This window comes from Amphiprion ocellaris, chromosome 3 (assembly GCF_022539595.1).
Source record: "Amphiprion ocellaris isolate individual 3 ecotype Okinawa chromosome 3, ASM2253959v1, whole genome shotgun sequence".
NCBI lineage: Eukaryota > Metazoa > Chordata > Actinopteri > Pomacentridae > Amphiprion > Amphiprion ocellaris.
The window spans coordinates 26,827,543-26,899,631 of NC_072768.1; the positions used below are offsets into that span (position 1 = coordinate 26,827,543).

The following is a 72,089-nucleotide window of genomic DNA, read 5'->3' on the forward strand; positions in this document are numbered from 1 at the left end:
AAAGCTCTTTCTCCTCACGTACCAATTACTGCCACTTCCATTCATTATGATTAGAAGATGCTCCAACAAAAAAGAAGATCTTTCTTTCCTCATGAGCATGCCTCTGCATATTATGATGGCTCTGAGGCCAAATGGATATTTTAAAATAATGACTGAATTTCTGTTCAACTGAGCTGTACATTTCGCGTAATGCCAAGACAGACAAGCTGCATTTATTTGTTACAAATACATTACAGCATTGTATAATTGTCTTTTCACATTCTTATATTTTAATGAACAATAATATTTAAAATAAGCATGTTTAATTATTGACAGTATATCTCAAATTACAAACAAGTTCTATATTTACTCCTTCTTTTATAAATTTTTAGTCTGATCTCATGAGCAGGCTGCGTCAGGTGCACAGTCTATGGTTGGGTAGGGCCAGCAGAGGAGACATTATTGTACATTATTGTGCAGTCTGCACAACTAATCTAAACTTTTTTTGTTTTTGCCTCACAATAAGGCAGGCAATTTTTTGTTCACTTGAGTGGGAGCTTTGAATGGTATTCAGTTGTTTTTAACACTTCATTGCACAAAACAATGGTTTGGGAGCAAGTGAAATGAAAAACACAGTCCATATCTCAAAGTAAACATGTGAAGATGCTAAGTCTACAAATGTTATCGAGACCTCAAGCTCAGATGCTTAATGGGACATGGCGTTAAATGTTAGATGCTCAAAGTTCAGCTGAACCTAGACTTACAGTTTGAGTACCGAGTAGAACTGGTTGCCAGCTTACGTTGTGTGGTTTTTATTTTAATTTTTGAGTGGCTGTGTTTGAAATAAATCCTCAAAATAGTGGCCAGTTTGAAAAACATATCTGCCACTATCTTGACTAGAGTTCACCAGAAGGCAAGTGGGGGACTGGAAGAGGGCTCTTTGGTCTGATGAGACCAAAATTGAGAATTCAGACTAGACGCTATCCTTGACTGACACCAAACACAACATCCCCACTTTGAAGCATGGTGATGGCATCATCACAAAGTGGCAGTGCTTCCTCACTTTTGCATGGAAGCGTCTCTTGTTGAAATTCCTGTCAAAACAGACAAAATTCATTGACCATGATTTAATGCTGAAAAGCAAATAAAAATGGAAAAACTCATAAGGGGGTGAATATTTTATAGGCACTGTACCTGTAACTTATTTGTTTACACATGAGGATGCATAGTGTGTCCTGTAGGCTGCGTTATAAATTATGTAGATCGAGTTCACTGAAGGTTGGATTGTGAATTATTCTGGAGTCAGATGATTTGGTTGGCAGCTTGCAATCCTACAGGTGTAAAGGACAGATCCCCAAATGTAGAATTTTGGGGCAACTTGTAAACCACATGTTTCTTGGATTACTTCAGCATCCACACCACTCATATTGATTCCATACTGTGATGGTATTGAAAAGCTATTCCCCACTCTACTGATTGCACAACTGCTGAAGCTGGACACATACTGTATATTGTAATGAATAATAAAGTGAGTGAGGTACCAAAGAGTGGACAGCAGGACACCATCCTCTGCTCCCACAGACATGCTGCAGTGTCGCTCAGCACAGGACTGTATATTCCTCCAATTAAACAGGAGTGTAACATTTACGTGACATTTTACTAAAGCTGTGTGGTGTTGTTAATGAGGGGTCACTCAGTCAGACTACTCAACATTCACCATTCCTCCCCCAGTCTTCCCTGAAGGGAGTCCATATATACTTTGACCAGCTGTTTAATGAACTTCAGTGACTGTGTGTGTGTGTGTGTGTGTGTGTGTGTGTGTGTGTGTGTGTGTGTGTGTGTGTGTGTGTGTGTGTGTGTGTGTGTGTGTGTGTGTGTGTATGAGAGTGTGTGTGTGTGTGTGTGAGTGTGTGTGTGTGAGTGTGTGTGTGTGTGTGTGTGTGTGTGTGTGTGTGTAAGCAGACTGGATAGAAACTGATTTGGATAGAGACAGATGGATCTGAAGCTCTGCTCTTTTGCTGCCTGTTGGGATCAAGTCAAATGAAAAGTGCAAGATGCAAATAAATACACAAGATAGTTAAGTGTTTACAATCTTTACTGGTATTTTATCATCTCAGAATTTCCTAACAAATATTGAAATGTTAATATTACTGCTGTCTACAAATTGATGACCCCTTTTGCACACTGTACTATCTACCAGTCTATATGTACTCAGAGGATAAGATTTTTTGGTTATTTTGGGTAGAATGTAGCATTGACCAAATATTTTAACAAGAAAAGCACTCACAGAGCACAGTAGTCCACCAAGGCTGCTCGGTCGTGTCATTTCCGACGGATGAATTCTTGAAAAATTTGTGGCAGAAATCACGGCACCATAGAATGTGGCCATTTAATATAGATGCACCCACAAACAAAATGTGCTTGCCTGAGCACAGGCGTGTGTTATGCATGCGTACTTTATGTACGGATACCAAATCGCGTGACCTAAAAATAGTGGGTGGCGGGAATTGATGGGACTCGGAAACTCCCCTACAATTTAATCAATTGCCCCCTGTATCATTTCCGACAGATAAGTCCTGATAAGTCCACAGCGATTGATTTTTAGTAGGATCATAATCAAGTGATCATCAGCAGGCAGCTGACATAGTGTTTACTTGTTGTCATAGTTACAGTGATGCCATGCCACTATCTTACAATGATACAGAACTCTTTAACAAATCCATGGATCCAGACTATAAGCCCCATCACTGCCAAAATCTAACCACTGAGTCCTTGTGTCATTTCTGACCTTCCCTGAAAATTTCATCCAAATTCGTTGGTCTGTTTTTGAGCAATCTTGCTAACAGACAGGCAGACAAACAGACGGACAAACGTATGCCGGTCGTCACATAACTCCGCCGTGTTCCTTGGCAGCAGAATTAGCTTTAAAGTTCACATCTCATGTTTACTCAAAGTGGACTGAAAAGTCCACTCATAGAAGGGCAGGAGACCGAGTGGTCCAGAACTGTGAAAATGCACTAGAAATCTGTCACAATTCCATTTAAACCTGTTAATAATCATAAAGTTTGGGGCTTTAGAAACATTTAAAAACAGGAATTTCTGAGATGCAAAACGAAGAACAAATGTTTCCTATTCTGCTGTATTTTTATTGCAGTAATAGAGTTGAAACAGATTAGTGCAGTGATCTTGTTAACTCCATTGCACAAAGGTCACATTTCTTTAAGTTGTATCCTTCCATAGAAGCATGTTCAGATGACACTCAGCCAGATTTTATCGACTCACTAGAGGCTTGTACAACTAAATCAACCTGAAGTCATTGTCCACAAGTTAGAAATATGACTTGCTCAACTTTCCAGCAGAACATGCACTGCAAGAGTGGGAAACATGGCATCAGAATTAAGTGAAAGTGTCAGAAGGCGGGTTATTATTTTAAATTGGACTGTTTTTCTCAGCATCAAATCATGGCTGGATTGAAGGTTTCTAAGGAAGCAGTATATAGAGCTCTAAAACTTTTTGTAGGATAGTCATATCCATAGCACAAACAGAGCACTCCATCAGAAAATCAATATATCAAGCTTTGTTCACTGAGAGACATAAAAGTAATTCCACCAAAGATACAGAATTTGCTATGAAGAACCCAAGACTCCAATCAACAAAAGTTCTGTTAAAAAATGGATCATCTGTCTCAGAAGAAAAACGGGGCCAAACTCTTGGGGTGAGCTAAGACACTGCAGCATATCAAAGGGGAAAAAAAGGCCTGTTTACTGATGAATCCATGTACTGTAGATCGGTGGCAGTGAAGTATTATTTGATGTTCAAATAAGAGGTGTAGAGAGAAGTCAGCGTTACTCTTTTTTACTGGGGGCCAGGACACAGTGCTTATCACAACAACATCACACTGGAAACACTACGCGGAACATAGTGTGGCTTGTATAACTCTGCCTGATAATATAGTTCCATATCACAACATCCCCCCTGTTTAGCTTAGAACCTCCATACAAACAGTGACCATTAGCTGTGCATTAACCTGCATCATTATGTACATGCTTTAACATTTTCTATATAAATGAATGTTTAGCTGTCTTCAAAAATATTTCTTTTTCTTTACATTTATCTTTTTTTTATTAACATTTGGCATTTTAACATGTAAACCTTTTTTTTTCTTTCAACCAGCCAATCACATATGGCAATATGAACATGAAACTTTTGTCCACCTTGGCATCTTATTAATGCTAAACTTTTTCATTACACATAGTCTTTGTAGTGCGCTGGTTTCACCACAGTCCTTCCAAATCGTGTACGGACCGGCTGAGGGTTGCTGGGGTCCGGTACTTTAGTCTCAGCTTCGCAGGGTGGTGCGGAGAGTGTTTTATCATTGTGTCCCTCCTGCTGTTCGTCAGGTGCTTGTGGTTCTGCCACAAGGACTCTTTTCACAGTCTGTTGCATTTGTGTGTTGCAGGGTCTCGTAGGTGGCACTTGCCACGCCTGATGCTGTTTCCGTTGGGGGTTTGGACAATGTAACTCCTCGGTTCATTGCACTTCTGCTGGACAATTGCTGGATACCATGTCTTTTTCTCCTTGTTCCACACAGTTACATGTTGTCCCGGTTGGAGTGGTGGGAGTTCTCTGCGACAACTGCGATCATGGTGCTTCTTCATCATAGCTGCTCTACAAGCTAGTTGCTGTCGGTGTTCCCCTCTGCCTGGGTCTGCTCGGCTTGGCAGTAGGGTGGTTACAGGGTTTATGGGGTTTGAGAGGTTTGAGAGGTTCTTTTGGATTAGCATCTTGATGTTCTGCACACACGTTGCATGATCTGCAAGTTTTTTCGATGTCGTCGTTCATCCTAATCCAATACACACTTTCTCGGGAAAGTCGACGTGTTTTTTCTATGCCCTGATGAGCCACGTGTAGTTGTGTGAGAATGTCTGAAGTCATGGAGTCTGGGATGAGTACTTGTCTGCCTTTAAGGATGACCCCTGACTCTGTAGCAAGTTCGTCTCTGAAAGACCAGTATGGACGCAAGTCTTTAGGTAGATCCTTTATACGCTCAGGCCATCCCTGTTGAATGAGTTCCTTCAGTGCTTGAAGTTTTGGATCATCTGCGGTTTGTCTTTGCAGAGCATGTTGCTTTTCTGTTGAGAAGTTTATAACGGCAATGGTGTGTTTCTCTGGATCCTCAAACTCTGTTTCAATACCATCTATTCTCTCATCCAGCTCGATGTCACCGTCGTTTTCAGGATTTGGCAATTGACTGAGGGTGTCTGCCAGAACCATTTCTGGTCCGGGTCTGTATTTGACCTCGTAGTTGTACCCTTGAGTCTTTATTAGCATGCGCTGGAGTCGGGGTGGAGCTGCATGCAGTGGTTTGGAGCAGATAGTGACAAGTGGTTTGTGATCCGTTATCACAGTGAATGACTTTCCGTACAGATAGGTATGGTATCTCTGCATTCCATAAACTATTGCAAGCATCTCGCGTTCAATGTTGCTGTACCTTGACTGGCAGTCTGTTAGAGTCTTTGATCCAAATGCAATGGGTCTATTATTTTGTACCAGTGCTATTCCCAAGCCTTTCTGCGATGCATCTACTTCAAGTGTCAATGGTGTGCTAGCATCATAGTATTTCAGACATGCATCCACTGTGATGGCAGATTTTAAATCATTAAAGCATTTCTGGTGGTCTGCTTCCCATAACCATGGAGCATCACTTTTTAGTAGTCCTCTCAAGGTGTGCGCTTTCTCTGCGAATTTTGGTATGTAAGTTGCCAGGTAGGTTAACATTCCCATAAATCTGTGCAGTTCACTTTGGTTTTGAGGTGTTGGCATTTTCTGTATGTCTCTCACTTTTGCTGGATCTGGCTTAATGCCACTGTTTGTGTACATGTTGCCAAAGAATGAGATATTGTCTTGTTTAATGGCGCATTTGTCACTGTTGAACACCATTCCTGACTTTGCAGCTCGTTCCATCAGATTAATCAGGTTTTTGTCGTGTTCCTCTTCGTCCTTCCCGTATATGACTATGTCATCGGCTATACTGGCCACACCTTCGAGTCCCTCCAGGATTTGGTCCATCTTGGCCTGGAAGAGATCCTGAGACACACTTAGTCCAAATGGAAGACGTTTCCAGCAGTATCTGCCGAATGGAGTGCGAAACGTGGTCAGGACTTGCGACTCTTCGTCCAGGTGTATTGACCAATATCCTGCTTTTGCATCAAGTTTGCTGAAGATCTTTGCGTTTGCAAACTTTGGATTCAGTTCCTCAACTGTAGGTATCTTGTGCTGACACCTTTTTAAGCTGGCATTTAGTTTTTGTGGGTCTAGACATATACGTAGAGATCCATTTTTTTTGTGCCCTATGTCAAGCTGGAGCACCAATCAGTGTGGTGGTCCACTTTCCTCAGAACATCTTGCTCTATCAGTTTGTTCAGTTCACTTTGGAGCTTGTCTTTGAGATGAATGCTGCATTTTCGTGGTGGGTCAATAAATGGTTCAGCGTCAGGCTTTAGGATGAGTTTTGCAGTTCCCTTAAAGTTTCCAATTTTGTCAGACTGGTTGGGATATGCTTTTTTGAGATCCTCACATGTGATTTTTGTTCGTTTTGCTTGTTGTTCGCTGCTATTGTCGGTTTCATTCTTGACTGTGCCTACATGCAGGGTAACAAGATTTAATAGTTCACTCGTAGGCAGTCCAACTACAGCTGGCCCAGGTACATCCACGACGTAGAATTTGGCATTGATCCATCTGGACTCCTTGTACTGGCATGGAATGTTGATAGTTCCATAGCAGGGTATCTCATGACCACTGTAAGCAGACAGTTTTAGGTAGTTTTTCTTAAGTCTTTTGAATGCACACGTGCTGCTTTCGTACATTTGTTTGAATGTGCGCAGTGGAAGGGTGTTTCCTGAAGCTCCTGTGTCGATCTTAAGTCGAAGTGTATGTCCATAGCCTGCCACATCTGGTGGTTTCACATTTAATGTTGTATAAGCTTCTTCTCTTGGCTGATTACTGTAAATGCTGTGCAGACATTTTTCACTGATTGTGATACAGCAAAACTGCTGCTGGTACATGCACTCTTCTTCAGGCTCATAACCCTCAACCACATCGATCCTAGTTTTATGTTGTGGTCGGGGTCTTCCCTTGTTTGTCTGGAACTTGTGATAGATATTATGTGGTGGACGAGATTTGCTTCTCTTCCTTGGACTTGTATCTGACTTTTGTTGCCGCCTGTTTTTCCTGCAGCAACGAGCCCAATGTCCTTTAACACCACATGCTGAACACTCATCTTTATATGCAGGGCACTGGCGCGGTTTGTGATTTGTGCCGCAGTTCTGACATACTCGCCCTCTGTGTATTGCATGGACTTTTTCTGAAGTAGACAAACCAAGCTTGTTTAGTTGTTCATTGCCTGCTGATAAGGCTTCATACTTCCTTCCTTCTTTCAGTACATCAGCTAAAGAGTAGCCTTGAGGTTTGCTATATAGATCATTTCTCAGAGCATCATGTGGGGTGCTAGCAATGATAAGCTCAATCAGGCGTTCATTCAGTTCTTTGTCAGTGAACTGGCACTTCAGCGCTAAAGTTCTGGCTCTGGTAACAAAATCATCGATGCTTTCATCATGCTTCTGTCTGTATTGCATTAAGTGAAGTCTGTGTATCCGAAAGTTCACATTGAGCTTTAACTGACCTTCGAAAAAAGCCCACAGTTGCCCGGGTTTTTTCTTATCATCATCATCACTCAGTCCACTCGCGTTCAGTCTTTTTAGTCCTTCATCTCCGATGCCCCGGCAGATTTTCCTGGCTCTTTTAGCTTCATCGTCTATTTCCTCATCCTCCAGATAAAGGCACATTTTTTGTTTAAAAAGTGAAATAGCCTCACTCAGATCCGGGTCGGACCAATTCATCATTGGTAGATGCGACGCCATTTTCGCGTTCTCTTATGTCCTGTCCTCCGCGTTGCTCCCGCACTTACTGGCGATATCGGATGTATCCTCGGACACACTCTAGGTACGCCATAGTCCTGTATTGCGTATTTGCGGACGTCTCTTTACCGCTGCCACCATGAAGTATTATTTGATGTTCAAATAAGAGGCGTAGAGAGAAGTCAGCGTTACTCTTTTTTACTGGGGGCCAGGACACAGTGCTCATCACAACAACATCACACTGGAAACACTACGCGGAACATAGTGTGGCTTGTATAACTCCGCCTGATAATATAGTTCCATATCACAACAGACAGTAACAGAAGGGTGAATGCAAGGAGACTGAGAGGGGAAAGAATGATGTCAGAATCTATCAAAGCCACCATGAAACGTGTTGCTACAAATATTAAGAGTTACTGCTCTGGGGTTCAGTCAATTCCATCCTGACCAAGAAGGTTTTCCATTCTTCAGAGTCAAGGTCCTTCCTCTGATTTGATCTTTATGGCAGAATCATACTACAGCAGAGTAATGAGTCCAAATACACCTCAATGATTTGACCTGAAGACCAAAGAAGACCAAGGAGAGCTGACCAATTTAGACTTTCATTCACAGCCACATGGCCTCAACCCCACTGAACATCCTTTATCAATACACTGCTTAATCCTCATTAGGGTCACGGGGAAGCTGGAGTCTATCCCAGCTCCCCCGACTTAGAGTGAAGGCAGGGGACACCCTGGTCAGGTCACCAGTCTATCACAGTGCTACATATACAAACAATTAGAGTTACCAGTTAACCTCAGCATGTTTTTGGACTGTACCTGGAGAAAACCAAGCATGCACAGGGAGAACATGCAAACTCCATGCAGAATGATCCTGCGTAGGCTGGGACATGAACTGGGGATCTTTTAGCTGCAAGGTGAAAGTGCTAACCACCAAGCCATTGTGCAGCAGCATTCCTCTTTGGAGAACAATTAAGGGAAACACTATTGTTGTACCAGTAACTCTTCAGTGGGTGACTGATTTGACCATTCCCTCTAAACCGGTAGGACAATCAACAGAAGACAAACTTCTCTCTGTAAATATTAACATTTATTTAGTTATACAATTTTGTATTTCATTGCCCCCCCCACCCATCCCAACCCTTTTCACAGGTTTGATGTCAGTATCTCGGCTTCTCAATGCAGCATTAAGCCTCACTGGAGGACGTAAAAACTCTAAGACGAACAGTTAAAACGAGCGTCAATTATTTCTTTACACTGTTTACAGAGGATCACAGGCATCGCCAAACCCACAAGCTGCTTGAAAATGCCACATTTGGTTCATTATTATTTGCTTTTTCTATTATTTTCCATTAGGAGGCATTTACAGTCGCATTGCATAAAATCATAGTTTGTTAAGGATGGAAGTGATGTATGACTGATGCATGTATGTGTGTGTATCTGTATTTATGTAGGTCTGTATGTATATATACACACACACCACACTATAAATTTTTAGTTTTGCTATGATGCAAGACCCTGTTGATGCTCCTCCTGCAGGGAATAACGGAATGACGTTACAACAAAAACAACCAACCAGATGTAAGAACAGAACTCTTATTTCACAAATGCCACGCAGTGTGTGTGAGTTCATGTGTGTTCAGCCTTGAAAAAGTTGCTAACTTAAACATTGTCAGTCATGTTTGGAACTGCATTTAAAGGCTGCAATACTGCAAAACCTTAAGCTTGTAAAATGATTTCACTGCTGATACATCCTGCTTGAAATAAAATAAAAACTGTTCCTGACAAATGCACATCCAGAAAAACAAACAACCGAAACCGAACTATCATAAAGATAGTTGTGCAAATAAACAACTTTAATTACATTAAAAAACTGAAAATCTAACATCCACATCAGGCAACCAAGCTGCGGCATTGTGGTCATCGGATGTCTTTATGTAAAAATAACACGACTAAACTGCGATTTAGTAGGAAACTCGAAGGTACGAAAAGAAGCGCAGTAAGAAAATAGTGTTATCTTGCATTTAAACCAACTACTATCAAACACAAAGAGGATCCTGCCTGTTTGGTCGCACATAAGTCTCCCTTTTAAGTTTCACAAATTACGTGAATACAAAAAAAAAAATGAAATTCCCAACGAGCACACAAGGTCTCTAACTCCTCTCAGCAGAGTGTTTATGCTATTGATCATTGACAATGAAATGTAGCTGGCGGCATCTTCACATTGTGCTGATGATGGATTTAAGTGCTTTTTAATGACATAGGAGAGGTGGAGGAGCTGTAACGATGAGGGTATGTCGTGAATGTAACAGATTTAACGGATGAGGTATTGCACAGATTAATAGTAACCATAAAAAAAGCAAAAAGGCAAAAATAAATATACAGCAAATTCATACAACATTTACATTACAATTTTAGTCAGAATCTGGAAGATATTTAGGAGATATTTTTGTGTCAGCTGTAGTGCAGGGTTGAGGGGTGGGGTGTTGAGGAGACAAATCTGCACTAGTCATCCCACTCATCGTCATCCTCAAAGTCTTCCTCTTCGTCATCATCGTCATCTTCGTCTGGGAAAAGAAACATGAAACTGCCAGGTAAAGTTTTTGCAGACAGAAGCCACAAGCTGTACAGAAACTGAAGAAAACTATTTCTGTCCTTAAGGATAAGTCTGAATTAGACGCTACAGGGAACAGCTGACGAAGTAGGCAGTTTTACAAACTTTGATAAGCAAGCACACACAGATTTTTGACAACATTTACTCTACCATTCAAAAGTTTGAGGTCCTTGTTTTTGAAAGAAAAGCCGTTTTGTTCAATGAAGATAACATTGAATGAATCGGAAATACAGTCTAGACATTGTTAATGTGGTAAATGACTATTCTAGCTGGAAATGGCGGGGGGGGGGGGGGGGGGGGGGGGGGGGGCTTTCCCAGCTGACTCAAAATAAAAAACCTCATGCTGCAACTAAGTGTAACTTACTAAAAGCAGCATTCCAGTATAATTTCACATCTTTTCACATAAACTTCTCAGGTAATCACCTGACCCTAATCAAGAAATTGTTTGGCCCCTAACAGTCAGTGACAAAGCCTTCTCGCTTTAATCCTTTCTTTCCCGTGTACAATCTTTAAGTTAAGCTAAGCTAACAGACGGCTGTTTGTAACTTAGTTTTTACTGAAGAGATTTGAGCAGCACTAATCTTGTAATTCAAATCTCTAGAAAATAAATGGCTTTTCCAAAATGTAAAACTATTCTTTGGCTTATCTGTGTATCTTGGGAGAATGTCTCGGGCCAGATGACACAGGTAGCTTCTCTGCAGTTACCTGAGGAATGGATGGCTTTGCTCCTCTTCTGCATCACTTCCATAAGAGCGCCGACAATGCCTGCAGCTGGAGCCGGCGTTGGAGGACCAGACTCTGGATGATCCGACACCTGGAGACACACAAACAGGCCCAGACCAGTTTGTTACAGGTACAATTAGATATTCTATGTCCATATAAATCACAGGTTTATTCACATACAGCATTTTGGATGAGCAAAATTTTTGTATTGCAGTGTGTATTGTGTAACATCTGAGCCACTAGTGCACTCAATTTTTTTAAAGGAACCCTTGTGGGTCAGATAACATAAACTTTATGTAAACGTTCAGTCAAGAAATCAGTATCAGTTTTCTCATCTTGGTTTGGTTAAGAATGACAGTGATTCTTTATGTAACGTACGCGAAATTATGAACACTGTGAATCTCCTCTGCCATACTGTGGCAGATTTACTACATTTCTTACCTGTGTCTGAATAAACCAGTCCACTCATAAATGGTATCCATTTGCTTGTAAGTACTCATAAAAATGGTTTGTGAAATCTCAGATTGTCTCCTCTTTTGGTTCATTGACATTTTGGCAAATTTGCACCATAAAAAAGTCATGGTGAATTACTTAGTAGCAGTCCTTGTTCATACAGTACAGATAAAACCTCAACATTAGTTTACCTACTGACAAAAACCTTCAAACATAATGTTTATGAAGTGAGATTTTAAATATAGTGTCATCTTTCAAAGGAATTTATCATGTTCATCTGCCATGAACTGCAAACTGTGATAACCTGTGTGAGTTAAGCATGTAGCATATGAAGGGGAAATCACTGCAAGGGTCTCACAGTCTTGAGCTGGATTCCCTGTCTGATCTGGTCCAGCAGGGCATCTCGTCCAGTGCTGGACGTTGGTGCTCGGTGGTTCTGCTCCACCTTCTTCAACTGAGTTCCTCCTCTGATCTGCTCCAGCAGTGCTGACTTGCCAACTGGGCTTGGCGAATGAGGTGAATCTCCGCCTCCACCTACACCGTCCATCTCTGGAGGGGGGAGGGGCCCTGGCGGGGGAGGTGGAGGAGGAGGGGGAGGAGGTGGTGCAGGGGCACTGTTTGCTGTAGATTGCTGGGCCAGTAGAGGAGGTGGAGGGGGTGGAGCTTGTGGAGCAATGGAGGAGTGTGAGGAGGATGGAGGAGGAGGGGGGGGAGGCTGGTGATGGTGGTGGTGGGGAGGAGGAGGTGGCTGGTGACCTCCTCTGGTGGGAGGAGGTGGGGGAGGAGGGGCACCCAGAGTTCCTGGTCTGGAAGGAGGTGGTGGTGGAGGAGCTGAGACGGGGGCTCTGGACGGAGGTGGGGGAGGAGGGGCTCCTCGGCTTCCTCTGGATGGTGGAGGTGGAGGTGGGGGTGGAGCTGAGCAGTGGGGAGGCGGAGGAGGAGGAGGGGGACCACCCCGAGAGGGAGGTGGAGGGGGTGCTGTGGGAGAGATGAGAGATATGAGATCAAGCTGAAGATGAAGCTGAAGAATCATCAATCTTTTAGCTTCACCACATCCATCCATCTGTCGCTGATACTGGGTGACAGGTGGAGACACTCTGGACAGGTTAACAGTCCATCACAGGACGAGTGCAGAGGAGACAACCACACACCTTCACATGGTTTCATGGTCACAAAACTGACTTTGGCATGTTTGCCTACCTTGATCTTTATTAATTAATAGTAGTTAATGAAAACATACTGTTTTCATTTCTTTTGGCACAGTAATAAAACTTCAGCTGATCTGTTTCAATGTCACTCTGCTTTAAGGATCAATTTGCAGAAAAGCAAAGAGGCTAACAGAAGCTACAGTGATTAACTATCAAAGCTAAACAAGGACAGGTACAAGTATTTAAATGCATAATCTCTCCCTTAGCTGTGAATATCTACCTGCAAATATAACATTTCGGAGAGTTTTCCTAGACTTTCAAATTTTTTGGTTAATTTGCCAGGTTTGTCACCCATTTTGATGTTTTTCTTTGCAGAAGCCTGTACTGTCAGTAAGAAAGACCAAAGAGGCCAATGAAAGTGAAAGGTTTAATAGAAGATTTATTGGCTGGCAAAGCTTAAAAAATCCCTTTAGTTTACCAGCTTGGCAACAAAGGATAGGGATTGTTAAGATTTTAACAGTGCACCCACTCTTCTAGATACTGTTTATCTATTCAGTACTTTGAGGGTTGTCTTACTGGTTCAGGAGAAAAAAACAGAACAAATTAACAAAAAAGCATTGCTTTATTTTGTCTCTGTCAGATTTCCTTTCTTTCGCTCTTCACTTTTAAATAAAAACTGAAACAGAGCACTCAACCCCAGTGGTTGAGTGCTCTGTTCAATTTTTTTAAACATATTTTTTAAAACCAACATTGAGTTATAGAAAGAGTGAAATTAAATCAAGACATAATTTTCCATTTCCCTGCCTGTCAGCGAAGACCTTTCACTGGATGCTTCCAGAAATGTCGCAATTGTGGCAACGAGCATTTTCCAGTGAAGTGAAACCACTTTTGAATGTTCTCTAATCTATTGGGACGGAGAGCAGGGTCTCTGTGTGCTGCACCATGTAAAAGCTGACCCTTACATATAGGACACCTGTCTTCTGGAGTTAGAAAAGCAAAAATGCATCATAGATGACTTAGAAATTGATTTTTCTGAGACAAAATGTGCAAGATAACATTTATGTAGCAGTAACACACGGGAAATCTATTTTCTTAATTTCTGCAGTACCAATAGCAGAACCGATACCGTCAGAACATACTGATGCTCCAGTATTAAATAATTTAGCCCTGGGGTCCATTAAATGCTGTGTTTCAATAACTATCCCTATTGGTAACAAATCAAAAAATTCAACCAGAATGCAAACCTGTCCCTGAAACCAACAATTAATTCCCTCTCTCTAAATACATGACTAAACACAGTTTAGCCACTGTATGTTAGAATTTATCTGGAAAGAAACCATCATGGAAGGTGACTATAGTTTGTATGTAACAATATGAGGGAACAGAATGCACTTGAAGTGTGTATCGTGTGATTTGAAATGTACAGTACTTTGGTACTTTAAGTATAAAATAGGGATTATTAAAATGTTCCAAAGACTAGAAGCACACCAAAATGATTCCCAACACTGTATGTCTGTGTTGATGAGACATCTCTTTTTCTACAAGCCTTGCCCCATTAAACTCTCAGTAGGTAGGTAGCTTTGTTTGTACTTTGATCTAACAGATCAAAAGTACAGATTAAACTGATCTGTTTTTTGGTCAGCAGATCAGTTTAAAATATTGCAAGGAGGAAAGGCGAGCCCCAGTGATGAAGTGTTGCATACAACAGGCTCTGTGTGCCAGTGCTGAGGTCAAAAAACACCTCTCAACATGTCGGCAGTGTAAAAACCGCTTTGACCAGGTTATCTTCTGGAGACCTGTTTTCGCATGCATGACCAGATCTAGCTGCAGCAAATGTATCTCTGTCTGATAGAAAAACATGTGTAATCAGTATTTAGTTTAATATCAAGACATTCAATCACATTATGCTTTAGTATGTTTTGTTGTTCTCAGTTTTAAGCATTGATGGTTTACACAGACAGACGTTTTGAGTTCAAAAGTTTGGGGCCACTTAGAAATGTACTTGTTTTGAAAGAAAAGCCGTTTTTTCAATGAAGATAACATTAAATGAATCAGAAATACAGTCTAGACATTGTTAATGTGGTAAATGACTATTCTACCTGGAAACGGATAATTTTTAATGGACTATCTCCATAGGGGTACAGAGGAACATTTCCAGCAACCATCACTCCTGTGTTCTAATGCTACATTGTGTTAGCTAATCATGTTGAAAGGCTAATTGATGATCAAAAAACCTTTGTGCAATTATGTTAGCACATGAATAAAAGTGTGAGTTTTCATGGAAAAGTAAAATTGTCTGGGTGACACTAAACTTTTGAACGGTAGTGTATGTTCAACATTTCAGTGCAAAAACAGAAACTAAAATCTAGTTGGCAAGATAAAACAATCATTTATTCTGTAAAATACCAGAGAAAGTGAGAAATATCCAATTGCTTGTCTTATTAGACCACCAGTGCAAAATTCAAAGGTATTCTAAATAAGGCGATAAAGCGAAAAGACAAATAACTAGTGTGTTTTGGAGGATTTAAACATTAAAACAACATACCAGTGAATTACCTAGATTTAGAAATTCTTTATAATTTCTATGATCACAAAAACTTGGGCAATGTCTACCTTACAGACACTTTCATAGCACTGCAAATTAAAATTCTAGTGACACTGATCAGACCTTTATTCTCCATTATACACCATTATTTTAGATCAGTGTGACACATCAAAGCTGTGTGTGTGTTTTCTCACCCTGCCTCCTCAACTCATTCTTCACGGCCTCAACGCCTCCTTTCTTCTCAATGAAGTCGTAGATAACCTTGGATGTCTCTCGGTCCTTTAGCTGCGCCTCAGAGATGCCGCACATGTCGAACAGGTTCTTGAGTTCGGGGTCCAGGTTGTTCAGCTGTCGATAACACAAGAAGCACTTTTAAAATATACTCAATTGCACTGAGTAGATTATGCTAAATGGAAATCTTATGAGTTTTAGCAAGAAAACAAAACCAGACATTTTTTTTGTCCAGTACTGAAACACTGCAAACAGCAAGCGCATCATTCACCAGAACTCATTTGGTGTACCATCTGTGTATGTCATAATGTTTGTTTGTTTGTTAGCACATGCAGTTTCCTTGTCATGAGGTTGCCATCATGCCTTTCTAGTATGCACATGTGGAACATGTTAATGTGTACGTCTCTGATAGCAGATTGTATAGAAGCACAAGTCTGCTCTTTAGGATTCTACAGAAGTTGTTACAGAGATGTAAAAACAGTGCATCTTTATTGGAACTCATTAATTGTAAATTGATTAATTCCCTGTTCCTCTTGGACTGATTCAGTTTAATTTGTATTAACGTTTTTCCCAATACTGAAGCGTTGAGCGTCTGCTTCCTTTGCAGTGACGGTAAACCCTCCAGCATTCAGTCAAAGTGTCAGTGTGACACCTGGTGGCCAGCAGGCAGAAACACAAGATGCCTGAAAGCTAACAAACAAAAAATAATATTGCTGCTTTCCACAAAATCAGATCTTAACCTGCAGCACCTGCCTTTTGTTCCTGTCACACTGCAATGCATTCTGGGACTGACATGGCGTCATGGTATGTGTTTGTTTTCAGGACGGTTCAGCAGGCTCAGTCAGTCACGCAAATAGACCCAATTAAGAGGCAGAGAATGAAAAGCAATTAGCCTCCTGCTCATAAAGCTCATCAGTCTGAACAAGAAATTTGTTACCTGACAACTATACAATGATGTGCATCAGCAAGTCCAGTTGCTACTAGCAACCACTCAGGGCTCATAAACAGCCTACATTTTGCAAATGCAAATATTTGTCAGACCTTAAATGATCCATGATCTTGCATGTTTACCTCTCTTTAGGAGCACACTCAGGTATTTGGCACAATTCAATTCAATTTTATTTACCGGTATATAGCGGCAATTATAATTCAAAATTGTCTCAACAGGACACTAGAAACTCAAAAACTTGTTTTCTTTTTTGATTCCTTCACCTAAATATTTGATTTTCTTCTTACATACTGATTTACCGTTAAGTGCAGCATATCACTAGAAGTCACCTTTAGTTTCCTCTATTGAAAATATAGTCTGCTACCTCAACTGGACTTCTATTTGTCCTACATTGAATCTGGAGACCTTTGTTACATTTTGTACCTAACTCTCTCCTCATGTTCCCTAACTCTATATTGTCAGACATCAATTTTACATTATAAATTATTTATATAATTTTACTTAGTTTTTTATTGTTGTTTGTGGCATCTAGGGAGGAATTAACAGCATTTGCTTTGATCAATCACATTGATCTCCCTACTTAAACAAAAAGAGCAGAGTCATGGTCACTGGAGATGTCCTCAAAGTTTTCTTTGTGCCTGACCCCTATCTCAGCCCTTTAATATTGGCCATCTCCAAGCCTATACTCAATTTAATCTAAATGTTTATTACAAATGTACCTGACACATTTCAGAGGGTTTCAAGGTGTTCTTTGCTCTTGTTACATTTTAATCACTGTGAAATTATTTATGAAAAGAAGTCAAACTGGCAAAATGTAATTCCTGAAACTGAGGTGACATGATCAATAAGAAAAGCACTCAGAGAGCGCAGTAATCTGCCAAGGCTGCTCAGTCATTGCATGATTTCTGAGGGATTAAATCTTTAAAAATTTTGTGGTCCACAGCAGTGGATTTGTAGTAGGATCGCAATCATGTGATCGTCCGCAGGAAGCTGACGTAATCTTCACACAGTTACTGTGATGCCGTGCCGCTATCTCACAATGATACAGAAATCTTTAACAAATTCGTGGATCCAGACTATAAGCTGCATTACTGCCAAAATCTAATCAATTGTTCCTTCTGTCATTTCTGACCTTCTCTGAAAATTTCATTGAAATCCGTTAGTCCATTTTTGAGTAACGTTGCGAACAGACAAATATACGCCGATCGTCACATAACTCCGCCGCGCTCCTTGGCGGAGTAACTAGAGAATATCTCACTATACTGAAGTTGTTTAAACTACAAAAACACCATCTACAGGCAGTAGTACAGCAGTGTTACAGAGTGATGTGTCATTACCTCTTTTACTATCTTTGGCAGAGTACAGGCTGCAGTGAGACAGAGTTTGATTTTGGCCAGTTTTCAAGTTAATCATGGTGCTACTGATATTTAGCAACATTTTCTACAACAGTGACAGTAATGTTCAGTGCCAGTTAAGTTTAATTTTATGTTCAGAGCAGACACCAATTCACAGAACAAAATTATTTCTTTTTGGATGAAAAGCTGCTGAAAGCTTGCGTAGTTTCACTTTTGCTGTGAATTCGCTGAAATATCAGACTGATGACGAATACAAATGAGAGCTTCACAGCTACAGCTCGCCTTGTGTGTAAAATCTTGTTCAATGTGAAGACGATCACATCATCAATGCATTTGAAAGCGTAAAAAACTATTTTGTTAATACTACCGTACTTTCCAGACTATTGAGCACACCTGGATATAAGCCGCACTCACTAAATTCAAAAAGAAAAAAAAATTGTACATATACAGGCTGCACTTGTCTATAAGCCGCAGGTGTCCACGTTGTAACATGAGATATTTACACAGAAAGAGTTTTTTAACTTTTCATTAAATAAATGCTTTTTTTTCCGAACAATGCCTGTAACGTGGCAGTAAAACGTATTGAGTCAGTTCTTCACGCTGCCGACTCCAGCGTCTCACCATTGATTCACTGATGCCAAGCTTACCTGCAGCAGCTCTATTTCCTTCTTCGAGAGGCAGATCAATTGCCTTTAACTAAATATGTTTAACACCTGTGATCACAATAAAGAGATCATTGTCATAGGCGATTTCAACATAAACTGGGATGACAAACGGAGTAGGAAAATTCTCAAACAAACTACAGATCTTTTTAACCTAGAGCAACTTATCGAGAAGGCAGCTAGAATAACTATATCTCAGACAAGAATAGATCTTCTGTTCTCAAATAAGCCTGACAGAATCTCAAAGACCTTTAATTTTTTAACTGGGTTGTCAGATCACAATAGTATATTATTCACAAGAAAGCTTAAAAAGCAGAGGTATCTAAAATCACACATTGTCCCTTCATTAAACGTCATTCCTAGGAGTCAATCAGTAAACCTCAGTGAAGCTCTAAAATCTGTACACTGGGAGGAAACACTATCTTCAAACAATATAGATATCAGTTGTAAAGCTTTTTCAGATAAAATCAAAGAGGTGATGTCCTCATTTGCAGGAGCCAGAAGGTAAAGAATCTACCATGGTTGGAACAAAACTGCAGAAAGGTATTGAAATCAATGCACTCAAGAAAAATTTGATGTCAGGACTGTCCACTGATAGGTTAAATTACACACACGCACGCAACAAAGCCATACAAACTTTAAGAAGGGCCAAAGCAAACTTTTTATTTCCATCATAGATAGTGCCAAAGATAACGGGAAAAAAAACATGGAAAATTTTAAATAAACTACTAGGCAAACAAGACAAACAGGAGACTATAATCCCTGAACTAGTAGTGAATAACACTGGTCAGTGGCCATTAATCTTAATAAATATTTCACTGATAGTGTATCTGAAATCACAAGTCCCTTCACTGCGTCTTCTATAATAAGAAGACGCAGGACAATCAGACTACTTTCCAGCTACAAAGCATAACAGACTGAAGTAGCAAGGATGATTTCAGTTCTTAAAAGCTCCAAAGCTAAGGATGTCTATGGTATCGACACTAACTTTGTAAAAAGTCATGCAAATGCACTTGTACGACCCATCATTCTTATGGTTAATCAGTCTATCAGTCAAAAAGCAGTTCCATCCTCTTGGAAGGAGGCCACTGTAACACCCATCTTTAAAACTGGGTGTGACACACAGGTAGCCAACTATAGGCCAATCAGCATCCTCCCAACACTCTCGAAGGTTGCTGAAAAATGTACAGCAAATCAGCTTATCAGACATCTTGACAAAGGGAGTGCCCCACTACATCACATGCAATTTGGCTTCAGGGCAAATCATTTTACAGATACAGCGAACTGTTTTTTTTTTTACAGAAAAAGTTAATGGACCTCTGTGTAGAAGCCGTGTTTTTAGATCTCAGGAAGGCATTTGACGCTGTCAACCATCAAATCCTATTGACAAAGCTCACATATTTTAATTTTGCTGCAGGCGCCATATCATGGTTTAAATCTTACTTGTTTCATAGAACACAATGTGTAACGGTTTATGGTGTTAAATCCCCCTGTTTCTGCTGCCATGCTGGATTTATCTTTTATTTTTTTCTTTTATGTGTGGGACAATGGATGGAAATAAGCCTTGTGCTAAATCTGGCGTATTTACTGCAACCTTGTGTAAACTATTATCAAATTGTACGTTCAATAATATGCACAGTCCCGTCCAAATAAATAAATAAATTAATTAAAATGAAAAAAATAGAATAAACTTAAAAGCTGCATCATATGCATTTCTTTGTGTTTTTTTCCATGATGAGGGTGTGTCTATGATGCGCAAAATGACTGATCTGAAGAATTTAGTGTGAGTGTGATTTAATTCGAACAGTTTCATTGGTCCACTGTGCCCTGTTTAGTAATTTCATTGGTCTGATGTGACGAGGCTAAACGTATTGACGGCATGAAGTTCGCCCGTAAAAATCTATACATTAGCCACATCACTGTATAAGCCGTTGAGTTCAAAGCGTGTGAAAAAAGTAGCAGCTTATAGTCCAGAAAGTACGGCATACAACCTTATGAATATGACATTAGGGAGAGTAGAACGAAGCAGCACATTACTCAATAATTAATAAAAGAGAGGAGTGCCTTTAAGAGTTAGTATTTATCATCCACATTCATTTCCCCAGCTTGCTGCTGTATAGTTAGTTTACAAGGCCGCATTCAGGTTCTCTCCGGAACATTCAGTGTCTGTGCAGCTTCTCAGACGCAGTGAGATGTTTGTGAATATGAGCAAGAAGCTACAAGAGCCTATTGTGTGATTTCATCATGCAGCCGCCACACAGGTTACTATTGTGTGCTCTTTTGTGTGTGTGTGTGTGTGTGTGTGTGTGTGTGTGTGTGTGTGTGTGTGTGTGTGTGTGTGTGCGTGCGTGCGTAAAGAGGAATACTCACATCAAAACCTGTGTTTGGGTCCCAGCCCACGTGACCGATGTGCCTGAAGAAGACGGGACAGATATGTGGTGAGATCACACACACACACGTGTCAACATGTAAATATACAGAAGTAAATCAACTGTGTGTCCATGTGCACGAGGGGGACAATGTGCATATGCTAAATACTGAGCCTACACACACATTCACTCACACTCTGACAGTGTGGTCATTGAGCACTCTCAGACTCTAACGTAACATGTTTACTGCTGCCATGAAGCAGACCGTCACTGCTGGATCGGACAGCACAGACAATACAGAAGCTGAAACTTTGTTTTAAACTCTTGACTGAATTAGCCTTTGTCTTCAAGGTTATAGCACATTAAGGGCCAACTGTACATGTTACAATCCTGTTGACCATTATACTAATTTAGCCCATCAGATCTTGCTTTAAAGGAAGATTGATTTTCAATTGAATCAATTCAATAGTTTTGAGTATACGTATGACTACAACTCAGTCAGAGAAAAAAGTAGTAGAGTGCATCTGAACTTGAACTTTGAGGTTACAAAAAAACCAAAACAAAAAAAAAAAACAACAACAAACAAACAAAAACTTGTGCTACAAACTGGAGATATTTGAAGTTGCAGGTGTTTGCTGGACAGCGAGGCTCTAATGAAAGATAGATACTGTTAAGCTGCCGTTTGGGAAATACAAGATCCAGAGGTTCTGGAGTTTTACCCAGTCTTTGCATCAGTCCCAGCCCTCTGATTCTGCCTTTTGTGAAACACCTAACTAGAAATGAAAGAATTAGATGACTAATTGCCAAATCAAGAAAATTCAACTTAACTTGAAATAAAGCCAAAATCTACTTGCTCCAGCTCTTCTGGACTTTCTCTGATTTGTCACTTTAATACTTGTGGGTTTGGGATTGTGTTTCACACAAAAAAGAACATCCCTACCATATCTACAAATTTTGAAGGGCTTTTTTCATTACTTTTGAGATATTTTACTCACAATTTCAAAGAATAATAAAAGACAGTGACTGATCTGATTAATTAGTGCTGAAGCTCTCAGTGATGTTAACTGCGACTCACTGGAAGTTGCTGGGTGTGCCGATGTCAGCCTTGGTCAGCTTCTTCTTCTTGCCTTTGGTCTTTTTGTCCTTCCTTGTCAAGCCACTGTGGCTCAGCATGTTGTTAAGGTGGTATGGCTGCTGGTGGCTGTGGGAGTTGTGGAATCGGACATTGTTGATCTCTGGGTTCTTGATGTCCACTGTGGCCATGGGCAGAGCCAGACCTGTACACAGTACGGGACAAATTTTCATGATTTCTCATATTACAAGTTTGTCATTCAATCTCCATTCAAACTTTACATGTTTAGCTCCGCCACTGAACAGGCTCTTAAGCATCAGTAGGCCGTTTATTCAGTACAACATTTTACTATTCAGGGCTTCTGAACAGTTCAACAAGTTAGAATCTAGAAGCTTTTTCAATGTAACACCACTCAAAATAAGAAAAGTATGATGCTATTTTCTCTCTTTCTTTGTATTTGCAGTGCCTTAGCTCAGTAATGGGTTCCAATTACAGAAATAGATTTTTTAGATATATCAATCATCAATATGGCAAAGGGCAACTTTAAATTCTCTGTGTTTCATGTTCACTAATCGTGACTTCATCTGTCTGCATTCACCTTTGAGCCATCCTTTCTAATGGACATGTTGACCGTTCCTTGCTCTCCTCCTTTTGGTCTGAGCCATTCAGTCCTCGAATTCCTTATAATCTCCATAATTCCTCAGCAACATCTGACATAACCACTAATCCAATGCTAATCCCAGTCTAAATCCCTGGCCTCCCCACAAATGCTGGATTTCTCTGACCAGACCAAAAGGCTTGCCTCAAACCTGCTGTCTCCTGAGGCCCAGGACAAGGTTATTGGTTGTTTCCCACTTTCAAGGAGAGCTGCTGGGATGGTTCTTAACGGGGCATCAAAATGATGGTATTGACAAAAAAGACAAAAACTACTGAATCTTTAAACTTCTGAGAGCTGGCTTCAAATGTCTGGTCAGATTCATATTATTTATCGGATATTATATTACAGCTAGCATCTACATTTTTATCCAATACCCAACCCTTACTAAAATAGATTTCAACATTGATGTAAATTAGTCACACACAATATTATCTGTTCGTGCAGTGCAATGCATAACATGCATTCATTGCAAATAAAGTAAATTTGAAAATTGTCCATATGACTGTGTATATACTTCCAAATTGTTCTCGGATCCAGGCACAAGTCCATGAAGCAAAGAGATGACTGACCTGTTCAAAGCATCCTGGGGACAGTCTTTACAGCATCGCATTTTGCCATAAGTCAGAGGACATGATGAAAGTAAAAAGTCTTTCAGACAACGTGCAAACACAGCTAAAGAACAGGAGGTCTGATGCACTGGGACCATTACTCACAACTTTGTTCATGTTGGTGTTCAGGTGCAGCCAAACAAACACACTAAAATAGCATGTACATTTGGGAAGAATAGGGACATAAAGACATGCACTGCGCTAAAGCCATTATGCCCAGACTGCTACGTTGACTCTTCATTCAGCCTGAAGCAGAGGCTTGCATGTGTCTAATTTTGCAAACACAACTAGTTACTCAATTACATAAGTTCGACAACCATGACTAAAAACATAGGACATGCGCTCCCTCACTTTAAAGTACTTCATTAATTGCACAATTGGTCAACAGCACTATGCAAACAAATGTCTAATAAAAACATATAACCAAAAATTTACAACAGCGATATAGTTTTCTTGCATTGACTCATGAATTGCTTTAATTAAACTGAACCAACTTATGATTTGAACCCAGGAGACACAAGAGAATCATACAAAACAACGATTGAAGGCTTTAATTCATGAATAAAACTGACTGTTTCTTAAACATTCTATAATATTTAAAAATTAAGGTCAATTAATAAGTCTTTATGGGCTCATTAGACAAATCATCTTGTTATGTAGTGATTAAAGTGGCTAAACTTTTTTGTGCTGTGTTTTGTCCTTCTGCTGACAATGAGCCTGAAAACAGAGCTATTTATTGAGGGTGTCAAAAGTGTATAACAGCACAACTCACGGATGCATTTTAAGAACTGAAAATGGGACTCAACAGAGTTCATTCCTTTGTATGAAAATTGCAGCTAGCCCACAAACTAAAAAAGCTGCTCACTCCCTGGCTTGCGTCTGTGTTGTGCTGCGCACTGCACTTGGATGTCACAAACATAAAAAAGTGACTTTGAAGTCTCTCGGATTGCATGACTGAGTAATAATCACACCTTGTCAGCAGTTGGAGGTGTCAGGTCAGCAATTTTATTTGGGGGACTTTTGTTGCCGGCTGCACAGTGGCGTGGTGGTTAGCACTTTGCCTTGCAGCTAGAAGATCCCCAGGTTGCGCCCCGGCCTTCCCAGGATCTTTCTGTATGGAGTTTGCATGTTCTCCCTGTGTATGCGTGGGTTTTCTCCAGGTGCTCCGGCTTCCTCCCACAGTCCGAAAACATGCTGAAGTTAACTGATTATTCTAAATTGCCCGTAGGTGTGAATGTGAGTGTGATTGTATGTCTGTACATGTAGCCCTGCGACAGACTGGCAACCTGTCCAGGGGGTCCCCTGTCTTCACCCCAAGTCAGCGGGGATAGGTTCCGGCCCCTGGCCTTCAGCCCCTCCAGCCCCAAATTCTGGCACATTTACACTTACGTTTACAAAATATTAAGCTGACTTCTTAACAAAAAACATACAGTATCTCACAAAAGTGAGTCCACCCCTTGCATTTCTCCAAATATTTAATGATATCTATTCATGGGACAACACTGACGAAATGAAACATTCATACAATGTAAAGTAGTCACCGTACAGCTTGGATAACAGTGTACATTTTATCTTCCCATCAAAATAACTAAAAGACAGCCATTAATGTCTAAACTGCTGGCAACAAAAGTGAGTACACCCCTAACTGAAAATGTCCAAATTGGGCCCAAGTGTCAATATTTTGTGTGGCCACCATTATTTTCCAGCACTGCCTTCACCCTCCTGGGCATGGAGTTCACCAGAGCTTCACAGGTTGCCACTGGAATCATCTCCCACTCCTCCATGATGACATCACGGAGCTGGTGGATGTTAGAGACCTTACGCTCCTCCACCTTCCGTTTAAGGATGCCCCACAGATGCTCAATTGGGTTTAGGTCTGGAGACATGCTTGGCCAGTCCATCACCTTTACTCTCAGCTTCTCTAGCAAGGCAGTGGTCATCTTGGAGGTGTGTTTGGGGTCATTATCATGTTGGAATAATGCCCTGCGGCCCAGCTTCTTAAGGGAGGGGATCATGCTCTGCTTCAGTATGTCACAGTACATTTTGGCATTCATGCTTCCCTCAATAAACTGTAATTTTCCAGTGCCGGCAGCACTCATACAGCCCCAGACCATGACACTCCCACCACCATGACTGTAGGCAAGACACTCTTGTCTTTGTACTCCTCACCTGGCTGCCGCCACACACGCTTGACACCATCTGAACCAAATAAGTTTATCTTGGTCTCATCAGACCACAGGACATGGTTCCAGTAATCCATATCCTTAGTCTGCTTGTCTTCAGCAAACTGTTTGCGGGCTTCCTTGTGCATCATCTTTAGAAGAGGCTTTCTTCTGGGACGACAGCCATAGAGGTCAATTTGATGCAGTGTGTGGCGTATGGTCTGAGCACTGACAGGCTGACCCCCCACCCCTCCAACCTCTGCAGCAATGCTGGCAGCACTCCTACGCCTATTTCCCAAAGACAACCTGTGGATTCGACGCTGAGCACGTGCACTCAACTTCTTTGGTCGACCATGGCGAGGCCTGTTCTGAGTAGAACCGGTCCTCTTAAACCGCTGGATGCTCTTGGCCACCGTGCTGCAGCTCAATTTCAGGGTGATGGCAATCTTCTTATAGCCTAGGCCATCGTTATGTAGAGCAACAATCCTTTTTCTCAGATCCTCAGAGAGTTCTTTGCCATGAGGTGCCATGTTGAACTTCCAGTGACCAATGTGAGATGTGTGAGAGTGATATTACCAAATTAAACACACCTGCTCACCTTTCACACCTGAGACCTTTTAACGCTAACAAGTCACATGAAACTGGGGATGGAAAATGTGCACTTGGGCCCAATTTGGACATTTTCAGTTCAGGGTGTACTCACTTTTGTTGCCAGCAGTTTAGACATTAATGGCTGTGTTTTAGTTATTTTGATGGGAAGATAAAATGTACACTGTTATCCAAGCTGTACGGTGACTACTTTACATTGTATGAATGTTTCATTTCGTCAAGTGTTGTCCCATGAATAGATATCATTAAATATTTGGAGAAATGCAAGGGGTGGACTCACTTTTGTGAGATACTGTATTTCTATCAAGGAATAAATTATATCCATACAAAACCAGATAAACAGCAGCAGTGACTAGGGATTACAGATTAGGCCTAATGTACATCACAACAAGGTTTAAAGGGTACAACAACAGAGACCATGTGTTCTGCATATGGCACAGATGGTCTTCCTGCTAACCAGATTAACCTGCGGCAGACTCTACGCTATGTCAGTGTGTGAGTCACACAGTCTGTGGAACAACACTGCCAATGTGCAGGAAACAACACAATGCCTACTGCAGACTGCTGCCGTTTGTCATCCACACAAAACCATCTGTTTTGGGCATAAACACTGTATCTATTAGTCTTGCATATACAGTGAGATCTCTACAAGATGCATACAGTTTACTAATTGGTCCTGTAAGGTCACAGAAGCCCACACGCATCACAATGAGAGTCCAAACAGATACCCCAACTGCTGATCTCAGTCAAAACAACTCTGCCATACAAGATGTTAGTTAATCCAGGTCAGAGCAATGTGGGGCAACAGAATCAGACGTCTTTGTGTGTTTGTAACCAATAAGCTGCTGTTTCATGTTGGAAACAAGTTTTGGCACTCTACCTGGACACTGTGTTTGTTAATTATATGTGTGGCTTTGTTTACATTTAGGTGACTCACAGCTGGAACAATTCTGAGCGAGGATCACCATGAAACTGTCTAGGTTCATTAGTCAGTCGAAATAACTTCATTATAAAATATCATTTTTTCAACTGTGTCCAAAGTCAAGCATGTTTTACATAACCATTAGCTAATAGGCTGTCAGAAAGCCACCAAGTGTAGTTTAACTGTACCAATTCTTTAGGATGAGTGGTCAAAGATGTAACCTGAAGTCTGACAGAAGCATGTGGATGGCTACCAAAAACGTCGTCGAGGTGAAAATGGGATATTTAACCAAATATTAGCATTGTTATATGAATATTTGATCAAGTACATTGTTATATTTTCAGATAACCCATAACAAATCTATGAAAGCACTAAAATGCATTATTGTTTGTTGTTTTTTTTTTGTCTGTGACAAAGATGCATGGGTTTCAATAATTCCATCCTAGAAAATTTAGAGTTATAGGAGTCATTAGAAACTCAAGACTGCAATGACATACATGGTCTTTACAAGTGTATGTAAACTTTTGCTCACCTCTAGGATTGTTACATAATCTGTTACTGCATTCAGTAACAGTAAACATACATTTTGTCTAAAACAAAAAATTTAAGCAGAGCTGGAGGGATGCTCAGACTAAACATTTCGGTGCATATGTAAATGCCCATTATCTATTTATCTAATAACCATAGACCGCTACTGGAGGGAAAACCAGGCATGCATGTACTCACACCTATGGCTAAATTCAGAATCACAAATTAACCTCAGCTTGTCTTTGAACTGTGGAAAGAAACCGGAGTACCCAGTTAAAACTCATGAAAGCATGAGCAGAACATGAAAATTCAGTATATGCAAGTGTTACCTAATAATTTAGTGCAGTAGCACAAAGCTGCTGGTCTTGCTACAAGTACAGCTAGTCTGATTTAGTAAAAGCTGTATCAGTTTCTTCTCTTCTGTTCGTCTGTGTATTTAAATGAGTCACTTCTCAGAGTGCATTTCGTGCCCACACCAATCAATAAACATGAAAGTCTGAACAGTGCTTTGGCACCTGGATTACTATTTTCTCTGTAGCATTGTCATTAGTTGATTAAGTCAAACTGAAATGTTAACGTCCCTAAAGGGCTTTTCACACAGGATGCGGTATGGACTGTCAAAACTCAACATATTTGCCCTGTGACAGTGGCAGGTGTGCAACTTTTGAACCAGCAGGCTGCACTGTGCGTGCACTTTCCTCGGTGGAGCGGCATACCATTGAAATGAATGGGTTTTAAAGCGCGGTGGTGCTGTTGCTGTGTCCTGTGTACATTTTGTGCTTCATTGTATTTGCTGTGTTTTTTCGATACACAGGACGTGGAAAGGGGACCTGGATGCATTTATTTTTTAATCTTGTGTCCATGTTATTGGTATTTTTAAGGCTGGATTTTGAAAAAAAAATAAACAAAAGTTAACAGATCAATATCGATACTGATAGATATTAGTAAATAAAGTACCAAAACAATACTAATTCATGCTGATCTGATTTACTGAAGCTGCATTATGAATATTAAGTTCAACATACCATTTTTAGGGTCACTTCTTTTCTCTGCAAAAGAAAAATTCACACAATTATAGTTGCAGGACAGCGTCAACAGGAACCAACGAACTTCAGAACGCATGAAATGGAAGTTGTTTGGACTTTTTAATAGGCAAGAAGAAGGTGAGCTGTTCCAAGAGTCAGGAAGTGTTATGAGGTTCAGTTAGTACAATTGGGCGGCTATCAGAGAGAAGTCAGTAGTTTTAAATCCCTGAGGTATCAAAGTTGACAAAGATAACATGCTGTCACACATCTTTGGCACAGCAGGCAGAAGAGTCAGGAAGCCTTTAACATGAGCAGAAGAAGAAGAAGAGAAGCAAAAGATTTGAAAGCCAAGTTGTGGCATACACTGCCCTGCCTCCACTGCCTTTAAAGCCTTCTGTGTCTCAGCTCTGTGAGCCTTTGAACCCTCACTCATCAGCACAGTTTGAACTGTGCACTTCAAAAGGCCAGCATGCTGAGAGGAGCTGGAGGGAAGCCAAAGAGGAGCCTCACTGCAGAGGTATTTACTACACTGTTTCACAACAGCAGAGAGAAAGATGCTGAGCTCAGAGCTGCAGAGAAAGGAAAACTGTCCCAAACCAAACTGTGAGAAAGTTTGCGGCCGAGCTGCTGTGTTTATCCAACATGCCTGCCGAACCGTCAAGCTGAAAGCTCGGTCACGTGAGCATGTAGTGGCCCACTGTTGCTCCAGCGCTGTCATGTGACAATGTTGTGGTCCGCTAGTGACCACCCACCATCCGTACGATTTTCAGATGTGGTGCGCTGCCGTGCAGCAAAATCGCATGTAGTGGACACGCGGCTTGATGTTGTTTACTGTTGTTGTATTATGTCAATATTTACTATGCTTGAGATGATATGAATAATGCAGACACAGCAAAACTTCATTGTGTTTTCATTTTTCATGTAGAATAAAAACTGCTTATTTCCCTGGTACAGTTGGACATAAGTGAGGTAGACTGGTTTGGGGCTCAGATTAAGGCTGGGTTAGTACAACAGGAGGTGAGTTCTTCAGTGTGAGGTGTGAAAGGTCATAGTGACTGAGGAAACAGAAAAAAGAACAACTTGCACAGGGAAACTGACCTGTTTTCCTTTGTCGTCGGTTGAGCAGGTCATTGATGGCAGCTCTGAATCGTTTGGCCTCTTCTTCACTAGCAAAGTTCAGACCAATCTGACAACTCTGAAAGAAGGATGAAGAGCCACATGTGATTTTAATGACACCTTTCTTTAAAGAACAGGAAGACCTTATGGCATTTGGTCTGAACACCTTGTATAAGATTTATATACCAATTCAATTTCAGTTCAATTTTATTTACATAGTGCCAATAACAGTTCAAGTTGTCTCAAGATGCTTTACAGAAACCACATACCTAAACCCCTAGAGCAAGCCCTAAGGTGGCAGTGGCAAGAAAAAAACTCCCTTTTAACAGGAAGACACCTTCAGCAGAACCCGGGTCTTTATATGGGGGGACCCATCTGCCTGCTGGCCGGCAGACTGGGAGGGACAGAAGAGGTAGAGTGGGAGGGTGAGAGGAAAGGGAGGGGGAGGGATGGGAGAAGAGGGGGGTGGGGAACAAGGAACATATAACACACAATTGGATACATGCATGATAAGCTAGATGATACATAGAAAGTACAAGCTAACATTGAAAATGATTCATAAGTTTACTGTTATGGTGTAAGGCTCTGGCATTAAATATACTACATATACAGCGGGAAGTAAAGGTAGCCCTTCTCCTCTGTGTCTGCCTCAGGGCAGCAAAGCCGTCGACCAGAAGGAAGCCACTCAAATGCAGAGAAGAGTGAATGTGAGGGGTCACGGATGATCCGGTTTGTTTGCCAGTCTACATGTTAACTGTTCATACACTGCAGACACAGTTCTGAGAGGCAGTCCTATGATTTTTGAGCATACAGTGACAGTCCTCTGTAGGCGGTTTCTGTTCTGGAGGCTGGTGGAGTGGAACCAGCAGGTGATGCAGAAACCGTGTGTAGATGAGCATATCAAGTATAGTAAGGGTGATGCCGAGTAGACTGGTGGAAATGGGCAGCTGGAAGCAGTGGGCTGGAGGAAGGTCAGCAGCAGCATCCCACAATCAGGTATAATATTATGACCACCTGCCTAATATTGTGCTGGTCCTCCTTCTGCTGCCAAAACAGCCCTGACCCATTGAGGCATGGACTTAGACCTCTGAAGGTGTGCTGTGGTATCTGGCATCAAGATGTTAGCAGCAGATCCTTTAAGTCCTGGAGGTTGTGAGGTGGGGCCTCCATGGATCAGACTTGTTTGTCCAGAACATCCTACAGTTACTTGATTAGACTGAGATCTGAAAAAGTTGGAGTCCAAGCCAACACCTCAAAGTCATTATTGTGCTCCTCAAGCCATTCCTGAAACATTTCTCATTTTTGGCACACCACATTATCCTGCTCAAAGAGGCCACAGCCATCAGGGAACACCATTTTCATGAAAGGGTGTACATGGTTTGCAACAATGCTTAAGTAGGTGGTACGTGTCAAAGTGACATCCACATGCATGGAAGGACCCATCCTGGTGCCATGCGTTCCCCAGGTCATCCACGTGTATTAACCCGACGATCCACGTGATGTAAAACAAATTGTGATTCATCAGACCAGGCCACTTTCTTCTATGGCTCTGTGGTCCACTTCTGATGCTCACGTGTCCATTGTTGGTGCTTTTGACGGTGCACAGGGGTCAGCATGGGCACCCTGATTGGTCTGTGGCTATGCAGCCCCATATGCAACAAACTGCGACGCACTGCGTATTCTGACACCTTTCTATCAAAACCAGCATTAACTTCTCCAGCAATGTGAACAACACTAGCTCATGCGTGGGATTGGACCACATGGGCCAGCCTTCAATCCTCATGTGCATCAATGAGCCGTGGCTGCCCATGACTGTCGCTGGTTCACCACTGTTCCTTCCTTGGATCACTTTTGATTGATACTGACCATTGCAGACTGGGAACACCCCACAAGAGCTACAGTTTTTGGAGATGCTATGACCCAGTCGTCTAGCCATCACAATTTGGTCCTTGTCAAACTCGCTCAAATCCTTACACTTGCCCATTTTTCTTGCTTCTAACACATCAACTTTGAGGACGAAATATTCACTTGCTACCTAATATATCCAGCCCACTAATGGGTGTCATGATGAAGAGACAATCAGTCTTATTCCCTCCATCTGTCAGTAGTCATAATGTTATGTGTGATCAGTGTATATGTACAGGAACAGACTTGAGAATTTATCTATAAATTTAAAAAAATAAGAAGTTTATGATTATTAATTACAATTATTCAATCAACACTACCAGGGGCATAGCCATCATCAAAGAACACAATGATCTGAGTCTTCAGTTCCTGAGATGCTGAGAGTGCATAAGGACTCTTGAGTTCATTCTTGCAGCTAACAGCAGTCAGCAGAATGGAAGGCAGCTACTCATTAGGAGTAAGGAGGGTAGATCTATGCTACATGGGTGGATCTGTTGTCCAGCCAGGGGTTGCAAGCTTGAATGACTCATTCAGACAGATCCACATTTTGATTGATGGAGAAAGGAAAGAAAAATGTAGATAGTCTTTTCTAGGGGCACACTATTAAGTTAAAAAAATATTTAAAAAATGATTAAAGGGGTTTAAGCACCAATAATTTGATTGGGAAAACTTACCTCTTCTGGTTTAGAAATCTCATAATGATTAGCAAGCACTAAATATTGTCAGGCAAGGTAGAAAATACTAAACTAATGTGTTCAAAGCACATGAGTCTGTATAATAGTCTCTGATTATTATAGACCAGCTGCTGTGGATGTTAAGTTCTGAAGTAATCACAAAGAGTTGGATACTTACGTCGCCTGCAAATGAGATGAAGTATGGTCTGGAGCTGCTAATGGAGAAGCTGTGGTACAGTTCCTGTTCAAACATGGTTTTCCCCTCCTGCAAAACCATGAAGCACATAAAGACATATCAGAAAAGATTCTTCTAGAAGTTCAGAGGGAACAAACCGACTTCTTCACAGGTTGTAGATCACCTACACTTTATATATTTACTGTATTTATATTTCTGCTTTCTTGTTTGTTTAAAAAGCAAACCCCTGATTTTTAGACCTACGTGTTACCTTCCACGGACTAACTGCTTTGAAGAAAACCCACACAGCCACAGGAAGAACATGGAAACTCTAAACAGATAGGCCTTAACAGAGCAAAAGGTTGACACCCTGAACCTTCTTGCTGTGAGGCCACAGTGCTAAACAGTACCACACTATGCCACCCATCGATAATAACAATAACAACTTTAATTAACTGGAGTGTCTTTCAGGGTAACCACAGCACCTAGTACCGAGGAGAGCTCTCCACTTCATTACTCTGTCTAGATGAATTTCAGAGTCTGTATGAGCATCTGTCTGTAAACACAGATCTGTGGCTTGTAATTCATTTTGATCCATTAGTCTTGTATAACTGAATGCACATCATCTTTAAAACACTAATATTTTATTCAATAAGTACACTAAGTGTATGGATGCAGTCTGGCCTCAAACCATTGTAGAAGCAGTGAGACAGACAAAGCAGGTGGTGAGAATAAAAAATAGGAAACAAAAAGATTTAAATGATACAGACAGGAAAAATGCAGCCAATTCTGATGAATCTCGATTTCTGCTGAGGCTGCAGGTGGTAAACTTAGAATTTGGAGTCATTGCCACAAACGTTAGGACCCAACCTGCTTTGTACCAACTGTTGTAGTGATGTAATGATGTGGATAATGTTTGCTTGGCATACTTTGGGCACTTTAATACCAATAATCATGATTTTTATAACATGCTGAGTAATGTTGTTGACCATATTTATCCCTTCATGATCACAGTTTACCATCTCTATATTGGCTTCTTCTAGAAGCCAATATATCGACCCATTAGACAAAGCACAAGTTTTCTGAAAACAGATTAATTAACATGACAGTGGACTTCAGAGGCCCACACAGCCACCAGATGTAAATTCAACAGTACAACTTTGGGATGTGGCAGAAGAGATTGGCAGTATGAATGTGCAGCTGGCAAATAGGCAGAAATGATGTGATGCAATCATGTCAACATGGAGCGAGTCCCAAAGGGATGTTTCCAGCATCTTGTGGTATCCATGACACTGAGAACTGATGCTGCTCCTACAAATATCTCAGTGAGTGTTCAGTGACTGTGTATCACAGTTTTACTAACGCTTAAGTTTTGGGGAATCTGAGAAGCATTCCGTTTTTTATCAAGCTATAACACTGTACAGTCATGGACAAAAGGATTGGCACCCCTAGAATTTTTCCAGAAAATACACCATTTCTCCCAGAAATTGTTGCAATTACAAATGTTTTTGGTATACATGTTTATTTCCTTGATGTGCACTGGAAAAACACAAAAAAGCAGAAGAAAAAAAAGCCAAAATTGATATAATTTTACACAAAACTTTAAAAAATGGGCTGGACGCAATTGTTGGCACCCTTTTAAAACTGTGGGTAAATCATTTTATTTCAAACATGTGATGCTTGTTTAAACTCACCTGTGGCAAGTAACAGGTGCTGGCAATATAGAAATCACACCTGAAGCCAGTTAGAACATGTAAAAGTTGACTCAACCTTTGTGTTGTGTGCCTATGTGTGTCACACCAAGCATGGAGAAGAGAAAGAAGAGACAAGAAGTGTCTGAGGACTTAAGAAGCAAAACTGCAGAAAAACATGAACAATCTAAAGGTTACAAGACTATCTCCAGAGATCTTGAAGTTCCTTTGTCCACTGTGCGTAATATAATCAAGAAGTTTATAACCCATGGAACTGTGGCTAATCTCCCTGGATGGGGATGGAAGAGAAAAATTGATGAAAGAATGCAACGCAGGATAGTTTGAATGATGGATAAACATCCTCAGTCAACTTCCACACAAATTCAGGCTATCCTGCAGACTCAGGGTGCAAAAGTGTCAGCTTGGACCACACGTCGTCATCTGACTGAGAAGAAGCGCTATGGCAGGAGATAGAGGAGAACCCCACTGCTGACAAAGAAACATAAAAAAGCCAGACTGGAGTTTGCAAAAATGTACCTGAGTAAGCCTCAATCCTTCTGGGACAACATTTTGTGGACAGATGAGACTAAGGTAGAGACTATCAAAATATTTTGGGCCGCAGTGTAGGGCCTAGTGTCAGAAAGCTGGGTCTGCGTCAGAGGTCTTGGGTGTTCCAGCAGGACAATGACTGGAATCATACCTCAAATAGCAACAAGAAATGGTTGGAGACAAAGCGCTGGAGAGTTCTGAAGTGGCCAGCAATGAGTCCGGATCTAAATCCCATTGAACACCTATGGAGAGATCTCAAAATTATTGTTACAAGAAGGCACCCTTCAAATCTGAGAGACCTGGAGCAGTTTGCAAAAGAAGAGTGATCCAAAATTCCATTGGAGAAGTGTAAGAAATTTGTTGATGGTCATAGGAAGCGATTGGTTTCAGTTATTTCTTCCAAAGGGTGTGCAACCAAATATTGAGTTGAGGGTGCCAACAATTTTGTCTGACCCATTTTTTGAGTTTTGTGTAAAATTCTGTCAATTTTGGCTTTTTTCCTTCTGCTTTTCTCTATTTTTCCAATGCACATCAAGGAAATAAACACATGCATACCAAAAACATTTGTAATTGCAACAATTTCTGGGAGAAATGGTGTATTTTCTGGAAAAATTCCAGGGGTGCCAATACTTTCGTCCATGACTTTAGCACAATGGTTAATGTTATTGTGAGCAAAAGCTGACATCTGTATGTGACGCACCTCTAAAGCTCACTATTTGACATATTTTATCCCTACTGCTTAATATATATAAAATAATTGTCTGATTAGTCAGTTTATGCTGGAGTTGTGTGTTCTGCAATTTCTTGGCTCTGTGCAGCTCCCAAGAAACCAGCCGACTGTTTCAGTTTCCAACTAGCAAACAGGTCAACATAACACCTGTAAAACAGCATTTCTGTGCAGCTTTAACAACCAAGATCATAAACAGTACATCTGTTTGTGAGCATTATAGTTGCTGGTAGGTGGGATCTGTTACATTTGGACAAAGCACAACAGGCTGATTCCACTGTGCCCCGTCTTTAAGCTTAGCTAAGCCAACTGACAGCTTCTCATCCAACTTTCTACTAGAAAGTGAAAACACCAAAATCTAAAACTAGTCCCTGAAGATGCATCATTCATCTATGCTGCAGTGTTAAAAGCTTTAACAGATCTTTCCATGACAGCATAGTGTTACTCACCTTGATGTCAAACACTCTGATGAAGTAGGATCTCTGGGGGTTGTCTTTGACTAGGCAGGCCACTCCACAGCACCTCTTCACCCAGCTACAGCTTCGGTCGGCTACATACACCTGAACCACCGCCGAGCACAGGGTCTGAATATACAGAGAAAGAGGAAAAGGTGTGCTTCATTATTCATTAAAAGAGTAAACCCATAAAAATCTGCTAAAGCAGTAGTGGCATTGCTTAATCATGAGAATTTTAACTGTTTAATCGACATACCGCGTCTACATTTTACAGACTCATACAGACCCTTGACGCAAGCCTCTCAGAACATGTGACACAGCAGAGAAAGAGGAAGAGGAAATGTACATGATGCAAAACCTTTAAACAATGATAAGCCTTACTAAACCAGGGCAGAAACAGAGCAGATCATTGGGACAACACTAAGACCTTTGGAAATCAGATTAGGAGTCGCACATGCAAATGCTTTATCAGTGGATTCTCAAATGTACCAAGATAATTAATATATTAAGTATGACATTATGGCAGGACGTCTGCACAGAATCTTCCCATTCACTTGTAAGCTGTGACTTGTTTGTTGTCTTGATGTAGCCCAGCAAATTAGAATAAAAACAATAAGTCTTTGCCATTATTTATACACAGATCCCCAACTTTGGAGGACCAAAATCAACCTGCTAATTTTAAAGGGAATTGCTCTGATTACCTCTGCAACTTTGTCAGAGTGACAGTGGGTCTGACATTTCACCACAATGTTTTAACCTCCTTTTCTGGAGAACAGGAAGCAGAGTCCAGCTGCTGTCCTCAGCACTGCGTAGTCCTCGTACTCTTCTGGTTTGTGGTTTCTGCAGAGGTCGCACTGTCTTAAATCCTCTGCCAGGATTCCTCCCTCTGCGGCAGAAAGTAACTCCAGCCACTGGGGGAGGAAAGAGGAAATGCCACTAGGCCTGTTTCCTTCTCTGTGATTTATGAGCAGCAGGTCAGAGCTGCACCAGGAAACACTTTTTACCATGAAATCACCACTCAGCATCACACAGGCAAGGTCAAAGGTTTGCTGTCAAAAGCCTCATTTAAGTTCTGTGAATTTTCTCTAAGGGACAGTATTCAGCAGTAAACACTGACACAGCGCACTCACAGACTCTCTGCAGGTTACATCAACAAGCATCTGATAACCAGAAACCTGAAGGACAATATTCAATTCAATTTTATTTATATGGCGCCAATTACAGTGAAATTGTCTTGAGACGCTTTACAGAACCCATATGCCTGACCCACAATATCAGTGGCGGTCAGCAGTAGATAATACTTATCAGCTGGTCATTGAATATTTCCTTTAAGGCTGTGCGTCTTTGGCGCTACAGCTGAAAATATTAGCCAAATGTGATAGTCAGTTGACAGAAACATGCCTGATGTTGTACTTTATCATACATTGAGTGTTCGGTGTAGCCATGGCATTAGACCTGCACAAAGTATCACTGCCTTTTTCTCTTTTAGGTAACACTGAGGAGACTACCATCTTGTTTAACTAAAGTTTCGTCATTGCCACTGTACGACAGCAGGCAGGGGCTAGATGTTTGTGTTTAGGTTGAGCTCTACATGGTGGGAGACATAAACTGACTACTTTGACAGTAACTGTTGGGATCATAGGGCAAAAATTAAAGTAGTCTCATACCAATCCAAACATCACTTATCGAATGGCCGAGGATGAATAGGTATACTATCATGCCTTAAATACATGAAACAATTACTGGATTAGTAATGAAAAATGATGGTGTGGACTCAATAGTTACCGTACTTTCCGGACTATAAGCCGCCATTTTTTTCTCACGCTTTGAACCCTGTGGCTTATACGACGATGCAACTAATGTATAGATTTTTACGGGTGAGCTTCATGTCGTCAATACATTTAGCCTCATCACATCAGAATGAAATTAGCGAACAGGTCACAGTGGACCAAGGGAACTGTTCGAATTAAATCAAACGCACTCACACCAAATTCTTCAGATAAGTCATTTTGCGCTTCCTGCACACACCCTCATCATGGAAAACAAACGAAGAAATGCATATGATGCAGCTTTTAAGTTAAAGGTAATTGATCTGCCTGTTGAAGAAGGAAATAAAGCTGCTGCAAGTAAGCTTGGCATCAATGAACCGATGGTGAGATGTTGGAGTCGGCAGCGTGAAGAACTGACTCAATGCGTTTTACTGCTGTGTTACTGCCATGTTACAGGCACTGTTCAGAAAAAAAGCATTTATTTAATTAAAAGTTTAAAAAAAACAACTTTCTGTGTAAACATCTCTCTTACAACACGGACACCTGCGGCTTATACATGTACAAAACTTTTTCTCGTTTTAAATGTAGTGGGTGCTGCTTATATTCAGGTGCGCTCAATAGCCCAGAAATTACGGTAATTAGAATTACAGCTTTGTGGTTGTATACTGCCACAGTCACAGTTTACATTCATATCTCCTTCTGTTCCTAAGTGATGGTGCTGAATAATATGTCTTTTTTCCAGAATCCATACATTGTCATTAGGAAGCACCAGTGCTACTGGTGAAAAAAGAAACCTGGTTCTCAGGATGGTCAAACCAAACATATTCCCTTCTAGCACCAATTGTTCAAACTGAATCACAATAAACTATTCGCAGTGCTTATGTCTTTTAACTTCTTTTATGGTTTCATGCATCTGGAACGTTTTTCTGTCTGAAATCATCTCAACGGGAGTGTGTTCAGGAACGAGTCGGTAGTAACATATAGAAGGAACAAATTAACACTGCCGCAACAGATGCCTGCTGTTCTTGTGCTTCATAAATAGAATGATGCTCAGCAAAAGACAACAGATTCTCTTGGGGTATCCTTCAAAGAAGAGTTAAGAAGATAACAATACAGTCTTTGCACAACCTGACATGAAACTGTTGAACTGTCAGTGTTTCTGAGCACTTTACAGACTTCTCATCCTTTTTAGGCTAAAGAGTTGGGGATCATTCAAGTCCTTGCAGAGGTTGATTCTTGTTCACTGATTACACATGAAATTGTAAATGTCAAGTGTGTTACCAGAGTAACGAGTTTTAGAAAACCGCCTCTGCTCATAAAAGCATTACCACGAGGTGGCTACAAATTTTGCCATGAACCATTTAATCATTCAACTGAAAATTAACAATACTAATTTCTAAACTGTTGGTTGGACCAAAAAAGACATTTGACAGACTTCATCTCCAATTGTGGGACCTCATAATGCACATTTTTCTATATGCCACAATTTTTTTCATACATTTACACTAAAAGTAACGACTTGCTAAAAAGATGACTTCAATCAAAAAATTTATAACAGCTAACAGGCTGGACTTATTGTAAGATTCAGGCAATGTTCAAAGTTGTTTGATGCATTTTAGCCTCAGATTATAACTGAGGCTTTGGGGATCAATTACAACCTTTTCAGTTGGAAGCGAGAGAAAAGATTTGATGAATAACTGCTGAGGTCAAGAAAATTCTAAGACCCTAAAAAAAGGAGTGATGAGTCAGAATAGATTAAGAAACTAGTTGTAAACATCCAATTCTTAAATCCAAATACAGTACATCCCCAAAAATTTTATGAAATCTGCCACAAGATAAATCCAAACCCCAAAACCGATGTAGATTTAATTTTCAAACTAAAACTTGTATCACCAGATTTAGCTTTGCCACAGAGTCAAACTTTCTAATCCTGCTTTGCGAAATACCATCCATGACAGCTTCCATCTGTGTACATGAATGTGTAGAGGAGAATATCAAGTCTCTTCACAAGTTACACCGAATTTTGGTTCCTCCATCTCGGTGTTGATATGTTTTTCAGTGCCATTTGTTTGTCTTCCTGTCAGCACAAATACAGAAAAACTATTGAGCCAATTTTCACAAAACTCTACAGAGAGGGGCATGACCAAAGGAAGAGCCCATCAAGTTTTAGTGTGGTTCAGATGACTTTTTTTTTTTAAATGGTGAGACGGGGCACTGTACTTGGCAGAGGACTGTGCTCTACGAGTGCTCTTCTTGTCTTTAACCAAGACTAAGTCCAGTGACTGGAACAATAGTGGAATGAAATGACACTTTCCTTTCCTGGTGACAAATGGATTTATCCCAGGCTGAACACCAAAAATACATCTCTTTTAATTTTGCTAGAGATATGAAAGAGGACACTGCAGTAAATAGCAGTGATTTTACTGTTTCGCTTTACATACTTATTACTCCGCCAAGGAACGGGCGGAGTTATGCGATGATCGGCGTACGTTCGTCTGTGAATCTGTTAATCTGTCTGTGTGAAACATTACTGAAAAACGGAGCAACAGATTTGGATGAAATTTTCAGAGAAGCTCAGTAATGACACAAGGACCAAGTGATTAGATTTTGGCAGTGATGCGGCTTATAGCCTGGATCTATAGCTTTGTTAAAGATTTCCCATTGGGAGATATAGCAACCGGCACGGCGTTGCTGTAACCACGATGTGAACACTGTGTCAGTTACCTGCTGACGATCACATGATTGCGATCCTACTACAAATTGACTGTGATTTATCAGTTGGAAATCATACAAGGAACAAATGATTAAACTGTGGGCTGTTTCTGAGTCCCATCAATTCCTGCCATCCGCTACATATTTAGGTCACGCAATGTAGCAAACCCCAGCCAGACACGTTAAGTTCAGCCGTCAGCCTTATTTTGAACACAAATTCACCTTTCTGTACTTCACTCATTTCTTCACCGTAAGAGCTTGTTCCCATTGCAACTAAGTGCTTCTAAGTTTGTACACATCCTTTGCTAGACAGCAACAGCGTGGAACCGTTGTCTTTCATCTTTATTTCAATTTTCTGACTTTTCGGCAGCGTCTTCGTCATGTCAAGAAACCACGTCTTAGAGAATCTGTGCTGCTGGAATGGTGACAAAATAAAAGCCTGCAACATTAAAAATACGTCTTCAAAATAAAAGCATGGAAGGAACGGTTATTTTAACAGTAGCAAAACAAAGGTTTGCCAAAAGTGATGAACTGATCAACAGACTTTTATAAGATTAATTTACATGCAATTTGGTATTCATACATAACATGCACATGCATTACACATGCTTGTGCTCAGCGCAAGGTCATTTTTTATTAAAGATTTCATCCGTTGGACATGATACGTCAACTGAACAGCCTTGGCGGAGTACTGCACTCTCTGAGTGCTTTTCTAGTTAATCTATTTAATAGTTTAAGTTTTTACAAATCGCTGAAGTTGTGACTGTTTAACGCACTTGTTTTTTGAAAATAAGAAATCTATCAACTATGATACAGAGCCAGTAAAGAAAGGAAATTTAGTGATATAGATATTCTGCTTTAAGACATAGATTCGAACCGTATCAGTTTCCAGTATTATACTTCTAAATTTTTTTCTGAAATATACAGGAGCTTTATTACAATAAAACTTGGTTCAAAAATGGCAAAATTATGATTTAAATTAGTCAACAAGATTAGTAATTTGTCTGTTTTTGATATTAAGCTACATTTCAGTCACTATTGACGGGTCAATACAAATTTACCAAAGCTGTGTTTTTGGTTAAATTGGCTGTTCTGACCTCAGAGCTTCAGTAGTTTCACCCTGCAGGCTGCTGCTTTTTGCTGCCGACCTTGCAGGCTCAGCTGCAGTTCAACCTCTGAAACCTGCAGTAGCTGACTACAAAACCTACGACCTGTCCTGCAGCTATCGCAGTACATCACCTCCAAACAGAATCAGATTAAAATCACATAATCACAAATGGGAGAGATTTTTTTGTAGCTAGGTATAAGTGTAGGAAGGATTTAAAAAAAAAAAAAAAAAACATATGTACTAGTACAACAAACAGATGTTACTGGGTTTTGGGTTAAAACATTTTTGGTTGTGTGTTTGAACAGCTTGCAGCTCAGTGAAGCAGCTAAAAAATGTCCATGTAGCCTCCATAAAAACAACTTATTGACTATGAGAAATGTTAAGGAAAAGCATTTCATGGCCTCTTATCTCCATACACTGAGGAAACACATTGTTGTCTTTGATGTAGAAGGAAATGCTGAACTGCAACAATTCCTTACTCAAGCAACATTTCACATTTTGGATGTACAAGTTGGAAAATGCAATAACATTATATTCAAAGGCCATAACAATAAATTCTATGAGGTGAAAAGCGGTTGCAGAAAATGTATTTTTCAGCTAACTTAAAATTTTATTTTTAAAATAAAGTTGACATCTTCCTATGTATGTGGTGCGCCACCTGGAGGCCTGGTGAGAACTCCTATAGCATCACACATTTCAGTAACACTAAATCTGATGATCATTTTAACAAAAAAGAAAACAAACAAGCAAATAAAATCTGTTACGTGCAATATTTATAACAGTTTCCTAAAGGACATTGTGGCATCTTTAAATGGTTAATTTTGTCCAAAAAATAAAAATGCTCAGTTTACAATTACATAAAATAGAGAAAAGCAATGAATCCTCATATTGGATAAAGTGCGAAAAAATTGCTCGTTTAATGACAAAATGTATGTTCCATTGAACAATTAATTAATCGACTTCTTGATTATTTGCAGATGAAAACAGTATGCTAATCTATCAACCATGTTAAAAGAAGAGCAACAACAACAAAAAATTAATAAAAAACTGTAATAGCGATTAGTCTGGCAATCACTCCAAAAGCCCAAAAGCAGTCATTTCATTGTTACAGAAGTCCAAGACAACCAGTAAATATCTCCTTTAGATGAGCTAAACCCCGGTGATTAAAAAAAATAAATTAAAAAAACGTCACAAACTACGTTAATTTGATAAAATAACTCACAAAGCTGTTATTCATTTCTGCTCTTATTTTAACGAGAAACTAGCAGTTCGTGTTCATCAAATGTTTATATCATTACAAAAATATAACATAGAAACTGTCTATTAGGGTTATGAAACGACAGTGCACTATTCAAGGCGGGAGGTAAATTGTTTAAGTTTGGATGACTGTGCCTTTAAATAAACGCTGAAGGCCAGACTGAATGAAGATGGGATCGCCATATTTAATAATAAATAAACAACACAGGAGTTAGCAGACAACCCGAATGGTAACAGATTTCAATGCAGTACAGAGCCCCAAGTTTGAACACCACAATGGCGTCCAAACTGGTTTCTGCAGTATCATTTCAGCTGAGGGAGGTAGACTAGAAGCATTCCTGGTCTGCTGAATGCACCTGCACCTACTTTGGAACTGCAGGTGGTAAACAAACGGGGGAACTTACGGCGCATTTCCTTCCCAGGTAGCCAAACAGGCACTCGTTCTCCTGCGGGGTCAGAAGCAGGGAGCCGACGTTAGCAGCCCTGCGGGGCGGCGGGTGGCTGTTCATGGGTCCAAAACTTCTAGTTAACCCTAAAACGACGCAGTGATCACCGGAATGGACTCAGCAAACACTAAAAATTACAGAAAATCCATGCGGGCTCCGGTTGCTGTGGCCTGCAACCGGATCATCTCCACTCAGTCCGACTCCGGGCAGGAGGGCGGAGGACAGAAGGTGTTTTCCAGGCTTGCTTCTGCGTAAGAAGAAACCTTAACTCCTCCGACTGGTGTTAAATATAAAACTAAAGAGTCGCTAAGTGTCTAATGACGGAAAAACGCTCAACTTTCATTAGGAAACTCCTGCAGCTGCAGCTGCGATGCGTACATCCAACATGGCAGCAGCAGGGAACAAACCACTTTGAAGAGGGAGCTGAGGGGGTGTTGGTTAGAGCAAACTCTGCAAATAACTACTGCAGTATACATCACACACTGAATTTGGCAACTAGAGGCGCAGAAAGATATGGTTAAATATTTATTTAAAGTTGAAATTCCGTGCTGTGAATATGATTTTGATCCGTGACTGGGATAAAACGTGGACGCTAATACAAAATGGTTTAGTCCGATGTGGCAGCAGGAATGCAGTTCTGCGGAGGGAAAGGGAGGGGCGCGAGGGGTGTTTAGTATCCATGGTGGACCATAGACTGTATAGGAGTGGGACGTAGCATGGGGAGGAGCCACGTGAAAATGTAAATGAAACCTGTCGTCATAAATATTGTATGAAATGATGAATGTTTTGTTCACACGATGTGATTTGTTGGGGAAAACAATAACACATTTTAATGTATAGCCACATAAATAAAAAAAATATATTACAAGACATGTAAAAGCATGAAAAACTACATTATATCATAACATCATAATAAAAAATATGTTTTTGTTTTGCATTTGCAAAATCTTTCTGCATTGAAAGTGTTGTGTAAATATATATCTTTAACAATATCTGAATCTTAAACAATAGCAAAGTTTTTACATGAATTAAGAATAAGGATAAGGATAAACTTTATTGATCCCACAGTGGGGAAAGTTCACCGTTACAGCAGCTCCAAAGAAAAAGTATAAAGGCAGAATAGATAAGAAAAAGAAACACAGTGCAAAAATTTCAGAAAAAAACATTATATACTGATGATTTTTTTTTCTTATAAATATCATGTAGAAGATTGCCAAAAATAGTAAATACCTCTTACAGGACTGCAAAGAATTCAAGTTAAGTGAGTGAATAATGGTACTGGAAAAAGATTACCAACTATGGGCTCTATCATTTCCAGCTTTATGAATATTCCTGCTCCTCTGGCCCTACATTAATATACATTATACATATATACATTCATTTGCCAAAACATTCTGACTACTTTCAGATGAAGTAATATCAGCGATTCTCTCGTAAAAATGGCACATGTTAAGGTTTGGGGTAAGTTAAGGCCATTTCATGGCACAATCTATGTGCTATAAATATTACAAGCAGGATTTGTGTATGCGTGCATGTTTCAGAGCTGCAAACTAGCAGGACAACTTCCTGACAGCAAGAAGAAGAGCTACTTTGTTGACAACAATAGGACATATGTGAAATTACACAAACATATTGTCATACATCCAGTGAAAAAAACAAGCATCCAGTTAATTTTTTTGATGTGTGCGTCAAGGGTCATGGAAACTGGCAGATAGCAAAGTTACACATTGACCTTATGGGAACCAGCAACTGGCTGGTGGATAAATGAGCAGGTGTAAAGACTGAGTGACAGTAACAAGGTCTAAATCATAAAGGCCCGATGGTATCTGCAATCAGCAAGTCTTGTGGGGTGCTCCTGGTCAAAAGTGGAACCAGGAAGTGGTGAGAGGGTGTTTGGGAATGTGCTGAAACAAGCCTGATCAGTGCAACCACAACTCACAGCATCTGGCAGTTAAAGAATCTGCTGGTGTCTGGTACCACAGGACATCTTTATGACATCTTCAAACATCTTGTAGATATTTTAGGTGTTAGTGGTAATAATGGTTTAGTTCATCAGTGTATTGGGGATACAGACATCCCTAAGGAGGCAAAAAGCTGCTGCTGTTCTGAATGTCAGATAAACTTGAATGAGCCATCCATCCATCCATTATCTATACACCGCTTAATCCTCACTAGGGTCAAGGGGGGGCTGGAGTCTATCCCAGCTGACTCGGGCGAAGGCAGGGGACACCCTAGACAGGTCGCCAGTCTGTCGCAGGCTACATATAGAGACAAACAATCACTCTCACATTCACACCTACGGGCAATTTGGAGTAATCAATTAACCTCAGCATATTTTTGGACTGTGGGAGGAAGCCGGAGTACCCGGAGAGAACCCACGCATGCACAGGGAGAACATGCAAACTCCATGCAGAAAGATCCCGGGAAAGCCGGGACATGAACCAGGGATCTTCTCGCTGCAAGGCGAAAGTGCTAACCACTACACCACTGTGCAGCCCCTCTTGAATGAGCTTTTAAGATAAAAGTCAGGGCACTACTTTATCACAACCAATAAAATGAAGATAGCTGTGAAAGCAGAGATGGCAGATGGACAGACAGCAGCGCCAGTCGGTGTCATGCAGATCCAGTCCGCATGCAGCACTGTTAAATACCATCAGCAGCATTAACACCAACACTAATCTGTAGACCAGCTGCTTTCTGCAGTATAAAACACTAATCAGGGGTCAAACAGGTATAGTTTAAAAAGCCGTTTACAAGAATCAGAGAATCTGCACTGTTTCAAGACTGACAGCTTGCTAGTGTCTCCTACAAGCTGCAATCACAACGGCATGAAATATCTCAGTGAATATAAGATGGATTTCTGCAAAACTGCAATCATTGCTCGCATTTCACTTGACTTTGGTCACCCCCTCATTTTTTCTCTTGTCATACCATCAGGTTTAAACTTCCTTAAATGAAATTTCTTAACATCTACCAGATGAATTCACAGGAAATGTTGAAAATTGTGATCACTTGACTATTCCTTCACAGTAAGCCTGTGGTTCTGAGTGAGATGTTCAAACTACTGGATGGATTGACATGAAATTTGGTTCAAAAATTTGCGTTCCTCTCAGAATGAATACTGATCATTGCTGTGATCTTCTCAGTTTTCATGTAATACCATTATCAGATCACAATTTGTCAGAATGTACCCTGATTTATAACAAAATACCTGCAAAACTAATAATACTCCCAGCAGCTGTGTTTTGTATTTCATTCTAAGTAGCACATTTTAGCATCTAACCTGCTAAACTATGATGTTGAACATTGCTCTGCTCTGTAGAGCTATTAACATGGATATTGCTTTAATGAAAACACAAAACGCCATGTCATTCTGGGGCCTCACACTGTAACTAAGAGACCAACAGAACATGTTCTTCCTTATGAATACATTTCCAACTTATTATTTTCCTTCATAAACCCTGTAAAACTATCATCTTAGATACATCAGATGGTAAGGGGAAGTGGGCGAGGGGAGTTATTGCTGTTTCATGAGGCAGAAGAGATTTAGAGTGAAAGAGACCCTGCAAGACGGATGCATCTAATGATGATGATCATCTTATGTCTTCTTCTTGTCTTCATCAGGTTTGATGTCTCGCTTATAAAAACTGCAAATTACTGGCCCTCCTCAGTCTCCCAGGAGTTGTTCCGTGTGCTGTCTGCCTTTCCTGGATAATTCCTCCATATTCCACCATTTCCTTTAACAACCTTGAATGAAAACTGAGCTATTGCCTAACAATAAAATGCAAATAAAACTTGGTTGTATTAATCTAATAAAGTAATATAGAGTATTATATACAGTACAGTGGCTGCTTTACTGCAGAACTATTTTTACTTTCGATTCTTTCTGTACATTTTGCTGATATTTTTGTGCTTTCACTTGTACTTGTAAAGGAGTAAATTAATGCATATGTTAACTGGAGTAACAAATGTAAACACTTCTTCTCTGTGTACTGTTCACCACTACTGATATGCACTATTCTACCTTTACTGCCGTTCACCCTACTTAAGTACAGTATTACATTGGTACATTTCTCGAATCATCTTCAACATTTGCAAAACAGTAAGTGCATTTCTCTAAACAATTAGTACAAATAGCAAAACACCAAAAGCCATTCTCTTGCTCAAAATCCTTAGTTCATCTCTCCAAAGTAAATATCTGTGACAATGAACATGTCAGTGCCATCAGAGTGACAAGTCCTTGTGTCATTGTGTATGGATACGACAGTCAAATTGCTTAGTCATGTTGGCATTATAACAGTGTACTCTGGAGGGATGTTCTGATGTAAAATATGGCTAAAGTTTTGATGACAATTATTGTAAATTTTAAATTACACCTTAGTGTATGTGGGAGATTGATTGCAAGAGACTGAACAAGATCAACATTTATGCTTTTACTGTTTGTGTTGTAATTTATTGACAGACCATGTCATTGTGATACAGAAAGGAAAACAGTGCTGCATAGCACAGAAAAAAACAAAAGTAGAAATGTGAACATAGGACAATCTCCTTAGGGAAAACTGTACATGCAGTGCTGCTGCTTTTTTAATATGCACAAGTGACACAATGATGTGAAGATTGAACAAGTAGTTTTGAGAATTTCAATTCTGATCTGAGAAATGCACCAAAGCGACTAAGAAAAACTGTAATGTATATTACTGATGGCACCACTAGATGGTGTTGGACACTTTGCTGTAATACCTTACCTCTCCTCTGCTCAACAGGGTAAGAAAAGTCAGCAATACCATGCCAAAACTAATTATTATGTATGATTCATGTAAATGATATCCAAACAGTACTGAACCACTTTAAATGTCTATGGTTAATTTATTCTGTAATCATGAATAATATTCTACAAACGGATCATGCTTTGTGGCTAAAATTGTTGTAGCTTTACAGCATTGTTCAACACCAGATTTCCTGCAGAATTATAAGATATCTTCAGTGCTTGAACTGTAATGTGTCAGTGTTTATTTAACATGCTTAACCTTCACTCAGTGGTGGATCTATAACATTTTACAATGGGCAGCAAAGGAATAAAATCTTAAGGCAGGGGGCATAGTTTCACAATTCCATGGTATTTTCATCAAATTTTTAAAATTCAACATAAAAATGCCTTTGCAGATTAGATTGGCCACAGTATACACACACACACACACACACACACACACACTGAAACTGATATTTAAGTCACGTTTCAATATATGAAATGTAATTCCTATTTCATGTTTTGGACAACAAATTTAGAGCTGCATTTTATGTATGTATACATATATATATATATATATATACATACATAAAATATACATACATAATATATATATATATATATATATATATATATATATATATATATATATATATATATATATATATATATATATATTAGTGGTGGGACGCGATTACAAAATTTAATCGAATTAATTACAGGCTTTGTAATTAATTAATCGCAATAATTGCAGTTATGTCAAATAGCAATATTTGACACAATAAGTGAAGTTTTTCAATTCAAATAAAATTGTGGTTGACAGTTGAATCAATGAATAGACGTGTTTATAATTTAAAATTTATTTTAAAAAAGGAAAATGGGTCATATAGAAAAAGTGGTTTTGATGACTTAAAGCCTGAATTTAGTTGTTTTTTCTACTGTATGACATAAAATCAGCATAAGTAGTTCAAGGAGCTTCAGACAGTTGAAAATCCAGAGATTCATTCTGTTTTCATCTTTTCTGGGTCTGATAAATGGTGTAATTTTTATGGTTCTTTTTTATAGGAATATTAATTTTCATTTATGTAATATTTTATAAACAAAAATGTTATAATTAAGTGATTAAAAGAGATATTTTTGTTGTTTAGGTTATTCCTCCTCCAAGGAGGCAGAGCCTCGACAGAGTAAAAACTTAAACCACAAAAATGTTTCATTTCTATTTATCTGCATTTTTCATCTGTCTGCTACATTCACAACTTATTGCAAATCTAAGTGCAATTATAGCGATTTTATTCAACATTTTAAGACTTTCTGTAAACTCAAGCACTGTCTAGAAAAGTGGTCTATTATGGGATGGCATCGCGTCCCACCAGTAATATATATACATATATACATATTATATATATATATATATATATATATATATATATATATATATATATATATATATATATATATATATATATATATATATATATAAATAAAAATATGTATACTATAAAATAACTTAATATCTTAGCTGCTAATAACAGCAAAAGTTATCAAGCTAAAAATTATGTTAATTACTTTTGGGTTAACCACTTGGTTCTTAGTAATTTACTTCTTGATAATAATCGTTTTTGCTTTGTAGTGGAAAGATCATTGCCATTCTTATTTTTGTGCATGAAATACATAGCTACAGCCAGTTTAAGAGCCCTGTGGATATTTTTTGAAAAGAGCCAGTTAGCTGTTTTCCCCTTGTTTTAGTCTAAACTAAGTAGCTGCTGGCTGCAGCAGTTTTTTTGTTTTGTTTTTATATATATTTTGAACATTTCAACAACAAAAAATAAAACAACAACAAAAGAGAATGAATAACTTGCTCAAAAAGGAGTGGAAAGAAGTCAAAACTTATCTAATCCCACCCCTTCTCCTTAAAATGATTGTAAATCTATTCTTCCTGCTTCTTCAAAATTCTACCATTTTTGAACAATAATAATAACAATAACAACAACAACAACAACAACAACAACAACAACAACAACAATAATAATAATAATAATAATAATAATGAACATGATTAATAATTAATATACACCAATATGTCCATCTACATTTATATAAAATGACAAAGACAAAAGGACCTAAGAATAGCAAAATGCAACAGAAGGAAAAGACCAAACTGATAATACGCATGAATAAATATAGATACCAAATCATTTACTAAATAAATAATTAATAACAGTAACCTGTGCACTCAGTGACTGTCAGACCCCCACTTCATCCCTGTATCATGTGAAAAGATTATCTTTATATTTTGTTTTAAATGATTTCATGTTTGAACATTGTTTGATTTCCTTGATTTTAGCTTGATTTTTGTTTTTTACAGACTATGAGACTGTTCTGGCACAACAATTCCAGCCATCATTATTTTGAATGAACACCAAAGCCACACATTTTGTTTAGCTCCAAACATGACGACTGTGATTGTTTTAAAGGAATTCACTGCCCAGAGCGTTTTTTCTCCCCTATAAAATACTGTAGTGAAGCTGCACCATTATCCAATTCAATTCAATTTTATTTATATAGTGCCAATTACAGTCAAATTGTCTGGAGACGTTTCACAGAACCCATATGCCTGACCCCCAGAGCAAGCCAAAAGGCGACAATGGCAAGGATTATGTACTACAGAATGGCCTGGCAAAGCTAGACTAATTTTATGCAGAGGGATGCATATGCATATATGCAGCTGACATACATACACTATATTGCCAAAAGTATTCGCTCACCCATCCAAATAAACAGAATCAGGTGTTCCAATCACTTCCATGGCCACAGGTGTATAAAATCAAGCACCTAGGCATGCAGACTGCTTTTACAAACATTTGTGAAAGAACGGGTCAAAAGATTGGCCAAAAGAATTCCCATTTTGACCTGCTGCATTCTGTGATTCCAACGGGGGGCTCTGAACACCACAGCTGTGCTGGAGTTGATGCACGACAAGTCTGCCATACAGACCACCAATCCTGATCCTGGTAAGTTTTATTTCTCAAACACCCTGCTGTTAGCCTACTATGAATACGCTAGCTACAATAGTTCCACATCAATATTATGAATGTTATGCCAGCTAACGGATACAGGATCAGTGATCAGAGGTTTTCATCGATTATTGGTTGCTAGCCAGTTAGCCACTGGTAAGCTAACAAGCTATGAAACAACGCCTTATGAAAGCTGAGAAAAGCAGCAGCAATATTCATTACATGACCTGCAAACAAAACCTCCCACATTGTTACACAATTGCCCATTTAATCATATTACTGAACTACATGGTAATCATTGAAACTTCCCTTGAAGAACCAATAAACTGAGGCAAGGCCACAGTTCCACCAAGCTGGAAACTGGGAAAAGGGTGTTTTGTTCCTAAAGAGGAGGGATCCTCCTCCTAGTTCAGGACAATCTCCCTTCTGAATGTAGAGTGCAAGGTCTTCTTCTCTGTGTTGGCAAGAAGGATCACTTTGTACATGATGCAAAACCACTACATCAATGCATACATCCAGAAAGGTGGCATCCCAGGCTTTTTGGGCTGCCTGGAACACATCTAGATGATCAGCAACTTAATTCAAGAAGCAAAGCAGAAGAGAGGTGACCTAACAGTTGTCTGGTTAGATCTCGCTAATGCTTAAGGGTCAATCCCACATGACCTTATCGAAGAAGGACTTGACCACTATTACATCCCAGTGGCTATCATAGACATGATCACCAGCTATCTTGCTGGGTTCAAACTCAGATTTACATCAGCCCTTTTCACCACCAGTTGGCTGGACGTCCAAAAGGGGATTCCAACAAGGTGTACCATCTCCCCTATTTTGTTCATTATGGGAATGAACTTACTGATATCTGCAGCACAGGGCATAACCAGGTTCCCCAAATCGGCATCAGGCATTGTCCAGCCAGTGCTGTGAGCGTTCATGGACGATATCACAATAACAACAGTGACTCATGTCCAAGCAAGATGGGTATTGGAAACTTTGGGCAGCAGCATTTCGGGGCAGGGTTGCTGTTCAAAGCCAGGAAGTCCAGGCACTTGATTATCAAGAAGGGCAGAGTTACCAGCAAGTACAGTCTCCAAGTTCAGGCGAGGTCATTTCATCCGTTGAGGACAATCCAATAAAGTGCCTGGGGAAGTGGTTCAACGCGTCGCTGACAGATGGCACCAGTGTTGTTGAGGCAGTGAAGCAGACTGAGGAATGGCTGAAGAGGATCGATAAATCTTTACTTCCAGGCTCCTTTGGCTCTTCGCTATCTATGAGTTCCCCATGACGATTGTAGAAGTCATTTAGAGGAAAACCAACACACATCAACGGAGATGGCTGGGCGTTTCCCCAAGTTTCTCCTCAGTGGGCCTTTACATCCAGTCTGGGCAGGTGCAACTTCCCCTGTCATCGGCTGTGGAGGAGTACAAGGTGGCAAAGTGCAGAGTCATGTCAAGCCTGAGGGATTCCAGCGACGACCTGGTAGAACAAGGTGGTGTTGCAACCAGGTCCGGGTGCAAGTGGGCTGCCAGTGCAGCTGTGGAGCAGGCAGTGGGCCCTCTGAAGTTGCGAGACATTATCGGCAACCAATGTGTCCATCAGCAAGGCCTTAGCTCCACTCATTTCCAATCTTGGGAAGATGCAAATGCAAAGTCCAGATGAGACATGGTGCAGACGGAAGTTTGGAGCAGGGAGGAGGAGAAGCGGGTAGGGAGGGCAGTGGAACAAGGTTCCCAGGGAGCTTGGACAAAATGGGATCTGCCCAAACGCAAGGTCACGTGGCCAGAGGTGTGGCGACTGGAGCCTTACCATATCTCCTTCCTCTTGAGGTCTGTATATGACACCCTGCCTTTGCCAGCACATCTGCACACATGGGGGCTGAGAGAGGATCGACTCTGCAAGCTCTGCAGCCAGAAGGGGACTCTGGCACACATACTGTCTGGGTGCAAAACAGCTTTAACCCAAGGGTGGTATAGATGGTACCACGACAAAGTCGTCCTCTCACTCGCTGACACTATGGAGTGGGGAGCAAGGCAAGAAGAGGTCAGCTGGCACAGTCACAAGGAGAGTGATCTCTTTCCTTAAGGAAGGAGCTAGGGCTATTCCGACTACAAGAACAAAACCCAGCATACTTAAAACTGCAAGCTTTTGGGAGAAGAGTGTTGATGTAGGAAGGAGGTTGCAGTTCCCGGAGGTGGTTCAGACAACCCTCCGGCCAGACATTGTGCTGTGGTCAACCAAAGACCAGAAGATAATCCTGATCAAACTGACGGTACCATGGAAGGAAGGCTGTGAAGAGGCCCATGAGAGGAAGGCCCCAAAGTACAAGCCTCTTATCCAAGAGTGCAGAGACAAGGGCTGGCAGGCATGGTTGTTCGCGATGGAGATTGGGTGCCGGGGCTTCCCAGCCACGTCAGTATGGCGTTTGCTGTCAGCTCTGGGCCTGGACGAGTGGAGCAAGAAGCAAGCTGCTCATAGGGTCGGGGAGGAGGCAGAACACGACTCGTGTTGGATTTGGAGTAAGTGAAAGGAGGAAAGCTGGAGGCCAGGAGCAGGTGGGCAGTGAGCTGGCCACTCGCAGCCAGCCCATCAACTGGAGAGTGTTGAGGTTGAGGGCCGAAACATTCAGTGAAGTGTGTGCACCACCTGATGACATCTGCTTCTGACCAATGGCTACAGCTAATTGCTAATGAAGCTGAGGAAGGCACCCACAAGTGCATCTAACAAGTTTGCTAGCATTATTATGAATACAAGTCTAAAAATCTGATTAAAATTATCAAATTAACACAGTGAAATAAAGAGTACTGGTAATGTGCAGATTTTTTTTTTTATAATTTCAAGGTAAAATGCTGATTGTTCTTGAGGTTTCAGCTTTGCAGATATGGAAATTCAATGCATTGGTTTCTTAGACACAGATATTTTTTTGGGTGGTTTTTAGTTGTGTCTCACATAAAACAAGGCATTTAACACTGTTGGAAATTATCACAGATATTTTTGTTACACTTTCTAACATTGTATGGACAAAGCAATAATTTATCAGTTAATGGAGAAAATGATTTGTAATACAGATACTATCAACAACATTTCTTGTTCATTTTATTTAGTTGTTGGCCTTGGACAGTGAGGTGCAGTTGCCAGGACCACTACTCTTCAGCTCCTTCTCTCAACAGACCAAATCAAGTAAGATTTGTTCAGGCTATGCAAACATCAACATGATCTATATGTTATCTTTTGGCCCGTCCTGAAATTGCAAATTTGAACATTTACTTTAAGTTAACTGTGTTTATGAATATTGAAAGTAATTACTAACAACTAGTACCTTTTTGGGTGCTTTTATGCAGGAAAAAGGAAGCGGGATGCTTCTGCGGATCTGCTGCAGTATCTGGAGTGGCCACAGTAATGGTTCTTGGAACAGATCAGAAGATACCAAGACCTGGTCTCTGCCATGCTCCAGAACATTCAGAGGACGACTGAAAATTCAAAAACGCCTTGGTTGGACTGATGTGACGCATAATGTCGGTTCTAAAGCGACTGTCCCAGAAATAAACTGCATTGTCCACTACTTTTGCCCTTTTCTAGAAAAAATAATCTTATTTTTTGTAAATTATTTTACTTTTAGTTATTTAACTTCACCTGTTATGTATTTTTACTCTTGCACTTTGGGTGAATAAACAGAAATTTGTGATAAGAAATGCATGTTTTGTCTATAATCTACAGAGACTTTATTCAGTGTTCAGTGCACACTTCTATGTACACACATTTTGATGGATAATCAGTTGTGCTTTTCAACCAGATTCTTAGTCTTAAACATATCTGTAGCATATGTTGTTTTATTACTGTCACACTAAGCTATATAAACTGCACTATTGCAGCAGATATATTATAGAAGTGTCCTATCTTAAACATAGTCGCCATTGCCTATGACTATGATGACAACAGGTAGCTAATCATGGAAGAGCTAATCTGAAGAGCAAATGTCCAATAAGAGTCCAATAAGATTGATGTGATTTTTGCGAGTTCTCGTATCATGTTCTCGGGATTCTTCCTGTTTTTTTTTTCTCTCCATGTCCCTTCCGGGGCTTCGTAAAAGATAAACATAGCTATTACCATCAACCTAATGTAATGGATGCAAATGTAGTCGAAGCTAAGTAGCCAAGCTAATGCTAACACGTTCACTGTTAAGAATCAAAACATCTCTGACAATTACCTTTCTTCTCAAACATAGTCGTCGTTGCCTGTGACTACGATGAAGACAGGTAGCTAATTACAGAAGAGCTAATCTGAAGAGCAAACGTCCAAAGTTTTGCAAACTTGGAATCTTCCCCTATGGCCCAGATGTGACCGGGTCTCTTTTCTCTCGGTCTACCAGAGTAATCTAATCAAAACTGCTTTAGATCAAAATGATGGGCGTCATCATGTCGGTCTGTGGTGTTTACTTTCTAGGCACTCTCTCACAGATCAGACAATCCACAGCCACAAATTCATTACAATTCCTCCAGCAGTTGCTGAGCTATATCTCTTAGGTTTGGACCAGAGTGGTGAGCAGACAGTCAAACAATGACTTCTTTAGGCTCCGAATAATCAGCACACAAAGGTTACAGACAGCAGCAGCAGACAACAGCAGACTAATATATATTCCATTAATATATTCCAAATGTGTGTTTTTGTCAGGTAAAGTTTTATTGTAGCCAGACACCTCCAAAGATGGTTTGAACAGAGTGGTCAGACCACTATCATTTTCACCTGAAGGTTTGTGTGTCTATGTACTGTCTGAACACACTGCTATGACCTCTTGGCTTAAGCTTAATGCAGGTGTAAGGGAATTCTTTCTGGATACATACTTTTTAACTGATGACAAAGCATTATGGAAACCAACATTTCCCCTTCTTCCTCCAGCTCTTTTGTCCAGTACTAACATCCACCTGCTCTGCTCAGCATTTCTTATATTTCTACAGCTGACTGTAACTGCTCGTTCTCCAATATGCTGTGTAATTAAACCAAGTTTCTGCCACTGTCGCTGTGTGTGGCAAAGTTGTGCTACCTGCACAACAGCATCACAAAGAAGTCCTTGTCTAATATGCGATTATACAAGGATGAACCAGTGGCTGTTGCCAAGAGAGACAGAACAAGACAGCACAGCAGTCTAAAGTCTTGCTACACTTCCTTCTACAATTGTTCCTAACCCTTGAAATGCAGTTCAAACTTTGCTACCACACTCTAAGAAAACAATATATTTAGACCAAAATAGAATTTTATTATTTGAGCACCAAGTAGTTTAAAATTAGTGAAATTTGTCTGTCTTCTTTTATCACACTTGCTACATCCAGACCAAGACACTGGTTGTGAGTTACAGTATGTAATGAGACTGTACTCCCAGAGAAGACAACCTCATAGGTAACGAGTGACCTTGCCTGAGAGAATGTCAGCCTTTTTAGCAAAATCCCCATAACACATGGTTACATTCAACATGACAGCTCTCACTAGTGGCTGTGGTAGTCAGGACAGGAGCAGCTGATGTTAAAGAGCAACCAAGGTCAATGTAGGGAGGAGAATGATGTAGATAGACATGTAACTTTATATCCTGTTTCAAACCCACTATCAGTGTTGGTTCCATTCTATAATCATTAACATATGCAAACATTCTAACCATTACGATGAAAGTTCTCCAGCCCTAATAAACTTCTTATTTAAGCCCAAATCATGATCTTTCCAAAAATTCTAGCTAAGAAGGTGCTGACGTTCAGTCATGCATTATAAAGGGGAAGACATCCAATGAGAACTGGGAATGCTGATCTATCTGCAATCAGAAGGTCTACCTCAAATTTCTGTTAAGGTGTGCACAAAAATGAAAATAGCTGTAATTTATGGGCACATCAGGTGTTGCATTTTTCTAATCTAGGGACACAAGACCACTAAAGGAACCTTTCAACTCCTTGGAAATTTCCCAGGTATTAGTCCCTAGAGCTCAAAATTGTTTTTGGTGGAGGTGCACTTCTGTGTAAGAAACAGAAAACAACAGGTCTCATGCAAGAACTTCTCATGTGTACAGATTCAGTGTCATCTAGAACACATAAATAGAAATAAGCAATCAGTGGAAACAATTAATTGGCAACAAAGTGGTGCCAAAAAATAAAGAAGAAGAACTATTTTTCTCATGACTGAAACTGTGATTCCGACCCCTGAAGACAAGAATTTATTTTTAAAAATTAGCATGAGTTCTCACAATTTTGTTTAATTTCCTTTGGACATGGTGCAGAACTAGAGCCCAGCATGTGGGTGAACTTTCTGTAAAGATGTGCAACTTGGACCTATTAGTGTTTGAACAGCACACATCTCAGAGAAACACAAAGCACTCAAGATACATAAATCTGGAGTGAATTTGATAAAACTGAAAAGCTGACAGGTGCAGGAAAAAAGAGACATAAAAAGACAATGATATATGTTTATGTGTCACTGTGGGTTTATACACAAAATGCTCTATCTGCATTTGTACACAACCGTTCAAAACTTTGGGGTCACCGAGGCAATTTCATGTTTTCCATGAAAGCTCACACTTTTATTTATGTGCTAACATAATCACACAGGGGTTTTCTAATCATCAACTAGCTTTTCAACACAATTAGCTAACACAATGTACCATTAGAACATAGGAGTGATGGTTGCTGAAAATGGGCCTCTGTACCCCTATGTAGATATTCCATTAAATATCAACCATTTCCAGCTAGAATAATCATTTCATTAACATTGTCAAGACTCTCTTTCTGATTAATTGAATATAATCTTCATTGAAAAAAAAATGCTTTTCTTTCAAAAATAAGGACGTTTTTAAGTGACCCCAAACTTTTGAATGGTAGTGTAGGTTAGCATGAAAAAAAAAAGAAAAAAAGGGGAAAAGTGCAGTCACTGACTGTGACAGTGACTTTGCAAGCAATTATGCCACAGCTAAAATCTGCTCTGCACTTTTAGGTGGAATGAGTATAGAAAGGTGTGTGAACTGTGGTATCTTACTAGCACCCATAGCACACACCTTATGCATTATACAGAAAAATGTCAGGCTACATAAGCTGAGATGTGTTGATTCAGAGAGGAGATGTAAAACAATATCTGCCTAACAACAGCAGGTAAAGCTGTTCAGTTGTTTCTCCAGGAAGTGCCATGGCTGAAGGAATGTGCTGTGATTTAGTCTAATGTAAGCTAATATTTACCTAATATGGGCTACTCCTGGGTCAGGTTCATGTGATACTGCATGACGACTGTTAGGAAGTGTGAGACAGAGTAAACTTTGGTGCCAAGTCTGTCCGTTTGTGCAGCTTCAGACTGTTGTTTCTGGACATTTCTGTTGTGCTGATGTAGAGGTGGGATTGTACAGAGGGTTATTATAAACCTCCACATGTTTTCTCAGCTGGACAGATATAGGTGGGGGAGAAGAACATTGGAGTACCTTTTCCTCTGTCAGGAATCAGACTGATAGCTGCCACTGAATACATTGGCAAGCTCAACTGTCTACTCCAGTAGCACCATAGTGTTGCTGACCCTGCGCTCTGGCCACTATTAGGCAGGATAAAAGGGCCATAGCACCACTAATCAAAGCCACATTTGTTATCTTCTTAAAATGATGGAATGAACAGTGCCCATCTTGCACAATCCAGGTTTGAAAACCAGATGAACAAGTGCTTTAGGCTATCAATGGGGTATCTGTGGAAATCAAGCTTTCTGTGACAGTTCAGACAGTGCCAAGGGTGGTGCATCCACATCTATGGATGACATTCAACACAAAAACTCTTGCATACCGTTTGACACTGAACTGAAGGGCATTTATTAAATGACATAAAAAGAAGCATGATGAAAAGTGAGAGCATATTCTTTGGTAAGATGAGTCCAAGCTAATTATTATTATTTTTGGTTCAGATGGAGTCCAGCAAGTGTAGCATGAACTTGTCCAGGACTACCACAGTGAATGCATAATCCTGACAGTGAAGAACAGAGGTGGGAGGGAGATGATATTTTTAGATAGCACCATGAATGTCTGTGGATAAATCAAAATACTGGCTAACAAGATGACTCTCGGTCTGCAGAAGATAGAAGAAGAAATATTGCTTTAGGGTCATTACAGAATTGTCCATCCATTCATTATCTACGCACTGCTTAATCCTCATTAGGGTTGCAGGGGGGCTGGAGTCTATCCCAGCTGACTTAGGGTGAAGGCAGGGGACAACCTGGACAGGTCACCAGTCTATCACAGGGCTACACATAGAGACAATCACACTCACAAACACACCTACAGACAATTTAGAACCATAAATTAACCTCCACATATTTTTGGACCATGGGAGGAAGCTGGAGAACCTGAAGAAAACCCACGCATGCAAGGGAGAACATGCAAACTCCAAACCGGGGATCTCCTAGCTTCTTCTAGCAACATTGGTAACCACCGAGCCACTGTGCAGCTTTTTGTAGAATCGTGAAGCCTGAAAAAACTGTAAACAATCTTTGAATTTTGTAGGTGTTGTAACTGTGTCTAGTCTTGATCACATACTCGAACTTCTGAGCAAAGAAAATAGAATGGAATCCATTTTACAATGCATTACAAAAGATAAGAAAATATACTTATTTTGTAAAGAGTCAGCATTCAGAAAGGATAATATATTACATGAAAATTCACTGTTTTAATTTAACCGAGTGTTTTGTACCATTGTTTTTGATTTGGTATTCACAGCAAACAATAGGAAATCTGGTGGAAATTTCAGTGAGTTGTGATCATTTTCACAGATGCTTTGATGCCTCACTGCAATAAATAGGAACAACCAATGAGACATTTATGTGTAAGGATCTATGCCAAAATACAGTCTGATGAATTATTAGCATGGCTGCAAACCTTGTTTATTTATTCACAGGATAAAGGATAGATACCTGTGCAGTGCTACTTGAATGTGTAAACTGATGCAGGCACATCCCTGTCATGAGAGGTAGTGCATTTAATTTAAGTTTAACAAAGTCGAAACATTTTTATGTCAGTTAACTACCACAAGTTACAGGAATTGTAATCCACATACACTATTTAAAAGGGCCTAAAATGTGTTCTGATCTGTATACAATCTGGAGCCTTTTCTGCTGTTTGGTAAATGAGTTTCCTGTTGGTTGGTAAGGAGGGGCCAAACCAACAATAGTGGGGCACCTCTGCCCCAGTAACACCCAGGGGAGTTTAGAGCAAGGACACAGAGGCAGAGAGATAATTGAATAGTTTTGCAGATGGATACAATTTTCTGAGGCTTCTGAGGTTGAAAACACCAAGGATGATGAAATAATCCATCTGGAGATTTTCATCCTCAGCACAGCGAGTGGATGAGAGAAAGGTATGTGTATTTTATCTTATTAAAAAGTTCTACCTCATCAAATCATAAATAGAAACAGATTTGTATCAGTATTTACATAGTTCCTGGTGAAGGTGACATTCTGCTGGCGTTGGTGATGACCCAATTTAAGGCTTGGGCTTGACTGAAAAACACTGAAAGCTTTAAATCAGATGGATGGCTGTTGAGTTTACACTGTGAGGGTTAGGAATGTTGTGTTGTATTGACTATAAAACATTTGTCCAGAAAATTACAGTTTAATTATCTTGTATTATGGATGTTGTGGGACATGTGGTGTACATTTTATCCATCTTTTGATTTCAGTATCATTTAGCACTAAGTTAGATACACTGCCGTTCAAAAGTTAGGGGTCGCTTAGAAATGTCTTTAGTTTTGAAAGAAAAGCATTTTTCCCCCTAATGAAGATAACATTAAATGAATCAGAAATGACCCCAAACTTGTGAGCGGTAGTGTATATCTGTAACATTTCCCAGTTGTAATTATTTATTAAAACGTTTACTGACCAGTCAATAAAATGTTTACCAGTTTACTTTATTTATTCAGTTAGATAAGAGAACAAACATAATCCCAGTGTTTTTGAAAAATTATATGCTCAAACACATAGATGGGTCTAACTTGTGACTGGATTGAAACAAAGTGCTATAAGTGTTACTTTGACTTTTTGTCATTGTTTGTTTAATACATTTATTTCTGTCACCATCATGTAAAAAGACAATGATTTCTGAGACAGGAGCAGATGCTAGTAAACTGTAATCTTCATGTTGCATTTCTCTAATGTCTGGGCAACCTACATACCCTTCAAGTTGCTCATGTATTACTATTATTTCTACTTGCCCACCTTCAATAAAACATTCTAAAACTGGCCCTGACAAACATATATGTTATATATGAATGAACTGAATAATTGTGAATAATCATTTAGTCAAATCAGTGACAAGTTAAAGCAGGCTGCAACACTGGTGGGTTGTTGTAAACGTTAAAGCACTACTCTTAAGCCAACATGTGATTTTTTTTATTGACCTAACTGAACGGTGACATCTGAGAAACCGTGTGGAAGACAAATAACAGGAAGAATAGCAGATGGTTAGGACAGACAAACAGTGAAAGTAGAAAGTAAAATTCCTCTTGTTCGTTTTACAGCATAGAAGTGCTTGAGAACTGTTGATAATAAAACCATAAAATCACATCTGGAAACTGCCAGAGAGACCACAGCCTAAAAACTACACATGAACAAAAACAAGGCTCCACTGAAACCTGGAAATCAACCAGATGTAATCAGTGTGTGTAAAAGTATAACAACCTCAGTAGGCTTCAGATGAACTACTTTGTGTGAAATGCCAAAAATGTGACATGCACTGTGCTTGAAGTCAACTGAGGCTTTAACTAGGTTGCACATGTATATTTTGTCTGTTCGTGGACACGTGAGTAGTACAATCTGTCACATTTCATGTTTTGCTAATTTTCCATTCAGTGTCATTAAATCATTGCTAAAGGAGAGAGTGCAATGAGATGATATAGTTGAAAGAGCACCACTCAAATGATGTTGCAGTGTAGAAAACATGATTGCATTGGAATCAATCATATATACCAAACAGAAACAGCTTTAAAAACACTGATAGTGTCACAGTTGCAGGGGACTCTGAACCCAAAATGCAGGCACACCAACAAAGAGGAAACAGAACTGGTCAAACAAAGAGGCCTTTATTTCTAATAAAACTAAGGACATAAAACAAGCAAACCCAAAACAACCAAGCTAGACCAGATTACAGCCAAGAACCTAGGGATTTAACAGAAACCAAGGAATAAACTCTAAATCGATAAACTGATTTAACTAAGGCCTTGTCCACACATAGCAGGGTTTTTGTAAAACCGAATATCCTGCCCCCTCCGTCTAGAAAAAAACTTACGTACACACCACCTCGTTTTTAGAAAAAAACTTCATCTACACCTAACCGCATAAGTGCGTTTTTAAGCACATTCATAAGCATGCCGGACCTTTAGATGGCAGTAGTTCCCCAAATCCTAGCAAGGTGGTGGAGAATAACCGTCCTTAACGTTGTCCTTCGCCTGTGTTGTTGAATGTGGAGCAGTATCTGGGCTTGTAAAAACAAGCAAGTAAAAAGCGCCTGTACAAGAAACAGCGCCCAAAACCTTGTGAGAGCATCCATACTGTTACCGAATGTAAACACAGGTCGCATATGTGAAGTAAGAACATATTTTGTCGCAGGCGGTGACGTTTCGAAACGCAAAACCCCGGTTACTGATGTCCACATGCAGACGCATAAAACGGAGAATTCGCAAATCTTCACTTTGGTCAGAGTTTTTAAAAAGAATCATTTTTGATGACGTAAATCTATGTTTTCGTGTGGATGATAGGCCGAATCATAGAAAAATATCTTCATTTTGTGAGATACCCGGCTACGTGTGGACAAGGCCCCAGACCCACTCTAAGGGGCTAAGTGGAGCTAGACAACACAAACGGCCAACTCGTAACAAAGGAATGTAGGCTAGGAGGCGGGTGGGGGCGACAGCCAGACACCGCAGCCAGGAGATCAGAACGTATGCTGGCGTCGGCGGGGCGCGCCGCTGGTATCAGCCGGACAGAGTCCACGTCCGTACCGGGATCCAGGGAGGGAGCCGGCGGTGGCGGCTCGCCGATCGGGCGGGCGTGCCAGCAGGAGCCACGATCGCGGCCAGAGAACCGGTGATTGGAGGCAGGTGGAACACGACGGCTGCAGCGGCAGTCGGCAGGTAGACGGGAGGATGGGATTGTCCAGTGGAGAGCTGGGACACGAGAGAACCAGAGTGAGCACAGTGGTTATGATAAGAAACCATGAGATAACCCAAGACCTACTCACTACTCGGTGAAGCTGACGCTACGATCTGGCAGAGAGGTGGAGGGTGACCGATCAGATCCAGCCACGCTCCCTCTGCAGCTGGAGCCAATGAGCCCAGACGACAGAGGGGGGTGGAACAGAGAGAGAGAGCAGGAGACGGAAGAGAGAGAGCAAGGGAGAGGTGCCAGGAGGAGAGAGAGAAGAGAAGGTGAGGAAGCAAGAAGTGAGGAGAACAGGAGGGAGAGAGAAAGAAGAGAGAGAAAAAGGCAGACAGGGAGCCAGGGCGGGACTGTGACAGATAGGTGAGGTAAATAACATTGATGATCTTTTTCAATGGCACCTGTCATTGGATTGGATTTGGCCTATTAAGTAGCAATTGAACACTCAATCATGGGTTTGAAATGGATGTGCTGCAAGCAGGAAAAATAAGCAAGCAAACAAATGTTAAAGACTTAGATAGGGTCCAAAATGTCATGGCTTGATGACTTGATCAGAGCGTCTTCAAAACAGCAGCACTTTAGTCGTGTTCCTGCCATGCCTTGGTTAGTGCCTTCCAAAAAAGGTTCAAGAAGGAACTGGCAGCAGGGTGATGGGCATCCAAGGCTTACTGATTAACATGGAGAGAAAAAAACTGGCCCAAACTGACCCTACAGAAAATCTACTGTGGTGCATAAGTTGAATAGCTTTATACTGGTTATGATAGCTAAGTGCCAGAACACAGTGCATCGTAGCTCTCTGCATAGCAACAGACCAGTCGCAGTGCCCACGCTGATCTCTGTCCACTGCTGAATGTGCCTTCATTGGGCACAACTGGACTTTGGAGCAATGGAAGAGAATGATCTGATTGAATTAATCTGGTTCTTTTACATCATCTCGACTGTGACATTTGTGCATGCTGTTTACTTTAGGAAGAACTGGGGGTCCTTGGCTCTGCCTCACATGTAGTACCTACCTACACATTGTTGCAGACCACCTACACATCTTCCTGGCAGTCATATTCTTTAACAACCTATACAGGATTAGGAAAGTGGTTTTAATGTTGTGACTGATTGGGATATTATGACTCAGTAAATAGATGTTTTGCAGGGATATAAGTTATTATTTATAGGTATTATATCTTATGTCTTGTACTGTAATGCATAGAACAATTTTATTTGAGCAAAGATCTATATTGCCCTTTGTATTAGAATATTGACATTTATTTTTTTTCTTTTGTATAAAGCTCACAAAAGTAACTTTTCAGACATTTTTTTTATCCCCATAGAAGTGGTACAAAATATTGCACTACACATTCAGAAGTGATGTACAAACTGATGCCTTTCTCAGGTTGGAATTCAACCAAGACAGCCAAGCTTAGCTTTTATATTCTGAATTAAAAGACTTTACAAGTCCACTTACTCGATCATAACTGAGATTCCACAGTTGACTCAAATTGTCTAATTATGTCTGGTGGGTTCAGCTGTGTGACTATAGGTCTCATGGCAATATATCTGTTAGGCTTTTTCTTGAGGCTCAGATGCAGGAAGGAGAAGGAGTCCAGATGTTGCGGAAAACGAACTTTTATTTACAATCTGTAGAATGTGCAAAATTACAACTCCCAGTGTCCTCGAAAAAACGGAAATCGACAGAACTACAAAACAGCTAATACGCTAACTTGCTAGCGCCTCTAGTGACTAGTAGATAACAAAAACTATCGCGGAACTATAAGGGCTAGAGAACAATGCTGGAAAACTCGGAAGATCTCTACAATATTACTATGACGCAAAACCTTGACATTTACTCAAGTGCTAGGGAAAGAGTGGGTCGAAAACGCCACCTACGCTTTAGATGCTTAGTCCAAAAATTCTACGAACCAAATAACACATTTATCTACAAACTACGGGTCTGTACCCTCCGTGAATCACCACTACAACGACTACGACTATGTGCTAGAATTAACAAAAAACCTACTGCGAAGTACTCATTAACAGAACCAACTACAAAGAACTCAAAACGGAGCCTGCTCGGACCGGTGCTACAGCTGGCAAGTGAGAAGCAGGGGGCTGAGGCTCGAAGGCGGCCCGGATGTGCCTCTGCTGCGGAGACGACTGGTGAGGGCTAAGCCGGAGCTGGGCGAAGGATGGCTGAGGTGAAGGTAGAAGATGAACCGGGTGAGTCCACATCCAGGGGGGTCGGGTGATCTCCACCGGAAGGCAGTCCTGAGAGCAGCTTTTACGATCCGGCGTCGACAGAAGAGTGGAGCCCGGTTAAGTAGTGAGGGGGGAAGTGGCTGATCGGCTCGGCACATCTGCTCCCACTTCCGCTGATTACCCAGAAGGAGCTCTTCCACACCTGTCGCCGCCTCCTCCACAACAAGCATTCCTAAAAAGGAAACACACACACAAGGGGAGGAGGGGCACTAGCCAGGGCCTGCAGAGACAGGCCTGACAATATCAAATATTCCAGAAGATTCAAGTTATCAAAGTATGGTCTTTGAAATGAAGTGCATGAACTGTGAAATGCAGAGAAATTTGTATTCCTGTTTTTTTTCATCTCTGTGCTTTTCAGTTCCTTCCTTTTGCAGCTTTGGTCTGTTAAGAGCCACCGTAGTCTGGATCACATCTAATTCAGGTCTGATCATGTATCCAGTCCAGTACTGAATCTGGTTTCCTCATTTAAAGACTCTGTTGTGAATCAAGTCCATGATAACCTTGAGTCCAAAGAATAAAAAAAAAAAATGTTAACTTACTCAGCAAATGGGGCCTCACCTTGCAGACACATTTGTAACTTCACATACCCATAATCTATGTACATGTTGGGAGTCCAATCAACAGTCTGACTCAGAGTTTCTGTGGTTTCTGTGGCTGCCAACACATCACACACCACACACACACACACACACACACACACACACACACACACACACACACACACACACACACACACACACCCCTCTTGGTGTTTCTGCATAACGCCAGTCATTCTGTCTCTGGTTATTGGACATTAACGCTGGATCATTAACTGGTAATTGAGGGGTGGATTCATATTTTCCAGATTACACTGGTCCTGAATCAAACATACCCACTCAGGATCTTTAAAACCAGTCTATGACCTGCAGATACACTGCCACATCTGCACAAAACACTTGCTGCCAAAAAAAACCACAGATAGAATCATACTATTCAGTATAAATAAGTTTGATGATAACTTCAGAAGCTTAACCAGACACAAAAGGTCTGACATTCTCACACTGCAGTGGTGTATATAGGGTTATAGCAAGAGCACGTGCTGTTTTTAATCAGTCTTTTCAAAGCCACAAAAATGAAAGCTCAAGTGTAAATAATGGATTAAATAATGAGTTATCTGCTCTAACCTAAGCTGCAACATGAACATTAGCTGTGGGTGGATTGAGAAATTCTAAAGGTATAATATCTAATGCTGTCAAAAAGATATAACTCTTTTTAAATTAAAGTGACACAGAGATGCTGTGTTGACTCAAGTTGTCTAATAATTCTGGTGGGTTCAGCTGTGTGACTGTAGGCCTCGTGGCAATATATAAAATAATCCAGAAGATTCAAGTTATCAAATCATGTTCTTTGAAATGAAGTGCATGAACTGTGAAATGCAGAGAAATTTGTATTCCTGTTTTTTTTCCATCATTGTGCTTTTCAGTTCAATTGCACAGGTTATAGTGAAAGAATAAAGAATATGAATAGGTTCATTTTATGTCTATTTTTGAATCTTACTGAAAATCCTACTGTAAACTTAAAACTACAGTCAAACATACTTGATCATTAAAGTTGAATCTGACCTGATTTTTCACTTTTTTCGCCATGTAGCTTTTGTGTCAATATAGCACAATATGATGGAGGAATCTGATGCATGTAGTAAGTTGGCAAGCTGTGACTATATGCGTCATAGCTCAGTCTTGAAATAAAATGATGAACCATCCTAAGAACAAAATATCAAAGGAAGAAATGGCCCAGGACAGACAAAACAGAAATAAGACCAGGACGCTCCTGTGAGTGAATTTTAACTTCGTATCTGTCCAGCTCACAATGCAGACTTACTGTATCAGCTACCTGGCCAGGGACAATAAGTTGTTGTGCAAATATAATACGCACTTTATAAATCAAAGTAAGAAACAATTACATGGTATTACATGGTATGCACCAGTAGTGGTGCATACCATGTGGGCACTAATGCCCTGACCAGCAAACCCCTGGTTCAAATCCAAGCGGTTTGGACCATTTGCTGTATGTCACTCCCCTACTCTCTCTTCCTGTATTTTTCCCCCTATCAATAGAGGCACAAAAGCCCACAACCAAAGGCATTATTACTGTCTGTGCATTTTTTAATGACAATCCATTTAGTAGTTCTGGCTGTTGAGATATTTCAGTCTGGATCAAAGTGGTGAACCAACAAAATGACATTGACTGTCCACTGAGACACGACACTAGTGTGGCTAAACATCATAAAGGTTAGCTCACACGAACAATTCACCCTCCTGTCCTCATCTGGATGCAATTACTTGAGTTTAGATGCTTTTTGCTGTTTCATTGTCTCATTCATTTCATTTGTCTCAAATAGAGACAAAACATAAAACGGAGTCTCCTGTGTCAGACTTTGTGTTTGGGGGGTCTTTTTTGTGGGTAGAAGACTCTGTGTTTCCAGAGGCTCTTGGCTTTTGGTGGTTTGGAGGGCAGCCTGGGTGGCTGCACCACATGCTGTTTGTGATCCGCATCACCAGAAAAACCATCCAACTGGGAGGATTATGAAACCCTCGGACTGAAGAAATGCTTTCATAATCTGAGCTGGACATAAGGAAACTTTCTGAAGAATTATAGCCCTCTTAAAATGCTTTGAAGGAAACAATTGTAACTGTAACTCTGAATCCTTCTTCCACCATCTTCTCCACCAGCTCTCCACTCACTGATCCACATCCAAAGTTACTGTGAGTATAAAGTTTTTGTGCCATTAAAATCATCAGAGAACATCAGCTCCAGGCCAGCGCCTCCTCAGATGAATGAAAAGTTGAAATCATTGGCGAAGCCTCAGCCCACCAGTGGTTTCCTGCTTCCCTGCTCTGGTTACAATCCTGAAAAGAGAATGATGGGAGATTTTCCATTGCGTCCTTGAGGGAAATCTCTGTGGCCATGTTTCCTAAGAGTAGGGTCACTCTGTCTTTCCCCAAACTATGGAAAAGCTGAAATATAAATTACTTGCATATTAGGGGGCGCCAAGAGCAATTAGATGAGGAGGTTTTGGTGAATTCTCACATAAAAAGCTGGAGGGATCAGTTCCAGAAAAATGACAGAAGAAAATATAAAAAGTCTAAGCTACAAAGAGACTAACAAAGTGTTTGCCCATGTACTGTATACATAAGTAAATGCTGAAAGGGTTTTCAAGCTTTGAAGTTGTAGTTCTAAAGCAAAAATGCAGATCTCATTTAATCCAATTTTAATGGGATATATTATCCATTGATTCTACAACATTTCAAAAATATGTGGATCCTGATGTGTTGCTATGGAACTAAATACAGAAGGGTGTCAAATTACAAGAAAAAAACAACCCCCTTTAGTGCACCTTGGCATGAACTCTATATCTGAGGGTTGAACACTATTCTTCCAAAGGATATTCCCTCATTCAGTGTTTTAATGATATTGATGAAGAGTGCTGCAAAATGAGTTAGTGCAAAATCTCTCATAGGTTTTCATTTAAATTGAGATTTGATGACTGTGAAGGCCATTTTCCCTTGAATTTATCACCCGTCTGTAAGTATATGAGAATATGACATCCATATTAAGAAGTGCTAAGTTCACAATTTCATGTTAAAACTAATTTGCTGTGTTTTAAAGACCAAAAATTGTTAGAGCTCCCATGTTCTCTCTATGTGATGTTTTAATGGATATAATTGGGCAAGAAGAAGCTATAAAATCACAGTAGTACCAACTGAAAGCATTGGACAGTGGGCAGTTACAGTGGTTGTCACATAGTAAATAATGAGTGAGAACGGAGAACTTCCAGATCACTTTCTTTGTTCCCATTGTTTCAGGTTCTTTAGGATTTGTACCAGCATCCCTTTCAATCCCAGGTCTGCTCCCTCTGAGAATAGGGCAGCTTTGTGTTTTGTTGCATTGTGGAAATTGGAGCATTCACTTCAGTGATCATCATTCATGTCCTCTCACAGGGCTGCCTGATTATTCCTGCTCACTGAAGCACATAATGTATTTATTTTCCTTCTAAACATGTAATATCTTTCCCTGTGTAGGACCACTAATTGCTCCATGAGGAATCAGGGGCCATGGCGCTGATAGGGTTTCATCTCCTACCGCTGGTCTTGTGGGCTGGCATTGGGGTAAAGTTCCAAGTTGGGGGTGACCAGATGAAGCCAGCCCGGACACCACTGATCCCTCATCGGCCTTTTGTCATAGTCTGGAATGCTCCAACTGAGTCATGCCGCTTTCGATTCAAGGTAGACCTGGACCTCAGCATTTTCGACATTGTAGCAAACCTTAATGAAACATTAAGTGGACCAAATGTCACCATATTCTACCACAGCCATCTGGGATATTACCCATACTATTCCAACTCTGGGGTCCCTGTCAATGGTGGCCTCCCACAGAACCAGAGCATTTCCAAACATCTGAGCAAGGCCAGGGCTGATATTGACAAGCTAATTCCCCATAAAGACTTTCGAGGCCTAGGCGTCATTGACTGGGAGAACTGGAGGCCTCAATGGGTCCGAAACTGGGGCTCCAAGGACATTTACCGCAACAAGTCCAAGGAACAGATCCGAAAACTCCACCCAAACTGGCCAGAAAGCAAAGTAGAAAAGGAAGCAAAGGAAAGCTTTGAGAGAGCTGGGCAAACTTTCATGAACCTAACCCTGGCACTGGCTGAAGGTCGCAGGCCAGATGGGCTGTGGGGGTTTTATCTGTTCCCAGATTGCTACAACTATGGCTACAAGCAGCATCCACAACGCTACACAGGGGAATGCCCCAATGTTGAGCATGTTCGCAATGACCATCTGATGTGGCTCTGGAAGGAGAGTACAGCCCTCTACCCATCCATCTACCTGGACTATGAGCTAAAGTCTTCCCCCAACACTGTCAAATTTGTCCACTATCGTGTGAAGGAAGCCATGAGGATAGCGTCCATTGCTCGTCCAGACTTCACATTACCAGTATTTGTCTACTCCAGACCTTTCTATGCCTATACCTTTGTAGTTCTCTCAGTGGTAAGTTTTCAGTTTTTCAATGGATTAAAGTTCTCTAGTGTGTGTGCCTGCTGAATGTGTTTTTAAGTTGAACAATAACCTATGATTAAGGCCCTTACGACCTACACCATTGTCCAGACTTCATTTTCCTTCCTTATGTGTGTTTGTGGCCTTGAAAGCATTTGTACATTACCAATTGAAAAATTGCACATTGATACTTTTTATACTCCAGTGTTAACTATTGCTAAAAAGGTATCTGTTTCATTGTTGAAGAGTGACCTGGTTCACACCATTGGAGAGAGTGCTGCCTTGGGAGCATCAGGCGTTGTCCTCTGGGGTTCATCAGAGTATGCTCGATCACAGGTAGCACAAATTAATCACGTGCAAACTTTGTGTCTTTAATGTCTTCTCCAGAGATGTTTTTTTAAGTATGTGTTTTTCGTCAGGAAATTTACGAGACAACATCTGATTCATGTGTGAGAGTGGGCAGAATTTATGTTGATGATGGTGGATTGTTACTCCTAATCTTTCAATTTTTACATGGAAAAAATGACAGAAAGTACGAACAATAAAGTGGAAATCTAACCAGTCATAGCCTTACAGAGAAAGAAACCAATGTAAGAGCTGATGGCATGGTGGAGAGAAATGCCCAAAAGAGATGTAAAGCAGAGAAAATCTGTGGTTACTAGTTTAAAATGTGAAAAACACTACTACAATCTCTGTTTCAGACTTTGACAGTATGCTTTGACTCCTTTCTCCTTCAGAGGAACTGCCTGACAGTGAAGAAATACATTGATGGTCCTCTGGGACATTATGTCATCAATGTCACGTCAGCTGCTAAGCTGTGCAGCAAAGCACTGTGCAAGAAGAATGGTAGATGTGTCCGCAAGAGCCTGGACTCAGGAGCTTACTTGCACCTCAACCCACGCTTCTTCCACATCCACCGCAACCCAATGCCTAGGGGCCCCCGCTTCCACGTCAGTGGTCACCTCAACAACCATGATATCCTGGACATGAAGCAAAAATTCACCTGCCAGTGCTACCTGGGCTGGACAGGTGTTTACTGCGAGATGCCCCAGGCTCGGCCCCGGCCCCCTCCCCCACCCCAGCCTGCTGTCCCACTGCCTGTTCCTCGGGGGAACCGCCTACTAGGAGATATCCTGTTCCTCTTGTCCCTCCATTTCTCCTGCCTGTGTATCATCATGTTCTTGGGACTCTGTCTAATTATCAAGTGTCTCATACTGTAGACAGCTGCTGAAGAGTCTCAGTCAGACTGTGTTGAGCTGCAGTTTCTCTAATTTCCACTACTTTGAGAAATTTGTATTGAAATAAATAGGAAAACCGCTGATGTCTCAATGCAAAAACAAAAGTAAGTCCTTATTTCAATGCATGACTTAGTGACTATTTTGAAAATGATTTTTAATTAAAGGAATATACGTGTCAAACTGCCCTGCTGGCTTGAATCTGCACTGTAAAAAAGTCTGTAGATTTTACGGTGACATAGCAGAAGGGTTTCATGTAGCTTGCCCAGTGAGAGGATGCAAAAGTGTGTTCACTGTGAAAATGTCTTTTAATTCTCACATGTCCAAAAAGCATAGACATCTGTCAGAAAATGCGATTTATGCATCAATCAAAGATGCACTGTGTGAGAGTCCCACTACAAGCGCTACCATACACGGAGTTGCCAGTGTGTCAGATGCTGAAGACACTGTTGAGGACGGGTCTAATTTCAGTGGCCTATATCTGAGAAATATATGAATGTTTTACATAAAACTACAAAGACAACGTCTACTTCCAGTGTCTAACATTAAAAACAT

General features: G+C 40.4%; 2 protein-coding genes and 1 pseudogene across 3 annotated transcripts; 2 read left to right on the top strand and 1 right to left on the bottom strand.

Annotated features, from left to right (window-relative positions):
- Positions 1 to 9,217: 9,217 nt before the first annotated feature.
- wasla (WASP like actin nucleation promoting factor a) lies at positions 9,218 to 43,513 on the bottom strand. 2 transcript variants are annotated; one of them, XM_055009262.1, is made up of 11 exons: positions 43,070 to 43,513; positions 35,814 to 35,948; positions 32,401 to 32,487; positions 29,626 to 29,722; positions 28,528 to 28,551; positions 22,019 to 22,220; positions 20,945 to 20,987; positions 15,572 to 15,725; positions 12,043 to 12,662; positions 11,214 to 11,322; positions 9,218 to 10,461 (listed from the first exon to the last, which is right to left on the bottom strand). In XM_055009262.1, exons 1-11 carry the CDS (start codon positions 43,172 to 43,174, stop codon positions 10,400 to 10,402), a joined length of 1,638 nt encoding a protein of 545 aa, XP_054865237.1. In that variant the 5' UTR covers positions 43,175 to 43,513; the 3' UTR covers positions 9,218 to 10,399. The 2 variants fall into 2 exon arrangements, with proteins under 2 accessions (XP_054865237.1, XP_054865238.1); XM_055009263.1 differs by lacking the exon at positions 28,528 to 28,551.
- On the top strand, positions 43,223 to 53,393 carry LOC129348582 (uncharacterized; annotated as a pseudogene).
- Positions 53,394 to 60,069: 6,676 nt separating this feature from the next.
- Positions 60,070 to 71,721, top strand: hyal6 (hyaluronoglucosaminidase 6). Its single transcript, XM_023289757.3, has 4 exons — positions 60,070 to 60,219; positions 69,325 to 70,293; positions 70,546 to 70,635; positions 71,037 to 71,721. Exons 2-4 carry the CDS (start codon positions 69,358 to 69,360, stop codon positions 71,517 to 71,519), a joined length of 1,509 nt encoding a protein of 502 aa, XP_023145525.1. The 5' UTR covers positions 60,070 to 60,219; positions 69,325 to 69,357; the 3' UTR covers positions 71,520 to 71,721.
- Positions 71,722 to 72,089: the final 368 nt, after the last annotated feature.

Coding starts and splice junctions, on each gene's coding strand:
- wasla (XM_055009262.1), bottom strand. CDS start 43,174: ATGAACAGCCACCCGCCGCCCCGCAGGGCTGCTAACGTCGGCTCCCTG. Junction 28,552..29,625: donor CCGACGACAAAGGAAAACAG/GTCAGTTTCCCT, acceptor TTTCTTTTGCAG/AGAAAAGAAGTGACCCTAAA. Junction 22,221..28,527: donor AAGAAGTGACCCTAAAAATG/GTATGTTGAACT, acceptor TACTGTGTACAG/GTCTGGCTCTGCCCATGGCC.
- hyal6 (XM_023289757.3), top strand. CDS start 69,358: ATGGCGCTGATAGGGTTTCATCTCCTACCGCTGGTCTTGTGGGCTGGC. Junction 70,294..70,545: donor CCTTTGTAGTTCTCTCAGTG/GTAAGTTTTCAG, acceptor TCATTGTTGAAG/AGTGACCTGGTTCACACCAT. Junction 70,636..71,036: donor CAGAGTATGCTCGATCACAG/GTAGCACAAATT, acceptor TTTCTCCTTCAG/AGGAACTGCCTGACAGTGAA.